This window comes from Procambarus clarkii, unplaced genomic scaffold (assembly GCF_040958095.1).
Source record: "Procambarus clarkii isolate CNS0578487 unplaced genomic scaffold, FALCON_Pclarkii_2.0 HiC_scaffold_790, whole genome shotgun sequence".
In the NCBI taxonomy this organism is placed as follows: domain Eukaryota; kingdom Metazoa; phylum Arthropoda; class Malacostraca; order Decapoda; family Cambaridae; genus Procambarus; species Procambarus clarkii.
This window is the reverse complement of record NW_027189823.1, coordinates 10,226-82,314: the sequence shown is the minus strand read 5'-3', so window position 1 is coordinate 82,314 and position 72,089 is coordinate 10,226. Positions and strand designations below refer to the sequence as shown.

The 72,089-nt window shown below is 28.2% G+C and overlaps 1 protein-coding gene across 1 annotated transcript; it reads left to right on the top strand.

Moving 5' to 3' along the window:
• The first annotated feature begins 31,414 nt into the window (after positions 1-31,414).
• LOC138361794 (uncharacterized) lies at positions 31,415-46,661 on the top strand. Its single transcript, XM_069320924.1, has 11 exons — positions 31,415-34,453; positions 34,575-35,085; positions 35,183-36,672; positions 37,379-37,496; positions 38,372-38,711; positions 39,084-39,475; positions 39,736-39,924; positions 40,471-40,662; positions 40,811-40,987; positions 41,211-43,994; positions 44,341-46,661. Exons 1-11 carry the CDS (start codon positions 31,415-31,417, stop codon positions 46,659-46,661), a joined length of 11,553 nt encoding a protein of 3,850 aa, XP_069177025.1.
• Positions 46,662-72,089: the final 25,428 nt, after the last annotated feature.

Sequence of the window (72,089 nt, the reverse complement as noted above, 5' to 3'; positions counted from 1 at the left end):
AAGAAAGTATTTCTTGCTGAATACTATCTTGCAGGTATGATTGATGTACCAATTTTTAAAGATAATTGGTTTTGTATATTAGATTGGAAAACTAATAAAGATGAACTAAAAGAAACTGCTGGATATTATAAGAAAACTAAGATACAAGGTAAGTGGATAAAAACAGATGAATGGGTTAGAACAGGACAATGTTTTGAATATCCTCTTGATATGTTAGAAGCTTCAAAGTTTAATACATATGCTTTACAACTTAGTACATATGCTTATATATTAGAACAATGGGGTTATAAATTAGTTCCAAATGGATTAGAAATTATACACTTTCCACTAGGATATGAACCTAGACTTTTAAAAGTTCCATATCTTAAAAAAGAGGTGGAAATTATGTTGAATCATCATAAGCTTAACCGATTAATTATTGGTTAAGCTTTAATATTTATATTATGAACAAAGCACTATTCCTTACTTTTGACGATACATTAGTAACCACATTAAGTGGAAGAAAGTACTCTTTACATGGAGAAGATTGGAAATTTATAAATCAAGCTGTATATGCTATAAGAGATGGTATCAAAGAAGGGTATATAGTTTGTTTAATAATAAATCAATCTGCTATAACTAATAATTTTATATCAGAAAGAACTTTTAATCGTAAATTAGAACTTGTTTTATCTACATTAGAAAAAGATTTAAAACTAAAACAAAATACTATTAAATATTCTTATTGTGTAGATGAAAATTCATATAATTATTTACCTAAACCTGGAATGATTTATGAATTAGCTCTTGAATATGAGATTAATATACCTGCTTCTATATTAATAGGTAATTCTGATTTAGATTTAGCTATTACAAAGTTAAGTGGTATTGGTCAATTTATTAATGTATCTGAATTAACATTAAATGATATATGAGAACAATAGATTCTAAAGCTTTTGATATTGTTGCTAGTTTATCAGATAACCTCAGCAATTTAAAAATAAATCGTGAATTAGGTATTTACGAAACTCCTTATAAAGAAGTTCCATTAGAAACATTTACAGAAGAAACTCAAAATCTTACAATGTTTACTGCTGAAGATATTGCTTTTGTTAATACTTCAGAATTTACTAAATCAGGACAACACTATCTTAAATATGGTAAATATACCAATGCTCATCCATTATATGATAAACGAGAATATGATGCTTTTTGGGACGAAGAAGAAAGACGATGTAGAGAAGGTATGACTTTACCTGGAAAACTATTTAAAAATAGTAGAGGTGAATATGAAATACAACAAGTACATATTACAGGAGAACACTACGGCTATCTCAATTACGGGGAAATAAAACGTTCTAAAGGATTTGAAACTTCTAAAGGATTATTAAAAACTGCTGATGGAAAAGAAACTCTTACTAGAGTTGAAAATATTTCAGGAACTAAAGATTTTTATTTACCTGATTTTTGGGACGGAGATTATTACTTTTTTAAAGCTATTGAACTTTGTCGTAGAATAGGTAAACACTTAGTAGTAGGTAAAGCTCGTCGTAAAGGGTATTCTTATAAGAATGGTTGGTTAGTTGCTAATAAAGCTAATCTATATAGACGTAGTACTTCAGTAGTAGGAGCTTATGATGCTGCATCTTTATTTGATGATGGTACTATGGTTAAGGTAATGAATTACCTTGACTTTATGAATAAGAATACAGATTGGAATAAAAGACGTTTACATAATACTTTAGAGCATATTGAAATAGGATATAGATTAAAAGGAGATGATACAAAAAGAGGTTTCCTTTCTAATATATATACTGCTATTCTTAAAGGTAATCCTGGAGGTATGCGTGGTAAAGATGCTGACTTCCTTATTTTAGAAGAAGCAGGTAAATGTCCTAATTTATCTGAAATATTAGATGCTACATTAAAAACATTATCTGATGGTATATATACTACTGGATTAATGATTGTATTTGGTACAGGTGGAGGTGATGATAGTCAATGGCAAGGTTTTGAAGATTTATTTTATGAAGCTTATGCTAGAAACTTTGTGATGTTTGAAAATATATGGGACGATGATATGTTAGGTACAGGTTGTGGTTATTTTCATGGAAGTTTTATGAATAAACCTGGACTAATAGATAGACATGGAAATTCAGATATTGCTGGAAGTAGAGCTTTCAATGAAATGGAATTAGCAAAAGTAAAACATAATCCTGCTAAAAAGAATGCTCATGAAATGGAAGAACCTGAAAAACCAAGTCAAGCTTTTAGTAGAACTGCAAATAACATTTTTCCTTCTATAGAACTTAATGAACAATTAAGACGAGTTCTTAGAGAACCAAGTTTACAAGGTATTGGAAGAGAAGGTATATTTACACAAACTAATAGAGGTATTAAATTTATTGATAGACTAACTTGTGAAGATTATGAAAAAGAACTTATACCTCCATTAATTACTAGTTTCCCTACTAAACCTGAAGATGATTTAAGAGGTTGTTGGATATTATGGGAACAACCTTATCGTGACCCTAGTACTGGTATTATTCCTGATAATCTTTATTCAGCTTGGAATGACCCTTATGGTATCTCTAAAGAAAAAGAATTTTATAATGCTAAAGATTCATTAGGTGTAACTTGGTTATATGAAAATGCAAATAACTTTACAAATACATTAGGAGATAGACTTATTGGTTGTTTTGTTGGTAGACGAGAAGATACAGAAGAATATGATGACCAAATGTTTCTAGGACTATTGTACTACAATGCAAAGCTATTATATGAGAATGATAGAGGTGATGTGTACTCAAATGCAAAGAAACGAGGGCTTTTAGAGATACTTAAAACCGAACCCGAATTTCAGTATCAAAAAGACTTACAACGTGGCGGAGGAGGGCGAAAACGAGGTATTTCGATAGCGGGAAATCCGAACAGAAAAGCAAATGGTGTGGTATATCTGAAAAATTGGCTTTTACAAAATCGTGGATATGATAATAAAGGTAATAAATTACTAAATTTGCATTATATATATGATATAGCGTTTTTGAGGGAGTTATTAAAGTTTGATGGCAAACGTAATACAGATAGAGTTTCAGCAGCTATAGTTGGAATGTATGATATAAAAGAAACAATGCACAAAAATATCGTACCTGAGAAAACAGTTATAAACCAAGAAGATGATGATTATTTTAATAATCCTTTTATTGATTCATTATGATACTACCACCACAAATGCTTTCACAAGCAGAAAAAGAAGTTAGACATGAAGTTACTGGTCGTAACAATATAGAAGAAACTATAGATTACTATATCGAATCTTGTAGTTGGCATAAATATTCAGCAGAAATATTAGCTCTATATAAAGCGGTTGAAGGACATCTTGCACAAGAGGATTATAAATTACTTCAGAATCCTCAAAACAATCAAAAGATAGATGATGCTCCATTACAATTTAATGCTGTTCTTAAGAATTATAATATATTAAAAGGTATTGCTAATCTTTTAATGGGAGAGTTTGGAAGAAGAGTACATGAATATGAAGTAGCAAGTATTAATCCAAGTGATGAAATGAGTTTTAAACAAGGATTAGATTTACTTATTAAAGACTATTATGCACAAGCTGTTGCTAATTCTTTAGATGAACTAGGTTTTCAACTAGGACAAAAAGTTCAAGAGCTTCCTCCATTAGAAGAATATTTAGCAGATTATAAAGCTAAATTTGATTCTACTAGATTAGTTTCAGGACAAGAAGTATTAGACTACATTAGATATAATTGTGATTTAGATAGTAAATACTTAGACTTATATTGGGATTGGATTATTACTGGAGGTGCATTTACTTATAAAAAAGTAAATCATGATGATGTAACTTTTGAGGTTGTTCCTAGACATGAACTTTTTATTCCTTATGAAAAACATAGTAGATTTGTTGAAGACTACTCTTATGCAGTAAGAAAACAAATATTACCTGTATTTAAAATTGTAGACCTATTTAGAGGTAGACTTAAAAAAGAAGAAATGGAAGCTCTAGAAGGAGCAATTAGAGATGGACTATCTTTACAATTTTCTGATATACAATTAACAGGTAGAAACGGTGCAGTAAGATTACCAACATTATATAATACTGGTTCTGGAGGATTTAATAATATTACTGCTACAAATAGTGGAGTTGAGTTATATCATGTTGTTTATAAAACATTTAGAAAATATCAAATACTTACTTACAATACACCTTTAGGAACTATAGGTACTATGGAAGTAGGAGATGATTATGTTCTAAATCCTGAATTAGGTGATATTAGTCTTGAAGATGGTTGGGAAAATATTCTTTATGAAGGATATAAATGTTTAGGTTTATATTTAGATTGTAAACCTTTATTAGAAAATAGAGCAGACCTTAATCAAGGAGGTTTACAAAAACTACCTTATAATGGTATAATCGAAAGAAGTATAGATGGAGAAATTCAATCTATTATTAAAGAAGGTTTACCTTATCAAAGATTAGTAAACGTATTACATTTTCAAATAGAAAAATTAATTAATAAAAATAAAGACAAATTATTAGTAATGCCTTATGGTTTAATACCTAGTAAAAAAGGTATTAGTGCTAAAAAACAAATGTATCATGCTGACGCTACTTCTATATTATGGGTTGATGAAACAGCTCCTAATGCACAATTAGCTTCAACAATGATTAAATCTTTAGATATGTCTTTAGGAAGTTATATTAAAGATTCTATAGAATTAATTCAATATATTAAATCAGAATATTGGAATGCTATTGGAATGAATGCACAAAGATATGCTGATGTTGGACAAAATGCAGGTAAAGCTGTAACTGAACAAGCTATTGTAAGAAGTGCTATTATTACATATGAACTTACTAGACAGTTTGATAAGTTAATTGAAAAAGATTATCAAGGTTTACTTGATTTAAGTAAATTAGCTTATATTAAAGGTAAGAAAGCTAAATATATTAGAAGTGATAGTAGTGTTGCATTTTTACAATTAAATCAAGATGGAGCTGTATATCATAGTGAATCTTCTTATAATGTATTTGTAAGAGATGCATCATTAATGACAGAAGCAGTTCAAGCTATAAGAGGACAAGCTGTTAATCTTATACAAAATGGAGGAAATTTATCTGTTATAGGTCATTTATATTCTACTAATAATGTTACTAAATTAACAACTATTTTAGAAAAATTAGAAGAAAATAAAAGAGAATATGAACAATTAATGCAACAACAAAAAGATGAAGCTGCATCTGCACTTCAAGATAAGATTATTGCAAATGATGAAGCTAATAGAGAAGTTAAATACTATGAAGCTGATATGCAATATCAAGGAGTTGTTGATAGTGCTGCTATTAGAAGTGCTAATAATAATGGTACTGATGTTAAAACATCTTCGCCTTTAGAAGAGAAGTTAGCCGACCATAAAATTGCTACAGATAATAAGAACCTTGAATTGAAAGACAAAAAGATAGAAGTAGATAAACAAAATAAAGCAAATAATAATAAAAAATAACCTTAAATTCTAAATTATGGTAACAGACGGTAATGGTAATGATAACCATGTTAAATCAAATGTTAGTTTAGATGCACTAGCTGGATTAGGAAATCCTAATCCGAATCCTACTCCAACAGGAGACCCTAATGGAGGAGGTACTCCTCCTAATAATGGAACACCTGCAGGAGACCCTAATGGAACACCTGCAAGAACAGGTACACCTCCTACAGGAGACCCTAATGGAGGAACAGGTACACCACCTGTAAATACTCCTCCTGTAGTAGATGCTATTCCTGAAAATGTAGATGAATTACTTCCTTTACTATCAGATGTTTCTAATACTAATCCTGAATTAGTAAAATATAGACAACTTCTTCTAACTACTTTTAAAGGGAATACATTAGATGCATCAGGAAATGTATTAAATGAACAAGGAGAAGTAGTATTAACTACTGAAACACTAAAAAAATACTTAACAACTGGAGAACTTCCTACTAATGAAAAAGGAGAAATTGTTAATGTAAAAGGTGAAGTAATTGGAAAAGCCGCTCCTCCTGTAAGCGTAGTTCAAACTTTTAAAGAAGGACTAAAAACTCAATTAGGAATTGATTTACCTAATGTAGAAGTTCCTGATACTGAAGAAGGTTTATTTAAGCTTACACAAGAAGCTATTAAAGTTCGTTCTGTTCAAGCAATTAATGGATTTTTAGAAGCACATCCAGATGTAAAAGGATTATACCAACACATTAAATTAGGAGGTAAAGTTGAAGACTATAAATCAGCTCATGTTGATTATTCAAGTATCAACATTAAAACTTTAGAAGAGACCTCTAAAGTAGATTTACTTAATAAGATGTTTACTTTACAAGGAGTACCTAATAAAGATAACATGATTAATCTTATTAAGAGTGCTGGAGAAGAAGAATTAAATAAAGCAGTTGCAGGAGCAGTACTTTATTTAGATGGAAAACAAAAACAAGAAGCTACTGATAGAGAAGCTCAACTAACTGCTCAAGCTAAGAGAGAACAAGATGAAACAATTAAATACTGGACTACTGTAGAAGGAGTAGTTAAAGAAGGTAAAGTCGGAGATATTGTTATTCCTTTAGCTGATAGAGATGCGTTTTTTGCTTATATGTCTAAACCTGTTACAGAAGATATGTATAGTGCAAATGATGTAGACGCTGAAAAAGATAGTTTAGATTTTCAATTATTAGTATCTTATTTAAGATATAAGAAAGGGGATATTAGTACTTTAGCTAGTATTATTTCTAAACAAAATCACGTAGAAGGATTACGTGCTAAATTTGAAAAACTTGCAAATATAACTGGTAATGGCAGTGTTCCAATGACAGGCAATAATGTAAATAATGGTAAAGCTTTAACTTTAGATGAACTTCTAGGAGGTAAAAAGTAACCAAATACCTAAAACTATTAAATAAATATTTATTAATAACTTTAATTATTATTATCATGGTTGGAACACCTAACAGTACTTTCTCAATGCAGAACCAAAATTCATTTAGAGTAGTACATAACGAATCATTTGGTGATGAAGGATATACTAACAATCTTTCTTTAACTAAAGCTAGAATGACAAATCCAGATTCTCTTAACCCTGTAATTACACATCTTATGGGACAAGAGAGTAAAAAGTTTCCTTTATTGTTTCTTACAGAAGGACAAAGAGGTGGAACTAAATTAGTAGAAATACAAGATGTTGAATATGATTGGCCAGTATTTGGTAGATTACGTAGAACAGATGCTGTTGCAGGACATGACTATGCTCCTACTGATAAGCCAGGTTATGGTGGTTCTGCTGTTTATGTTGTATTTAAAACTGCATGGTTAAAATACCAACATAACATTGTTTCTCCTAATGGTATTACTGCTCGTATTACTTCACGACCTGAAAAAGTTTCTACTGGATATAAATATAAGTTAGATATTATTAGAAATTCTAATACTGCTTATATTCCACTTTCAGAACTTACTACAGGAACATTATGGAGTATGGTAGGTGGTGCTAACGTTGCTGAATCATATTCTGTTGGAAATGAAAGTAACAAACAAATGCCTGGAAAACTTAAGAACCAAATTGGTATCTTACGTAAATCTTACGAGATTGGTGGTAACGTAGCAAATAGAGTTACAACTTTCAATTTCAATATCAATGGTAAACAAGAGAACTATTGGTTACCATTTGAGGAGTGGCAACATGAGATGAACTTTAAGCAAGATTGTGAAGAATCTTTATGGGAATCTAAATACAATAGAGATGCTTATGGTAACATTATGAATATAGATGAGGAAACTCAACTTCCTATTCCTTATGGTGCTGGTTTAAAAGAACAAATCCCTAACCGAGATACTTACGGAGTACTAACTTTAAAGAAACTTAAAACAGTTATCGGAGAAGTTATGTACGGAGCAACAGATGCTCAACAAATGAACATTGTGTTGTTTACAGGTATGGGAGGTAAAGAAGAGTTTTCTAATGCAATTACCAATGAAATTAGTGGCTGGTCTTTATATGATGGTGCATTAAATAGTACTATTACAGGTTCACCTATGAACTTAGTATTTGGTACTGCTTTTACTCAATATCGTCATATTGATGGACATATGGTAACAGTTGCACATCTTCCTTACTTAGACCACGGAGGTCTTGCTCAAAATGCTCCTTTACATCCAATTTCACAACGTCCTATGACGTCTTATGAGATGCATTTTGTAGATATGTCTACATATGATGGAGAAAATAATGTTCAAATTGTTTCTCAAAAAGGGCGTTCATTAATCAGAGGTATTGAACAAGGTATGACTTTATTAAAAGGTCTTAACTATGGAGATTACTCTGGTAATACAATGGATATTAAATTATCTACTTCACAAGATAAAACTTCTATCCATTACTTAAAAACTTTAGGAGTTGCAATCCGTAGAAATACACACTGTTTCTCATTATATTGTACTGCTAACTAATAAGTTCTTAGAAAGCGTGTCTATTTAGATACGCTTTCTATTCTTTTTTATAATCATAAAACAATAACAATAACATATTTATTTTATATATCATGGAAAATAGTAATAACGCAACTGTTTCAACAGGAAGTGAAAATACACCAAAAGTAGATACTACAACTAAATTTTTATGTACTATTCAATGTGCAATTAGACGTAAACCTGGATTAGTTGGATTACCTGGTCAAGACCCTGCAGAAAGAGTTTATAAAATTGGAGCTTCTTTAGATAATAGAACTAAAGGAAATCTAAAAGGAATTTCAGGAGAATTAGAATTAAAATTCATGCCTGAGATTGTAGGACTAAGTGCTAATGATGCAGGATTTAGAAGAGCAGTAGAAGAATATTGGTCTTCAATAGGAAAAGCTGTTCCTGCTGATGAACCTTTCCTTAAAGATTATGAAAAAGGTATTAAAATTTTTATATCTTTTCATGTTGTAGGAGAACCAAGAAAAGAACGCTTTAATAAACTATTAACAGTTGAAGAAAAAGTTGAATGGTTAAATAAAGCTCTTGTTGTTAAATCAGGAGAAGAGTATGCTGCAACTCTAGACTTTGATAGTATTTCTGACTTCTTACTTTTAAACTATTGTTTACGTTATCCTAAAGTAGCTAATAGTTTTGCTGATGTAGATAAATCTCCAAAGATTGAATTTTATATCTTTGAAAAAGAAGTTGCAGTTCAAAGTCAATTAAGTGCTATTGAATTGCGTAAAAATGCAATTAGAGCTTATCAACAATTAGAAAGTAACCCTAAGCAAATAGATGCAGTATTATTACTTTTTGATGTAAATCCAAAAGACTATGATAACTCTATAGATAAGTTATTGCGTATTGACGAACTATATAACGAATCACCTAGCAAAATGAAACAATTTGTAGATTATGTTGCTGATACAAATTGGGAAATTAAAGCTAATATTCGTAAAGGAATTACTACCAATAAATTACGAACTCCTGCAAATAGTACCGCTATTTATCATGGAGAAGTTTTATTAGGTACATCTTTAGAAGAAGCTGTATTGTTCTTAAGTAATGAAGAAAAAGGTAAAACAATATATGCTAATTTACTAAAAGAAATTAATAACGATTAATGACTACACAAGAGTTACATATTCAGTTAGAAATGTTGCTCCAAAAAGTAAATAGTCATTGGAATCAAAATTTTTTACCACAAGAAAAAGATACTTTCATTAACAGAGAGATACTTAAATTTATTAAACAAAGAGTTAATCCATTATCTAATAATAAACGTCAAAGTGTATTTGATATATTAAAAAGAACTCAAGACCTTAATAGTTTAGTTAAAACAGTACCTGTCGATGTTGTAAATATAAATTCAAAGGAAGATGCGTACCATCTTCCTTTTGATTTTTTATATTATGTCAGTAGTTCTGTTGATGTAACTCCTGCTTGTACTAAAAAACTTTTACCTCCAATTGATAAAGTTACTTATAATGCAACTTTTCCAAGTATTTCAAATCTAAATGATTTAAATGCTTTAGTTATCAGTATAGTACAAGGTACTAATACTACTGTTGTTTTTGATTTATCTATGTTACCTGAAGGTTATTTACCTGATGATACAATAGAAGATTATAAAAAAGTATTTATTATTAATAATGCTATTTTTAATATACTTTTGAAGAAGTTGCCTTTAATGAAAGTAGAAGTTAGATTTAATAAATATACTAGATTATTTGAATTACGTAGTAATGTTGATTATAGTATAGTTGTTAATACTAATGGAACACTTGTAACATATACAACTACTGCTACTTCTCTTAAAGGGAATAATCAACCAAAATCATTATCTGCTATTGTAGATATAGTAGATGAAGAATTTAAACATCATATTAATCGTTCTAGTCTATCTAAGAGTAGAGATGAAAGATTAGTAGGATATTTACGAGAACAACAAGTAATTTTACCGCTACAAAAAAATGCGGTATATAATTCAGGAACTCTTACATATATTTGTAAACCTGCAAAAGTAGATGTATTTTTATCACATAATTCAGAACTTCCTGATGAGGTTTTAGAAGAAATAATTAGTAATACTGCTCAAACATTAAAAGGTGTTATTTCATCTGATAGTTATGAAAAGTATGTAAACGAAAATTTATTTATAGAATAATTTAATTTTAATTTTTTATTATGGAAAATTTATTAGTAGTAGACAATGTTGTAGATGTAGCAGGAGAAGGCTATACAACAGTAGAAGAAGCTGTAGCAGGTATGTCTCCATATGACTTATTAGTTGTTGGCGATGGACATACTTTAATTGGATTAGGAACAGCTGTTCCTGAAGGTGTTCAAGATGTTCAATTTTTAGTTAAATTGAAAAATGGAGATATTAGAAGCTCTGTATCTATCCCAAGACGTAACATTAGACGTTTAAATGTACAAGACTATACAAGTCCACAATTACAAGTACAACGTATTGGAGGAACTGCTGCAGGAACAGGATTAGTTATTCCTAGTACTGGAGAAGGAAACATTTTACTGAAAAACATGAGCTACAATCATGCTATTGCAACACAAAGAGTTTCAGTAAGTGTTCAGAAAAAAGCAACTGAAACAGCAGAACAATATATAGATAGAGTTGTTGCTGAAGTTAATGCTGCAATGGCATTACAAGCTTATCCTTTTGCTACTGCTGCAAAAGTAGGAGTTTCTCCAGATTTTGCTATTACTTTTACTGTTGCTGATACTAATGTTGATTTATCAGTTGGAGTTGATGGTATTTTTGCAGATTATCCTGCAGAAGTTATTACTGAAATGAAAGTTGCTATTGGAGCTGGAAAAGATTTATTAGCAATGGAAAAAGAAATGTCTAGACATTTAGGTAATGGTAACTATGAAAAAAATCCTGATTTATGGTATAAAGGAGAATTTCAAATTAATCCTGCATTTATATATGATGTTGCCACTTTAAATTGGGAAGGTATTGCACCTACTCCAACTAATACAATTAAAGCAGCTGATAACTCTTTAACTATTGCTGTTGGACGAAATAATGGAGATATTTCTGTTGTAACTACAGTACTTAGGAGCGTTGTAGGTACTCGTTTAGCTGTGACTATTGATGTAGATATTGATGCTACTGATGGAGCAACTGAAGAAGAAGCTGAAACTCCAACACCTTAAAATATTGTTTATTTGTTTATGATAGAAACCTGCTGAATAATATATTTAGTGGGTTTTTATTTTCATTAAAATTTAAGATATGACTTCAATAGCTCATTCAAATTTTCAACTTAAACGAATTAAAGATACTTTTGTATTAGTAAATTTATTTGCTGGTACATTAAATTATACTTTAACAAAAACAGGTTGTAATATGAATACTACTGAATCTACAACAGGAGAAGTATTAGAAGGAGAATCCATAACACTTTCCATAATATCTGATGGATATTATGAATTAAATGTAAATGGAACTTTAGTATATTTTAGTTCTTTATCTAATTATCGTAATAGATTAATAGAACTTGTTGCAGAAGCTGTATGTGTACATTGTAATTGCAAACCTGTTAATTGTTTACCTGCTGAAGCAGTAAGTTGTTTAAAAAATCAATCATTGTTTAACTTTATTCAAGTCTATATTAATTTAGTTAAGCCTTATTCTATTTCTAGTCCTTCAACAACTAATCCGTTTTTATTTTCTTTTTATGAAAATACATTATATGCAAATAAATGTGAATTAATAGAAGGATTATGTAAACAATTATTTAGTACTTCTTTAACAGGAGAATCTAAAGTAAATACTGAACTATTTAATTATTTTATAGCAGTATATTATTTAGGTTTATATAGTTATGATACTAATAATATTAATACTTCTATATTATCAGAAGGAGAGATTACAGAAGAACTAGCTTATTTAGATAAGGTATATCAATATAAATCTATTAAAAAATGTATTAGACATTTAGGTATAGATGTTGAAGATATTGTTAATATAGATATGTCTGGAGTTAACGTGTATTATTGGCAAGCTGAAATAGGAGATACATTATCAAGTGTATTAGCTCTTATTAGTTCAGCGTATTTAGATACAAAAAATGTAGAACCGTTTGAAGTATTTCAAGAAGGAAAAGTAGTAAACTATTCTTCAATCGGTAGAATAGTTTTTGCTATAAAAGAAACTGTATTACAAAATTTTATAATAGAAGATTCTTTAGGTAATAATGTTACAGATGATTTTGATGTAGAGTACATTGCACCTTTACAATGTGTTCTTTATGTGTCTAAATCAATCTATACTCATAGTAATATTTTCTTTAAATTTAAAGGTACAGGAGTATTAGGTAATGCTAATCCCCCTCTTAATCCTATTGTAGAAGGAATATTTACTAATACTTTTAATAACACTTTTAATTAATAAATAATGAATAATATTTTATTAAAACAACAGATAGACACTGAAATAACAAATAAGACTTCAGTTAGTAGTATTAGTCCGACTAATGTAGGAGATAGTATTAAAGCAGTAGTAGATTATGTAGACCAAGAAGTAGGAGGAATTAGTGTACTTCCTGGACCACAAGGACCACAAGGACCTGTAGGACCACAAGGACCTGTAGGACCTGCAGGATTAACTTGGCAAGGAACATGGGATGCTAATGTTATGTATGTAGAAAATGATGCTGTTGGATATGCAGGAGCATCTTGGTTTTGTACTTCAGACGTAGCTACACTAGGAAATCCTAGTCCTTCTGTAGATACAGCTCATTGGGCATTATTAGCTTCTGTAGGAGCAACTGGACCACAAGGACCACAAGGACCACAAGGACCTCCTGGTGCAGGAGGAGTAGTTAATACTTATGAAGATGTTTTTTCTTCTACTAATAGTGCTCCTTTCCCTACAAGTACTAGAACTATTTTGAGATTTAATTCAGCAGGATTTAGTTATGCTTTACCTCTTAATGTAGAATTAGGAGCAGTTATTTATATATATAGTAATGTTAACTGTACTTTATATAATAGTCCTAATCCTGGCAATCAAGGTGGAATATTAAGAACTATCTTTAATGCTGCAGGTAATGGAGATGCTTTTAAAAATTTACAAAGCGGTAAAATATATAGATGTACTTACTTAGGAAACTTTGGAAGTAGTTATGGATATTGGAACATAGAAATAATAAATAATTTATAAAATGGGACTAGTTAATGATATTCCAACAGGATTACGAGTTCCTGCACCAGCTCCTTTAGATGCTAAACTATATGTACTAACTTATAGTTCTTTAGAATCTCTTGGAGCTTCAAATAACTTAGCATATTCTTATTATAAAGGTATGGTAGTTTATTGTGTAGAAACAGATAAATATTATAAATGGAGACCTAAAGAAGGTTCAGAAGTAGGAACATTAGCTGAAGACTTTACTTATCCTAATCCTTTTATATCTAATGGTATTACATATAGTGGTCAAGTTTATAATTTCTTTTTAATAACAGGAGCAGAAGATATTACACTTAGAAACGTAGGAACAGGTATAGGTGTTTATAAAGATAGTATTACAATAGGAGGTATTAAGTATTTTAACTTAAAATCTTTAGCTTCTAACTTTATGACTATAACAGAATCAGAAGATGGAAACACTATTAATTTTGATACTGTAGCTTCTACCTCTAATTTATCTTTTTATGTAGATTCTGCTTCTATAGCAGATACAGAAACAGGTTCATTATCTAGTCCATTTAAAACCTTAAATAAAGCATTAGATGTTTTTATTGGAGCAGATAACGGAGGAACATGGTATAATCCTCAATATAAAGGATATAAAATAACTTTATTATCTGATTGTATATTATTAGATGTAGCAGGAGCAGATTATAATGCTTATGTTAATTTAGATATTAATAATCTTGATATAGAAGGAAATGGATTTTATTTAAGACTTTTTAGTAATCCTAGTCCTGATTATTATCCATTATCTACAAGAAGAATGGTAGATGCTATGCCAAAAACAGCAGGAGTTTTAGACTTTGATATAGACCTAAGATTTAATAATGTTGTACTTCAAAGAGCAGGAACTAATGCAATAGTTGACCATTTAAATTATTCATTTCCAACTGCTGATATAAATGTACCTACTTTTCCACCTCCTCAAAATGGTTCAAAAATATGGATTACTAATAGTACATTAACTAATGATACTGACAGAAGTGGTTCAGGTAATTTTAATATTGTACCAAATCCTAATGATGGGGGTAATCCATTGTTAATGTTTGGTACACCTGTATATGCATCTAATACTGAACCTATAGGAGTGCCTATGGTAAAATCTGAAGGAAGAGTTTGGAATAAAGAAGGTAATCTTAGAGTAGGAAATAGTAGACTTGTAAATTCATCAGGACCTGCTTTTAAATTCACAAATACTACTTATAATGATTTTTATGATAATACTGTAATAAATACACCAAATTATTTTAGGTTATATGAAACAATGGTAGATGATTACTATTCTCCTAAATTAGGTTTTTATATGATAGAGTTAGAAGATGTTAATTATATGGGAATGAGTAACCTAAAAATTAATTGGACTAACCCTAGAATGGATACTACAGAAGCAATACCAAGAGGTAAGATTATTGGTGGAGTAGAAGCTTTAGCTAAATTAGTCAATTCACGATTATTTATTTTTGGAAAATCTTCAGACCAAGATGGGGTAGAAAATTTATTTCAAGTAGATGGAACAAGTGAAATAAGTTTAATAGGTTATCAGAGTGATGGACAAATAAATGATTCTGTACATGGAGCATTTAAAGTTATAGCTCCTTTACCTTCTTTTCCAATGTCAATAGCATTAACTGATAGTACAGTATATAGTGTTATAGTAGATGAAACAGGTGTAGATAAATCATTTATTCAAAATATCTATGGGGATAAGAATAGAATAAATAATGCTCCACATAGTTCATATCTTTTATATGTAGATGATGCTGCTGCTAGAGCAGCAGGACTAATAAAAGGAAATGTATATTATAATACAACTATAGGAGGATTAACTTCTGTTGTTTAATTTAATAACTTTAATATTAATAAATATGTTTGGAATTAAACCGAGAAATGTAAAAGGCATATCATTAGAAGATATACCTACATTTAATCCTAATCAATCAAATACAGAAGATAATTCTATATTTGCATTAGGAATAGATAAAGAAGGTAAACTCGTAAGACGAGGAGTACCTGGTTTTGGAGGAAGCAGTGGAGGAGGAGGAAGTACTTTTCAAGACGTAGTAGAAGCTGGAAATACTATAGCTTTTGGTAATGGTAGTTTTAGATTTGTTACTGATATAAATCCTATGCAATCCTTTGAAATGCATGGAGAGTTTATAGCAGAAGGAAATATATTTGAAGCAGATAGAACAATATTATCTGCTACTCCTACTAGTATTGAAATTAGGTCTTTTAATGTTATGGTTGATAGCTATTCTTCTTCTAAGGTAAGTCTAGGATATATTGAACAACGTGCTAATAGTTCTAATGGAGAAACTTTTCGTTATCAAGGAGCAGAATTTATAGAACAAGATAGTATTGCTTCTTTAGGAGTGGGAACTAAGATATATCAAAACCCATATGAATGTACTATTAGTAAGTCAAGTGGTTTTGGTAACCCTCCTTCAATATTAAGTGTTAGACAAGGTGGAATAAGATTCAGTACAAATAATTTTGGAGCTTATAGTATTATAAATAATAATAATATAACAGCAAATAGAGGTTATGAATTTCCTGATGTTACAGGTAGAGTATTATTAGATAATTTTATTAGAATTCCTGATAATAGTAGACCGGGAAAAGATATAAGAGTACGTATGGAGGAAGATGGGGTATTACGATTTATACATCAAGACAATAGTAGTAATGGTATTCTTAATATAAATCCCGATAGTCCTGTACTTGCTGTAGCAAGTCTAGATAATACTAGAGGATTCAGTTTTGGTAAACCTACTGGAAGTGGTTTTACCTCACTAACTGTTCCTGATATAACATTTGGTACACTACCTGCTATACGTTTTACTCTTATGCCATTTAATAGTAGTGCAGTAGGAGCTCAAGGAGAGATGAAAGTTGATGCTTCTTTTCTTTATATATGTATTGCACCTAATACATGGAGACGTGTAGCTTTAGGAGCATTTTAATTAAATATTAACTAATTAATTTATATTTTATGTTGACTAATCAAACATTAGCAGTTTTAGTAGAAACTGCTAAAAGAGCACAAAAAGCAGGAGTATTATCCTTAGATGAAGCTGCTGTAGTAGCACAAGCAGTAAAAGAAGTAAATCAAGCTATAGAGCTTGCTGCTGCAGAAATTGACGAAAAAAATAAAGAAAAAGAACCTACTAAAAATTAAGAACTTATGATACAAAGTAATAAACCTTTAGTTATTAGTTATGATGTAAGAAATGGTAAAGCAATAGAAGCTCAAGTAGTAGTTACTATTACTTCTATAACTTTAAATGTTGTTACAAGAAAATATGATATAACTATTCAAGATAAAGTAAATACAACTCTAATTGCAAGTAAGGTAGTTAGTATTGATAAAACTACATATGAAAACTTAAAAGCAAGTGTTATTGCTACTTTAAATCCTACTGAAACAGGAATGGATTTAGAATTAGTATTAGCTCCTCATGCTTTATTAGCTTATGTTAGAAATGATATAAGAGAAGATGGTAAATTAATTTATGGCTCAATTCCAGCAGATTGGGAACTTATACCTGAGGAAGTAGAAGAATCTTAATAACTTTATTATGTTAGGTAGTTCAAGCAAATTCTTTTATCAAGATAAAGAAATACTAGATAAACATTATTTAGATTTACTTTATATATTAGATATGTGGAAAGTACCTCAACCAATTAAAAAATTATATATAGATTCATATCTGTATTTTGTTAAATATCCTAAACAATATGATGGAGCAACTATAGTTAACGATTTAACTATAATTCCAGGTTTAGATATATGGGCAATGGTACATGATTATCTATATATAATTTTTAATGTTGCTGTAGATATTAAAGCTAAATATATTGCAGATTTAATTTATATTAAATTAATGAGATATTTTAAAGTATCTTGGGGAGCAAGTTGGTTAGTACGTTTTGGAGGACTATTAGTATCAACTTTACCTTTTATGATTAGAGAATATTTTTATAGAGGTAAACGATATACTAAAGAAAATCAAAAAGATTTTGAAAACTTAATTAACTCATTAAATATTATATAATATGATAGAAGCATATTTATCAGAAATATTAGGAGAAAAGTCATTAGCTACTTGGTTAGCTTCTTTTACTTTTATTGTTATTGGTGTTATAGTATCTCTTAGACTTTCTGCCTATAAGAGAGATGTAGAGAGTCCGAATACACCAATTAAGTTCAAATGGTCATTCTTGTTAAGAGATAACATTAGTAGATTTATTGGTTCTATTTTTGTTGCATTCTCTATAGTTAGATTTGGAGAAGAATTAGTTAATATTACAATTGGTTCTTTTGGTTCATTTTTATTAGGTTTATCTTTTGACCAAGTATACAAATTATTAGTAGATTGGCAAAATAAAGCTAGAGAAGTTTTTAAATCTAAAGAATAATATGAAAGACCCAAATTTGCTATTAGGTGTATTATCAGTTGTATGGGTAATAACAGTTGCTTTATTTGGTTATATTGTAAAACAGAAAGACAATACAGAACAAAGTACAAAACAAGCATTAGCTGAAATAAAAACATTATTAAGTAATGTTAATGTTAATATTGCTACTATTACTAAAGACGTTGATAATGCTGTATATTTAACAAGACAATTAGATATACGAGCCTCTAAACAAGGAGATATAATTCAACAACTCCAATTAAAAGTAAATACTCTAACTAATCATAGAACTGATATAGATAGACGAATTAATATAGTTGAAAAGATAGTTCATACTAAAAAATTTGAAAATGGTTAATACAATCATCTTAGATAGAGGTCATGCAACTTTAGATGCTAAAGGAAATTATGTAACTAAAGGAAAGAAAGCTACATTACCTGATGGTAGAGAAGTTTTTGAAGGAAAAGAAAATGAAAAGTATGTTATAGCTATGGCTAAATATGCTGAATTAGTTGGACTACGTGTAGAATATACAGTCAAACCTACAGACCCTGCTGACCCTTCATTATTTGCTAGAGTATTACGTGCAAACAATAGTAGAAATAGAAATAATTCTGTATTTGTTTCTGTACATAATAACGCTGCTAATGGAACTGCTACAGGTACAGAAGTATTTACTTCTATAGGACAAACATTATCTGATAATTATGCTACTGGTATTATTTCAGAATATGAAAAAGCTTTTCCTAGTCGTAGAATTAGAAAAGATTTAACAGATAAAGACCCTGATAAAGAATCTAATTTTTATGTATTAGCAAAAACTACAATGCCTGCGGTATTGTTAGAGATAGGATTTTTTGATACACCTTCTGATTATGATTGGTTATCTAATCCTGATACAATAGATAAGATTGCTAAAGCTACTATAGACGGTATTGTGAATACAATTAAAGGTCTATACGGAGAAGAAGCATGGAAAAATAGAAATATATAATATTATTAATAAGAGAGGTAGGAAACTATCTCTCTTTAATTGTTTAAATACTATGACACCATTAAATAAAATTAGTAAAAGAATTGTACAAGGAATATTAATAGTAGTAATTATATTATTATTATTACATTCTTGTGAAGGTTGTAAAGGTAAAATTATTGAAGGTTTAGGAGGATACACTGAAAAAACATATAAAGAAACTATTGATACTTTAGAAGTTCGTAGAGATAGTATTTTTTATAAATATGATAGTCTTAAAACTGTAGTAGATAAAATAGTAGAACCTAAAGTACTTATTAATTATGTTCCTACTTACAAAAAACCTACTTCTACTTCTACTAAAGGGAAACCCAACCAACAGCCGAAGCCTACCCCGATTGATAGTGTTTACGCCTACTATCAGCCTATTTCAGACACTCTCATAGAGGGTAAAATCACAACGATAGTTGACATCGGAAATAGTAAAATAGTCGCTCAAAGCTTGGAATATAAGCCAAAATTTCCTATTATTGTAAAAGAATATGTAACAATAGAAAAAACCAAAGAAGTAACTATAGCAAATAAACCTAAAAATAGAATAGGTTTTGGATTAGGAGCTGCATCTAATAATACAATAGGAGCTACAGGAGTTTTTCAAACTAAAAAACTATGGCAATATCAAGCTGGATATAGTTGGGGAAATCAAAATCTTAATCCTGCTAATAGTCAAGTAGGAATTATAGAAGTAAAAATTATTAAATTATTTTAAAATGCAAACATTAAACACAATAGCAGAGAATATAGCTTATAAATTAGGTGACCAATTTAATTATACTTTACGAGAAAGTATTAAAGATACAGTACTTAATTATAGAGCTAAGTATATTCGAGATGATGCAGATAGAAATGCTTTATCTGATGTACATTTTAGTCAAGTAGGTACATTACAATTTGAAGTAGTAAATATATTGGAAGAGTTTAACGCAGATTTTAGTTGTATCTCTGCTATTTGTGAAGATGTGCATTTGCAGAGAGGTTATAGAGTATTAAAAAGTAAAACACCAATACCTACTCCTATTAGATTTAAGCAATCAAATAGAAGTCCTTTTATGTATGTAGGTAGAGTAGATGGAAGCAGAGCTTTTACTTATACAACTTTAGATAAATTTCCATATATAAAACATTTACCATATTCACTTAAAACTATATATTACACTATTATAAATAATTATATTTATATTATTAATAATTTAAGTCAATGTGATATTAATGAAACTTTAAAACTTTGTAATATTCTTATAAAAGGAGTTTTTGAAGACCCTAGAGAATTTTATAATGCTTGTGAAAATGGTGATAGTTTTATTGATGATTTACCTTTTCCTATTGGAAAAGATATGTTAATGAGTTTAACAAATGCAATATTAAAAGGAGAATATCCTTTAGTACCAAAAGACGGAGAACAAATAAATATTAAGCCTGATGATAACTCATAACACAATGTATGACTTTCATAATGTAGAATTACAAACACGTATTAAGAAAGTTAAAGAAGAAATTGAAGATTTAAAAGAACGTAAAGCTAGAGCTATTAGTTATTTTACTTCTTCATTATGCCCATTACTTCTATCTCAAGAAGTACTTAATAATCAAGAATTAGAAATAATTACTAATCCTGATAGTAATCCTCAAAAATATTATAATTTAAAAGTTGAACAATATAAAGAACTTTGTTTATTATTACAAAATAAAGAAGAAGTTCTTAATAAACTATTAAAATATAAAATTCCACAAGGAGTATTTAGTTTTATTCTTAAACGTTTTAATGAACTTTTATATAAAGAAATGATACATAATAAATATGTATTTAGTACTTTGTTTTTAGGTAAGTTTGATGTTATTTGTAATAAAAATAAACATAAAGTAATTAATTGGAAAAAATCAATTAAAAATAGAGATAAACTATTAGCTGAAGGTAAAGTTCCCTATACTAAAGCAGGAGAGAAAGAGGCTTTAGAAGCAGGTAAACCTTATAACGGAGAACAATGGTTAGAATATCTTTCAGATTATAGTTTCTTTTTTAATTGGGATTTACAAGCAGGACAATTTTTAAGATTACCTAATATAAGAAACTTTACATTTGTACCTGTTAGAGGATTAGCTAGTCCAGTTTCTGAATTAGTTAAATTTAGAAACTCTTTTAATACAGAAGAAGAAGCTATTAACTTTTATAAACCTAACTAACTATGCTAATTAATTATATATCAATAAAAACTACTATAGGTAGATTTTTAAAAGAATACGGAATTGATGATACTTCTTATGTAGATGATATTCCTCAATGGGTAGAAGATGCTGTAGAAATTATGGGTATTCCTAATTATTATGTATATAAACATAGAGTTATACCTGTTAATGAATATAAGGCAACATTACCTTGTGATATTCAAAATTTAAAAGGTGTTTGGGTAACAAATAACTTTTCAGAAGCACAAAACATTTCACAATTAAGACGATTATTTATTAGAGATACTGAACTATTAGGAAAAGGAATTCAAACTACTAATCATGAAACTGCTTATGGTAGTATAAATGTTAGGACTTTACATACTTCTTTTAGACAAGGATTAGTTTATATGTCTTATACAGGTATTCCTTTAGATTGTGATGGATATCCTTTAGTACCTAAAGATGCTAAATTTAATGAAGCTTTACAATACTATTTTATTTATAGAATGAGTTTATCTGGATATAAACACCCTGTAATAGACTTTCAATCTGCTTTTCAATTATGGGAAAGAAAATATCCTGCTGCTGCTAATTCTGTTAATTGGTTTGATTTACAAGATTATCAAGAATTTACAGAAATGTGGACTAATGTACTTTTAGGAGATTTACATGCTAATCAATATATACATTAATTATGGAACAATTTAATGGATTACACCGTAATAGTGCACGTGTTAAAATCCCAGCAGGAAGTTGGGAACACGCACAAAATATTTTATTACAAAAAGGTAAAGGTTCTATATCTAATGAATATGGATTTGATATACAAGCTCCTATACCTGGAAATTTTTTAGGCTCTATAGCCACAAATGAAGAAACTGTTGTCTTTAGTTTAGACAATGGTTTTTCTTGTATAGGTATTATTAAAACTGATAATCCTTCTGTATATATTCCTAAAATAAGAAGTATATATCTTGGATTTAAAATTAATAGACCTATTGAAGGAGTTTTTTATTATAATTTTAATAAAGAACTATTAATTATTTTTAGTGATGGTGTTTTTATAGATAGTAATCCTCCTAGATTATTAAATTTATCTGATTTAGATTTACTTTTAAATCCTTTATTAGAATTTATTAATCCTGCTGATGTAGAATTAACTGCGTTATTTACTGCAACTAAAGAAGCAAAAATAGATATTAGTTATGGAAATGACATTGTTTTACCTTTAAATATAGTATATATTACTTATACTTATTTCAAGCAGACGGTAGTATCTACTACAGGTTATTATCCTGTTCAAAATCTTGCTCACCCAATTCATAATTGGAAAGATGAAGTACAAAGAAGTATTATTCTTACTTTAACTGATTTAGATATTAATTTTACTCAAATAAAATTAGGACTATTAGTTAATTATGAAGGAGGATTAATAGGTTATGAAAGTCCTATATTTAATTATGTAGGAACTTCTTTTACTTTAGAAATAACAGCGTTAGGAAATTATACAAGTATTGCTATTGATGAATTAGTTGTCCCTACTATATTCTATAACAGAGTTAAGAGTATGACAATTCAAGATAATACTTTAGTATTTGGAAATGTTGCTACAGATAATTTAATGAACTTACAAAAGTACATTACTAATTTAGAAGTAGGATTAAAACTTATTATAGAAGAAGAAGATGCTGAAAATTTATGGACACATCCTACGTTATGTCCTGATGAAGTTTATGCTATTTATGCACAACCACAATTAAAATCTTCTGAATATCTTGAAGCTTTTCCTCTTATTGCTCCAACTAATAGATATATTGAAGAACTAGATTTATTAACTGATAGTGAACTTCAATTATTAGGATTAAGAGATAGCAGTGGAAATGGATTAGAAGCTGACACTTGGAAACGTTTTCATATAGAAAATAGAGGTGAATTTGTATTACCTCCTCCTTATGTAATTGGAGACCCTAATCATAGTGAACTACATTGGGGATATTGGGAGAATGAAGAAACTTATCCTAATAATCCACAATTTAATGGAACTGTAGATTATAATGGTAATCCTATTATAGGAGGACAAGATGTAAGAGGATTACCTATTAGATACTTTAGAGTTCCTGGATTAGATAAGATATCTGAAAAAGTTCCATGTTTAGCAGGTATTGTACATAAAAATGATGATAGAAGATTTGCTGTTGATGCAGCTGGTCCTTCAGCAGGATTACCTAGATTTCAAGGTAGTGTTCCTAGATTTGGAGTATATATTAAAAATTTAGAAGATGCTATACCTGAAGAAATTAGAAATCAATTACAATCTATTAGACTATTAATTGTTAAAAGAAAAACAGGAGATAGATTAGTTGAAGATATTAATTTTCTTAAACAAGCCGCAATATCTGAACAAGATACAGATGGTACAGTTAGAGAATATTTAGGAATTGTAGGTACTGAACCTTTAAACGATTGGACTAAATATAGATTAGCTCAATATGGATTTAGTAAAGTATTTAGTAATATATTAGCTATAAATAAACCAGCTGTTACTGCTAGAATAGTTAAAGCTAATTATGGAGTATCTTATAATATTTTTCAAAGTTTAGATGATTATGCAGAAGAGCTTCCAATACAAGCTACGGGATTAGGTGATTTTATTTTTACAGATGGAACTGATATGGCAACTGCTGATGAAAATAGATTCAGTGTAAGAAGAACTTTTTGGAAACTACCTAATACACAAAGATATGCTTTTATAAAAGAAGTTGAATACCTTCCTGGAAATAATCTTGCAGCTAAAACTTTTTTAATAGAAGAGTCTATTATATTACGAGCAGATAATTATTTAGAAACTGCTACAGGTGGATTACCTGCTGTACCTGATTTTAGATGGAATCCTTTTACTTTAGTTCACCCTAATTCTGAAGTAATGGGAAGTGCTTATAATAGTTTAACTTTTCTATTTGAAAATAAAGCTATAGGTCAAGGAGCAGGAAAAAGTACTGTATATGATATATTCTTAAATAGTACTTTTTTAAATTTATATAAAAATTTATATGCAGGATTTAAACCAACAGAGTTTATTAGTTTAGGTAAAATTCCATTAACCAATGTAAATAAAACTTTATATTATTATGGAGATATATTTACTAATAATGTAAATAATACTATTGTAGCTATGCCTAGAGGAACTAATATATTAGGTAGAATGCAATATAATCAATTACTTATTAAAGGTATGTGGGGAATTAATAGTAATTCTCTTGTATATATGGTTAAAGATAGAAAATATAATTGGACTTATGAAATAGATTCAGATGGTTCTGAAACTGGTTTTTTATCTGGACTTATATATACAAATACTATTTTTAATAAAGAATGGTATCGAAGTTTAAATGACTTAATAAGTGTTACTGCTTATAATGTTAATAATAAATCTGTAGGATATTTTCCTTTTAGAGTTGCTAGAACTCCTAGTATTCCAAATGAAAATTTACAAACAAATATATTAAGAACTTTTAGAGCAAATGATTACTACGAAATGCCTAATAATAGAGGAGAAGTTATTGCTGTAAGAGGAACTAATAAACAACTATTTATTCAACAAAAACATAGTTTATTTGTTGCTACTTTAAAAGATAAACTTAGTACTGGACAGACTGAAACATATTTAGGACAAGGAGATATATTTGATAGAACACCTGATGAAATTAAATATAATACAGATAAAGGTTATATTGGGTGCACTAATCAAATAGCAGCTATTATTTGTCCTGAAGGATATGTAGTAGTTGACCAAATAAAAGGTAATATTTTTATTATAGGGAGTAACTTTGCAGAAATATCTAAAGCAGGTATGACTAATTGGTTTGAACGTTATTGGAATACTGAAGGGTATTATACTTTAGATAGATTTGGAAATAAACAACCTGTAGATAATCCTTATAATAGTATAGGACATTTAATAGGATATGATGAAAAATTTAATAGATTACTATTTACTAAAAAATACTATAGATTTTTATTTCCTAATGATGTTGGAATTTTATATGATTTTGATGGAGAGTTTTACTACTTAATAGAAGATGAAATTAGTACAAGATTAGAATTTAATGATACTAATTATTTTGTAGAAGAATCTAAAACATTATCATATGATATTGCAGAAGCAAAATGGGTATGTGAGCATAAATATTTTCCTAATGCTTACTACTTTAATACTTATGGATTATTTTCATTTCATAAAGATACTATTGAAATAGAAGGAGGATTAAGTAGAGTATTTAATATGTACAGACATAATAGTTATACACAAAAACGAGGAACATATTATAATAATATAACTTACCAAAGTTATGTAGATTTAATATTTAATAGTAGATTAGATTTATCTAAACAATATCAAGCTATTGAATGGGAATCAGTTGTAGAAGCTATTAATGGAGTACGTAAATACAATAAAACTATTGATAAAATTATGGTATATAGTGATTATCAATGTAGTGGTGAAGTTAATGTTAATCAATATAATACAGCTCGTAATACAGAAGGTATTTGGCAATTTAATGAGTTTAGAAATATTGTTGTTTCTGAATCTTTGCCTATAATAGAAGTAGACGGAAGTATTAATGTAAATAATCTAAATATTAATAAAAGTTATTTTGAAAAGTCATTTTTTATTGGTACATTTGTTGTTGTTCGTTTAATTATGTTAAATGAATCAGATGATGATGTATATATTAACTTTGTTAATGTTAAGAGTAGAGTAAGTAAAAGGTAATTAATAATTTAACGTAGGTAACTATGAATTACGCAAAAATGGTAAAACCTAAGAAGCTAGCAGGAGGAGGATTTCTTTCTACTATATTAGGAGGTGCAGGAGCAACTTCTAAAATGCTTCCAGGTGTTGGTACTGCTGCATCTCTTATGTCAGGAATGTTAGCAAATGGTATAGCACAAGATAAAGCAAGTAAACAAAGAACAGCAATGCTTAATCAGTTGTGGGAAGAGAAGTCTATTGAAGATGCACAATTATTAGATGATTATGATACTAATGGACAATATGTTGAATACTTTGCTACAGGAGGTAAACTCCCTACATCTTCAATTAAAGGCAAATATGCAACAATAGGCGGAAAAACTAAACCTATTGCAAAAGGAGTTGAAGAAGTACAAGGTAATACACATGAACAAAAAACTATTGATAATTCTTATGGAGTCACTTTAGTTGATAAACAAAATGGTATACCTACTGCAAATGTAGAAGACGAAGAAGTTATTGTTGATGGAAAGTATGTATTCAGTGATAGATTATCTCCTGATGGAAAACAAACATTTGCAAAAAAGATGAAAGCTTTAGCAATGAAAAGAAAAAAAGTTGAAGAAGATTTATCAGAAGAACAAATTGATACTAAAATTCGTAATGGATTAAAAAGAACATTAGAAGGACTTGATTTAGAAGAAGCTAAACTAATATCTTTACAAGAAAGTATGAACCAAGTATTAGCAGGACAAGAATCACAAATGTTAGCTTATGGAGGAGGAATAGGAGACCCTACAAATCCTACACCTACTGCTAAACCTAAAGTAGCGTTTAATCCTAGTAGTGAAGATTTCTTACCAGTACGAAAAATACAAAAAATTACAAATTCTGATGGTAGTCAAAGTTATCAATATTTTTATGATAAACTTCCTAATGAAGAAGGATATAGTGAAGACTTACATTCTCATACTTATACAAATGATGAGTATATAAATAAAACATCTAAACAACATCCTGAGTATTCAATAGAAACAGCTAAATATCTTAGTAAAACTAATAATAGATTAGGTAGAGATACTGGAGTTAATTATAGCTTAATTAAACAAGCTCCTAAATTAGCTAACGGTGGAGATATTCCAAATTTAATAAAAGGAACATTCAGTGCTTTAGGTAAAAGAGTTTTAAAAGGAATAGGTCAAAAAAATGTAGAGGAAGAATTAGATGGAGAAGTAGGAGAAGCCTATAAATCAGAAATAGGAGAAACTTATAAACCAAAAGAAGTAGAAGAATTAGACGGTGAAGTAGGAGAAGCTTATAAATCAGAAGTAACTGTTGCTGATAAAGCCGCTAGAGATACACCTAGAGATAAAGGTGTGTTTGATTATTTAGCTCCTACTATCTTAGATAATGCTATGAATTTAGGATTAACTATTGGTAGTCCTAAATTAGCTAAACCTATTCTTAAAAGAGCTAGAGGATTAAAAACAAATATTAATGTTAATCCTCAAGTAGCTTCTGTAAGAGGAGCAGTTGAGAGCGGTGTTGATAATATTATGTCTAACACTTCTAATAGTAATATTGCTAGAGCAGGAGCAAGTTCTTTAAGACTTAGAGGAGCAGAACAATTAGGTTCTATTTATGCAAATAAAGAAAACATGGAAACACAATTAAAGAATAGTGATACCATGAATAGACAAGGAGTTGATTTTGCAAATGTAGATACAGCTAATAATCAAAATATGTTAGAATTTACTAGACGTAATGATATTGCAAGTAGATTATCAGCTAATATGGCAGATTTATCTAAAAATGTAGGAGAAGCTCAAACAAAAACTCAATTAGATAATTATTATGATGAAATTATGCTTTTAGATTTATTAGATGATAAAACAGGAGATAAAGCTAGAGTAATGAAACGTAATCCTTATATGAGAAGAAGCTCTATGTTAAGAGCTGCTCTTGAAGCTGAAAATAAACGACTAAATAGAAATTAAAATGGAGATACAAAAAAGTAAGATATTAGGAGATTTGTATTATGATAATACTACTCCACAATATGTTCCACCTCCTGTAGCAGAACGTAAAGCTTTAACAGCACAAAAAGAAGCAGATTACTTATTAAATGTACAACAAATGAATGCATTAGATACATTTAAACGTAATCTTCCTAAAGAATATAGTCCTGAAGTTTATAATAAAATTATGGGGACTATTGATGAAGCTTTAGCAGGAGTTACTCCTGATAATTACTCTGATAAAGTATTAGATGTTGCACAACTTTCTAATGATGTTGTTAATAAATTAGGAGGTAATGAGCTATTAGAACAAAAGAAACAAATTGGAGAAATTGGAGCTTATTTTGATACAGCTGTAAAAGAAGGTAAAATTGTAGACCCTGATATGGCTAATTGGTATAAACAAAAATCCTTACAATCTGTAAAACCTCTTTCATATGATGAAAGGGGTTTTGTTACTAAACCTAATGCTAAACCTGTAGATTTTGCAGAATATCAAGATATGCAAAAGTTATTAGATGAGAGAATTAAAGGTTGGGCAGAAGATGGAACATTTAAAAGAAATCCTGATGGTTCAATTACTCTACTTAATAATATTCCAGGATATATTGGATATACAAAAGGAACAACTATTTCAGAAAAAGAATTATTAGAAGCTGGTATGAGTTATCTTAAGAACGATGCTAAAGTACAAGCATATCTTAATGATAAAGCAGAGTTTGATACTAGAAATGTTCCTGCTGATGGACAAACTTTAGACCAAATTTTATCTCCTGAAATGAAAGAGATTTTAGTTGGAAATTCTGAAGCAGATGCTATGGACATTCAATTAGCTATTTCACAAGGAAAATTTAATCCTCAACAAGTATTAACTGAGTTACAAAAACAGAAAATAATATTAGATAATAGTAAGTTTACTGCTGCTAAATATGGTTTCACTAAAGAAGAATTAGTAACTTTAGAAAATAAGTTATTAATGGAAGCTATTAGACGTACAGATGCAAATGCTAAAGAAGCTGCAGCTGCTAAAGCAGGAGATACTGCTATTGTTACATTAGAGCCATTTACTACTCAACAAATATTAAGTCCTGCTGATGTATCTAAAATTAAAGCTAATAAAGATAAATTAGTAGAAGAACGTAAGAATTTACAAGTAGAAATTAATCAATATCAAAAAGCTTTTAATGCTGGTACTAAAGGATATACTATTGAACAGCTTGAATTAAAAAATCAACAACAAGCAAAACTAGATAATGATATTGCTGAACTTGAATATCAAGAAAAGAGTATTCATCAGATTATGATAGATAATGGTAAAAAAGCTAATATTGACTTTGAAAAAGACTATAATCTTAAGCAATCTGATTTTATTGTAGAAGTTAATAAAGAAAATGCTAATTTATTAATACAAGCTAATAGACAACAAAGTTCTGCAAATCCTAATCCTATTAAAATAGATGTAACAGATAAAGTTAAAACCCAAAACGGTAAAACAGGATTACCTCAATGGGGAGGAGATTTATATCTTGGTCTTACTGGAGGATTAATTAAAGAAGGAAATAAGTATTATTTAGTTCCTACTGATAATAATAAAGAAGTAATACAAGAATATGGTTCTGATATTTTTAATCCTAATGGAACATTAACAAGTAGAGTATCTTTTGCCAATGCAAGTAATAAAGAAAAAGTAGAAAAGTCTTTATATCAAGTTCCTTCTAAAGAACAATATTATAATGCTATTATAGATATTTATAATAAAAAAGAAGATGGAACTACTTGGTATGGTGGAGAAAAAAGTAATGTAAAAATAGAAGGAACTAATACTTTACTTCCTAGTAGTGTTATTAAAAATATTAATACTGTACGAGAACAAGTTGGAGATATTGAATTTGAAGTAGCACAACCATTATCTTATTTATTAGTAACTGGAGATTCTACTAAATCTTATTTAAGAAATTATCAAAATAAAGAAAAAGCAAATAATACTTCATTACGTAATAATGCTTCTCAATATCAAGTTAATACTCCTACAGAAAAATTTGAATTAGGAGAGTATTTAAATGAAACTTATGGTATTCCTGATTTAAGTGATGAATATATTGATTGGTCTAAATCTTCTGTTAAAACATTAACTCAAACAGATAGAGAATATGGTCAAAAATATGGTATGAATATTGTATTAACAGAAAAAGGTAGAAAAGAGCTAAACGATGATGGACAAGAAGCTTTTAAACGAGATAGTACATTAAAAATAGTTACAGTTAATCCTAGTAAAGATTTAGCAGGAGAAAGTGCAGCTATTCAAGATATACTTCTAGAATCTTATCCTGATATTGCAAATAAAGATACTGAACAAGGACTAAGATTAAAACAAGAAATGGGACTTCTTTATCTTAATCATGCACCTGAAGGAAAAGCATTAGATAAGATGAACTTGTATACGTTACCTGCTGGAGAAATGAAGACTTGGACAGTACGAGGAACTGATTATAATATTATTAGTACTACTAGAGATGCAACTCAATCAGACTTAATGAATGTAGATTTTCATTTAACTAAAGCTGAAGGAGGTATTCAAAAAGTATTTGCTATTGATGATAAAGGACAAAAAGCTTGGATGCCTTTAAAAGAAGTAGAAGATTCAAAAGGTTGGAGCAAAGTAATATTTGAATCTCCTTCAGATATTAAAGCTAGTGTTGGAGGTACATTATTAGATGCAGATGCTAAAGCAAAACAAGAAGCTTCTGTACCTCAAAGTAATGCTGCATTAGATTACTTAAAACAGATGGGATTCTTTAATAATGGAGATAATCAAACTAGAGTTAATAACTATTCAAAAGTAGTTAGTAGTGTACAAAGTTATTATGGTACAACTCCTAAAACAGTAACACTAACTAATTACACTACAGGCAAAGAAGTCCAAATAGCTGCTAGAGTTCCTGCTAATGATTTAGTAGATTTATCAGGAACATATAAAAGTAGAATAGCTCCTAATACTTCTTATCCTTATATTAATAAAGAAGCTGTTAATTTTGTAGATAATATTCTTACTGATTATGGTGTTACTATTACTGGTGGTTTTAGAGGTGAGGTTACTCACTTTGGATTAAAAGAATCCTCTAATAATAGTTTACATAAATATGGATTTGCTTTAGATTTTAGAGCAGATGCTATTGGAGAAGATTTTTATAATGAAGTATCTACTAATCCTGAATTATTAAATAGATATGGAATTGTAAGTATTCTTAAACATGGTGACCCATTACATGTTCATGTAGAATTTAACCCTTCACTTGTATAACATAAAAAATTTATTAAGATGATTAATGAATCAAATAATTCACTACCTAATAAAGTAGATGAGTTAGCTAATCTTAAAAACAATGAAACTTCTGAGTCAAAAGCTCAGGAGTTTTCTAGTTTAGGTATATCACAAGAACCTAAAAGTGGTAAAGTAAATAACAATGCAAAAGGAGATGTTCCTAAAGTTAAACCTGCTACAGTAAAAGTTGCAGAAACTCCTGATACTCCTGAAGTAGTAAGCACTGCTTCTTCTGACCCTTTAGCTAATTTAGGAGGATTTGTAAAAGGACAAGTAAATGCTGGACAACCAAAATTAATGAAAATTGATTTAAATGAATATGCTCCATATTTTGGTAATAATGTTAGTTGGGTTACAGACCAAGAATCTTTAGATAAACAAAGAGCAAAAGAACAAAGTGCTGTAGAACAATTTACATATGCTAGTGGTAGAGTAGCTTTAAATGTTGTTCCTGAAATTATTGCACAATTAGCTAATATGGCAGATTTAGAAGATTATGCTAATTCTGACCAAGAAGTAGGAAATTGGTTATCTAATTTAATGAAACAATCACAAGACGCTGTAAATGAAGAATTACCTATTTATAGAGTTAATCCTGATACTCCATTAGATTATGGAGATAGTGCATGGTGGTTTGAAAATGGTGCAAATTTAGTAACATCTGCTGCAGGATTTGTAGGAGCAGGTTATGTTTCAGGAGGATTATTAAGTGCTTCTTTTACTAAATTAGGACAAGGTGCTAAAGCTTTACGTACAATGGGTAAAGCAAATCAATTAGGGCACAAAGGACAACAAAGTGTATATTCTTTATCTGCATTAACAAATGCTATTGCATTAAATCAAGCAGAAGGAGTAGGTATTGGAGTTGATACTTATAATCAAGTATATCAACAAGAACTGCAAAAGATTAAAATGGATAAGAAATCTATTGAATTGACAGAAGAAGAAATAGATAAAGAAGCAAGACAAAGAGCTTCTATTGCTGCTTCATCTGCTGTTAACTTTAATAGAATAAACATTATGTTTAATCTTACTTCAGCAGCAATGTTCTTAAAAACTCCATTAACTACTAGAAATCTTATTTCTGCTCCAAGTATTGGAAAGACTTTTAAAACAATTGGATTAGAAGGTAGTCAAGAAAGTGCAGAAGAACTTGTTAATATGTTTGCACAAAATCAAGCAGTAGCAGGTTCTAATCAAGAACAATATGGATTTAAAGAAGCGTTATCAGATGCAATGTCTAAAGAAGGACAAGAATCTGCTTTACTTGGATTTATAGGAGGAGCAGGACAAACTGCTTTAACTAAAGCTGGTAAATATATTCCTATGTATAAAAACTCTGCATATAGACAAGCTTATACAGAAGCATATAATAAATCAGATGAATCTTTAAGTAATGAAGAACGTGATGCTATTGCTAATAAAGAAGCTTTAGCTAAAGTAGGAAATAATAAAGGATTAGTATCTGCAAATTTTTTACAAAATAGTAGATATATAGAACAACAAGATGCTTTAGCTAGATATAGTACTATGTCGGCTACTGATAAAGTTGGAGATATTACTAATGCTTTTTATTCTGCTCAAGAAAATAGTAGATTATTATCTGAAATTAAACAAGCAGAAATAGAAGGAGACACTGTAAAACTTACACAATTACAAGATAAGTTATTTACATTACAAGCTTATAATGCTTTTGAATTAGGAACTACAGAAGCGTTATTAGACTTATATAAAGGTTATCAAAATTTATCTACTGAAGAAGCTGAAGCTAAAGGATTAGAAGTAGAAGGAGATAACAATTATAGAGCTAAAGCTAATAAAGCAATTCAAACTATTGAAGACTTAGAAAAATTATATGTAGAATCTAAACAATATTTAAATAGCTCTGATGTATATTTTATGGAAGAACAAAAATATATGACTTCTAATAAAATTCAAGAGAATTTGAATAAAATGAATAGTATTATAGAGAAAGCTAAAAAAGTTTATGCTGGACATAATAAAAAAGATATTACTAATTCTACATATTTAGATAGTTCTCAACCTTCAGGAATTAATATTAATAATTTTACTCCTGCATTTAAAACTACTCCGATGTATCATAAGTTAAGAGGATTATGGAATGCAGATAAAACTATGAGAGAAGAATTAGAACAAACTCAAGAAGTTCTTGATTATGTAACTACTTCTAAATTCCAAAATGAATTATCTTTAAGAATTAGTAATAATAGAAGAAACAAGAAAAAAGAACAACAACGTAAATTACTAGAAAAAGGTAAAAATGTTTCTAAATCAGCAATTAATAATACTATTAATAAATTACGTCAAGCTGTAAATAATGTTGAAACTGATACTACTATTCCTGATGTAGATACTAATGTTGAAACAGGAAGAGATACTACTACTTCGCCTGTAGTAAATGATGAAGTAGTTGATGAGGTAACTGATGTTGTAACAGATGAGGTAGAAACAGATACAACTACTACTGATAATGTAGATACTAATGTAGAACGTTTTTATCCTAAAACTCCTATTACTGTTGCTTTTCCTGAATTTAGAAATCCTAATGCAAGTGCATGGATTAATCAAGTTAAAAGTACTATTGAAAATCCAGGAATTGATATAGATAGTAATATTCAATTCTTAGAAGGAGTTGTTAAAAATTTTAGAGATAATCGTGATGCTGCTGAAATTACTACTCCTTTTGATTTACAAGCAATTGATGAGTCTGTTGTAATAATTGAAGATGCTATTAGTAGACTAAAAGAAGATAAAGCTATGCAAGTTGTTTCTAATGAAACATTAAGAGAAGAACAAGAATCTTTTATTGATGAATTATTTGAAGAAACACAAGAGCAAGAACAAGACAATACAGAAGAAACACAATCTCCTAGTAATAAAATAGATTTTAAGGCTAATTTAATTAAAGCTCAAAAATTAGCTACTATTTTAGAAAAAATGCAAGAGAGTGGTGTAGATATTACTGATTTTAAAGCAGTAGTAACTTCTTTTGAATTAGCTAGTTCTAAGGATAAAGTAATTGCAGTTTTTCCTATGTTAAAAGCTCTATATAATGTAGCTAATAATTCTCAAGTAGAAGGAACATATGAAGAGAATTATGTATTCTCAATCTCAAAAACAAGATGTTATTTCTAAGTATGAAGATATTTTACATTATAGTAAAACTTCTGATACTTATACCAGTGATATGGATAATATAAGTAAAGAGATTATTAATACTTATAATGAATTAGCTAAATTAAATAAACTTGATGCTAGTCAATCTGCTTTAGGTTCAGAAACTTATAATGAAACAGCTTCTAATAAATTAGCATATTTAGCTAGGACTTATAATTTAAGCTTTGAACCAAAAGTATCTAGTACAGGAAAACCATATATAGAAGTAACTAAACAAGATGTTAATAATTTAGTTAATTCTATGCTAGACCAAAGAGTATTAAATCCTGACTTTATTAAAGTAGGAGATACTATTACTTTTGTTCCATTAGCTTCAGTAACTTTAGAAGATGGTACAATTAGAACTGCTTCTGAATCTACTGAAGAAAATAGTCCTATTGGTATTCAAGTTAATGGAGAGCTTATTGAAGGATTATATTTACATGATGTATCGTGGTTAAATAATATGAATCTTGATAATACTAAAGAAGGTATTATTGAAGACCAAAATAAATTACGAGCAGTTACGAGGTTTAATTTTAAATAGTAAAGTACCTGTTTCAACTACTATTATTAATAAAACTCCAGGTATTCCAATATTAGATAGTTCAGGAGAAGTTAATACTGTTTTAACTGCTATGCCTGAAGTTGAAATAGGAATTTCACGTGGAGGTAAAATTTACACTAATGAAGATACTGTTGTAGAAGTTGCAAATACAGTAGAGATTTCAGAAGGTAAAGGAGTAGTAGTTATTCCATTTGGTAAAAAGAAATTAGCTTTACCTGTTAGACGTGCAAGATTAAATAATCAGCAAGTAGACTCTATTGTTAATGCTGTTAGATTGTATTTAGATAATAAAATTACTCCAACAACACAACAATTAAACAATGAGTATGGAGTTAATATTTTAAGTATTAAAGGATTAGAATCTTATATTAATAACTTCATACCATTAGGTAAAATACGTGCTAATACTTTTGAAGATTTTAAAAGTAGATTAGTTGCAGTTGCAGATAATGTACCTGTATTACAATTTGCTAATGGTCAAATTTTATATGGATATGGGCAAGATATTGATACGAACTATATTAGTAAGGAAAAGAACGATAATGAGGAAAGGGAAAAAGACTTACTTCATTTAAGAAAACATTTAGAAACTTTATATAATCATGTTAATTTATATAATTTAAAAGAGAATAATGCTATTCCATTTATATCTGATAATGGAGAAGTATTTGCTCCTTATAAAGACTATAAAGAATATGCTAAAGATTCTATGATTACTCCTTATTTAGCAATAAAACTAGAAGATGGTACAACTGTATATACTATTCAAAGTAAAATACATTTTGATATTGATAGTATATTTAAAAATGTAGTAGAAGCATCTAATACTGCTAATACTTTACCTACTACTGAAAATGTTGTTAAAGAAAATAGTTCTCAAAGAGTAACACTACCTAATGGTAAATCTTTTAGTTTTGATGATGTAACTGTAGATGATTTTAGTCCTAACATAGAAGTTGTTAATGAAGATGATAATGAATTACTTGCTACTTCTTCTCTCATTAAAGGCATAAGTATCGCAACACAAACATCATTATATAAAAGTATTGCTAATGATATTTATGCAGAACTATTAGAAAATTCTACAGAAGAGGATTATCAAGTAACATTAAGAGCTCAAGTTAATCTTGCAATTCAAGGATTAGAAATGATTCAAGATTTAGCTGAACAACGTCGTATAGTATCTGAAACTTTTGCAAAACAAGCTGATATTATTAATGAGCAAGTATCTATTATTAAAGCTAATATTGGTAAAGTTTATCAAGGAGTTAAATTAGAATTAAATAAAAAGATTAATCTTAAAACTCTTGAGAAGTTTAATACTGGACAAGATACTACTTTTGATGAAGATGAGGTTAATGAAAGAAGTACATATTTAGATACTTTACAATTTGCAATAGACCCAAGAACTACATTATCTAAAGAAGTTAAACAATTCTTAGAAGGAGTAGTAGATAAAAAAGTAGTATCTAGAATAGTAGATGGTCAAGAAGTTATTGAGTATAGAAATGTAACTAATTTATTAGGGACTAAATAAATACTATTTCATTTGATGTTGTTTTTAATGACTTATTAAAAATACTAAGTAAATCAAATAATAATCATAGATTAGTAAGTCCTGCAGATGCTGTTAATGAAACATATAACAGTGATAAAGGGTATATTAATAACTTTATTAGTTTAATTGAACAAGAAGTAGCAGTTAAACCTTATTTATTAGATGTTGTTGATAAACTAAAAAGTGCTGAATTACATACTCAAAACGCTTTTGTAACGGCTTTAAATAAGACGCATACAAACCATATCTTTTTGCAATCGACTTATAATACCGATACAAAAAAATATTCAATCAGAGCGAAGCGTGCGGCTTCTCGTAACCTTACAGGCTTAATACTTTCGGAATGGAGAAACAACCTAAACCAAAGTAAAATAGTAGATACAATAGATAATAAATTAGTTCTTAATTCAGAAGCTTTAACAGAAGTTTAATACTCTATTTGCTAACATTAAAACTAGACAAGTTACTATGTCTTATGATTCTGTATCAGAATTATTAAGTATTATTGGTATAGAATTAGAACCAAAAGTATATGCGTTATTAGCAACCTAAAGGTTTAAAAGTAGGAGAAAGTAGATTAACTTTATCACAAATGTTTACTTTATCTAATGGTATATTTAGAAATATACATGAAAGGGTAAATAATTTTGATACACAGTTTAATAATGCTTTATCTTTAGAAGAAGAAGCAATATTTGAAGATAATGCTTTTAAAGTATTAGCTCAACTTACTTCTAATTTTAGAACTGACTTATTTACTGATAGTTTTAAAAATGGTAATGGAGATACTATATATGGATATTCTAACTTCACGTTTTGTTACTGATAGATTTGCTGAATTAAAATCAAATGTTAATCTATTATTAGAACTGAAAAAAGACCCATTTATTAAAGATAGTCTTTGGTTAAATGACTTATTAATTGAAGATGAAGCAGGAGCTAGAATTAATACTAATAGTGTTTTTTATAAAAACTTTGAATATAGTACATCTGATTCATTAAAGGTTAAGAATAATGTAATAGGTAAAACTATTGATAGTTTAAAACCACATGAATTAGAAAAATATCATTTAGGTTTATATTTTAATGGAGGAACAACAGTAGGTAAAACAGGACAAAAAACTCCAGTAATTAGAGTAGTTTATCCTACTATGTCTGATAAAGCTAATACTTTTGTTTTCAAGTATTAGGAAAACATTATAAGTTTGGAAGTAATAATACTTTATCTGAAAAAGATAAATAGATTTAGTAAAAACTTTAATGTACCCTGAAGTACAAAGAATTAGAGCTTTTGAAAATAGAGTAGAAAAAACAGGTATCTCTGCATATGATAAAGGAGCTGGAAAATTTTTAATGTTTCCTTTATTAAATGAAATGACAGATTTATGGGAAAAAGATGGAACACTTAAAGCAGGAGTAGGAGTTGAAGCTAAATACGATGATATTCTTAAAAAAGTTTTAACTAATTATATTATTAATGAAGTTAAAACTAAGCTAGAATTTTGGAAAAATAGTAAATATTATCTCTAACAGATAAGAATACTAAAATTAGACCGTATTTGAATATATTAGATAATAATTTTGCTAATCAATTTGTAACTAAGAATGTATATGAAAGTGCTTATAACTATACTGATTAATACAATGGTAGCAAATATGAATATTCAGCAGTTATTTATAGGTGACCCTGCTAATTATTATAAGCCTGCTAAATCAGATAAGTCTGATATTGAAAGAGCTGTTTCTACTTTTGATAATCAAGGTAAACGTCTTGCTGGAGATAATGCAGGTAAAACACAATATGTAGCTGACCCTACAAGTACTTTTAATTATTTAGTTATTGCTGATAACGAAGTTACTGCTTCTAATTATGAGTATATTAAAAATACATTTGGAGAAGAAATGGCTAATGATTATACTGGTATAAATTCTTCAGATGCTCAAGAATATACAACTTTAGAAGAACATTTAACTTTAATGCTTAGGAGAGGGTAAAATATCTCAAGCAGATAAAGATAGAATATTAGATGTCTACATTAAAACAGGTAAAGTTAAAAATGGAGATAAAAAAGTTATTCTAAATCCAACTAAACCTGTATATGTTAATAACATTAATAGAGGAGGTGTTAATGCTCGTTTATATGTAAAATCTTCTAGTATTCCACTATTAAAAGAATTTACAGTAGGGAACTCCATTAGATACTCTTAGAGAATTTATGGAAACTGAGAATATTCAAAGAGTTGCTTATGAAAGTGCTGTTAAAGTAGGATTACCTAGTACAGTTATTAGTATTTTTAATGAAGAATGGAGAGGTAGTTATTCCTGCTAATTGGAAAAGTAGTGTTATTTCAAATGTTCCTAGATATGGACATGGTAATCAACAAGAAGTTCCCTATAGTGAAGAGAAGAAGGAAGTTAATGATGGAACTCAACAAGCTAAATTATTATTTACTAACTTACTAACTGTAGATGGATTTATTAATCCTTTTACTGGTGAAAAAGTTAAAGGTAGACAATTAGCAGATGAATATTTCAAACGCTACGAACTTCTCTTTAAAGGGAAATATCAACAATTAGTAGAAGATTTACAATTTAATCCTACAACAGGAGAGATTAAAAACTTAGCTAAACTTAAGAAAATTTTAGTTGATGAAGGATTAAGTAGAAATTATAGTACTAATGATATTGCTGGTTTTGATTTAAATGATATTCTAACTGAATTTCAAGTACCATTATGGTTAAATAATGCAGATAGTAAAATAGTAGCATTATTAAATTCTATAGTAGATAATAGAGTACGTAAACGTAAATTTAGAGGAAAAGTCTTTTGTATTAGCTGCTCCTAGTGGTGTTAAATTTAAAACTATAGAAGATATTAATAAATCTAGTATAGTTAAAGTAGGAGATTGGGACGGAACTCTTAAAGGAGCTGTAAATAAAGAAGGAAAAATGACTTATGCCTGAAGTTCTTTTACCTTTTAAATTTTGGGATAATAATGGTAAACTACTTAAAGTAGAAGATTTCTTAAATGATGATGGTACACTAGATTTAAAAAGAATACCTGAAGAAGCATTAGAAATATTTGGTTATCGTATTCCTACATCAGGAGTTAACCTTATATCTACAATTAAAGTAGTAGGATTTTTACCAAGTTCTATGGGAGATGTAGTTATTGCTCCAGAAGAATTTATTGTTCAAATGGGTTCTGATTTTGATGTTGATAAGTTATATACTCATATGTATAATACTTATTATAATAGCTGATAGTAAAGCTTTTGAAATTATTACAGATAAAACAATAGCCTTCTATTGCTAATATTAAAAAGAATATAACTGTTTTAAATAATAGTTTAAAGTTAATAAAACAAGATGAGAGTTTAAGTCAAGAAGAAAAAGATAGAAAACTTGAAGAAACTCAAAATAGATTAAATCGATTAAAATCTTCAGAAGTTATTAATTTTAGATAATGTAGAAGAAGCAGTATTACAAAATGAGTTACTTGATATTCATAAAGCAGTATTAAATAATCCTGCAAAAGAAGTTCAATATGCTCGTAACAGACCATTAAGTTTTGGACAATTACCTTCATTAGCAAAAACAGTATTTAAGTCAAGGGAGATAATAGATACTTTTCACCATTAAGAAATTCATATCAAACTTTAAAGTATTTAAGTGCTAGAGCATGGTAAAACCGCAGTAGGTATATTCTCTTTAGATATGGTATTTAATAGTGCTTTACAATTTGTAGAAACTCCATTAAATTTTGTATATAGAAGAGAAGAAAATGGTAAAGAAATTATAACTCCTATTAGTTATAATATTGCTGGACAAAGAACAGTAGCTTTAAATCAAGAAAAAACTACTAAAGGGAGATTTAAATCAGAAGTAATAGAAGCATTTATGACTGCTGCACTAGATAATGAAAAAGAACAATTATTAGGTAAATTAAATATTAATAATAATACTTTTGATTTTATTAGAGCTGCGACTTTATTAGGTTTTGAAGAAGACTGTTATTATTGGAGTTATTAATCAGCCATTAGTTAAAGAATACTTAAATAGTTTAACTATTATTCCTAATAAACTAGATGAAGAATATAGACAATTGCTTTCTAGTATTAGTGTAGATGAATTAATTAAATTAACTCAAACTACAAATACTAATACTAAAATACAAGAAGCGTTATTGGCTGTTTTTGTTACTATTAGTAATCATGGTTCTGAATTAAAAGCTATTCAAAGTACAATTAATTCTGATAGTGCAGGTATTGGTAAAAATATGTTTTATAGTATAGAAAAAGCTAATCAAATACTAAATTTACCAAGATATGATAGTAGTATTCCAGGAGTATCTAAAGTAATTGGAGATTATCAAATACTTAGTAATCCTGATACTTATAAAGAAGATAAACAACGTTTATTAGATGAAGGGATATTACCAATATAAAGGAATATTTATTAAACCTTTAAGTCTTGGTGGATTTGCAGGAGTATATGCAACATTATTTAATAATGAATTGTGGAGAAATTTATATCCATATACTAAACCATCTATGTCTTATATGCTTGAATATTCTTTATTAGGTAAATCAGATATAGAATCTAATACTATTACTAAATTAGCTGATAATAGACAAGATGCTGTTACTGTATATAAAAGTTTATTATCATCAGGAATGGTATCTGTATTTTCAAATTATAGTTCTGTTGTAGAAGCAAGAAAAGATTTATTATTTGATAGTGAAAACCATATGAGTTTAGGTACAATAATTCATACATTAAAACAAAATAAAATATATAATAATGCTTTATTAGATAGATTACAAATTGGTAGAGGAAATTTAAACATTGATACTACTGGTAAAATTCCTACTGATATTAGTTATTATAATGCTTTAACTTTAGAAATGGATGAAGAAGTTGTAATAAATAGTATAATTGAGATGATTGTAAATAAAACTCCATTAGGAGAATTTAATGGAGAATTATTAACTTCTAAAGATTTAGCTGATAAACTTATTACACATCAAATTATTACAGGTGGTGTACAAAAATCAGGACAATTTATTAAATATATTCCTTTTAAATATTTACAACAAAAAGGATATTATAATAAATTAGAAGCTTTAGCTAATTTAACTTTACAAGATGATGGTCTTAAACAAATTAGTAATATGTTACGAACTCAAAATATTCAACATAATCCTGCTGAATATTATGATGAAGTAATAGAAGAAAAAGCAGTATTTACAGGTAATTATGCTACACTTCCTGATGATTTTATTAGATTATCAAAAGGATTTATTATTAAAAAAGAAAGTGGAGATAGATATAGTATTTTTAAATATGATGCTAGTATTTCTCAATTTGTAAAAATTGATAATTTAGGTTATAAAGGAATACAAGAGTATGATATTAGTCAAACTTTTGCAGGAAAAAGTACTGTATATATTAATCAAGTAGGAGTAGACACTAGTACTAGTAGAAATGTTTCTTCAGAAGGAGGACAAGTAGAAGAACTTCCTGATGGAAACGATGTAGCAAATTTTTTACGTGTTGATAGAGATGTAACAGAAGATAATTCACCTTTAACTTTTAATACGTTTGTATTAGATTACTCTAAAAGATATCATTTAATGGATAATAGTTTATCTGTTGAAGATAAGTATAGATTAATATTAAAAGAAATTAAAGATAATACTACTAGTCCAATTATTAGATATTTTTCTAATAAATTAACAGAAGTAGTACCATATTTATCTACTGTTCCATTATATGTTGATTTTAAATTAAAAGCTAAAGGAGTAGCTAAGACTTTACCTATTGTAGGAGAGCCTGTTCAAATTAGAGTAAATCCTAATTTAATAAATTCAGAACAAGAGTTACAAGAGGTATTAATAGAAGAAATGGTTCATGCTTTATTAAAATCTGAATTAAGTCAAGATACTATAGCTAGTAGAAGTATAAAAAATATTTATAACGATGTTAAAGCTGTAGCTATTGCTAAATATGGTAAAGAAGCTTATGATACTATGGTAAGTAAAGTTCAGAAGAAGATGCCTTTAAGAGAAGGAGTAGAAAGAAATATATTATATAACTTGTATAATATAGATGAATTTGTAGCTGCTGCTATTAAAGATAAAACTTTTCAAGAGTTTTTAAATAATACAGATGCAACAAATACTACTAAATCTTTATGGACTAGATTTATAGAAGCTATTAAAAAGGTATTAGAAACTTTAGGAGTACGTAAAGATTCTAATTTAGAAGCAGTATTACATGAAACATTAAATCTGTTTGATAATGTAAATAATAATCTTTATAAAGAATTAACAGTTCCTCAATATGTACGAACTATTGAATATCTTAATAAAAGATTTAATTTAGTAGATGACGCTAATCTACCTCTTACTAAAGGGAATAGCACCGAGATAGCAAACTTTATTAATAAAAATATTATTAATGTTAATGCTAAAGTAGTAGATAATAAAGTATTATTATCTTCTAATACTGTTGCTGATTTTGAAGCTAATTACTCACCTGATATTGAATTTGAAAATTCTAATGTTAAAGGTAATTTTACTAATTATAATACTGCATTAGATATTAGAATTAATAAATTAGTAGATAGTATTAAAAAAGCTAAACAAGATAAAAACTTTACAAGAGTAGCTGAATTATCTGATTTATTATTAAAAGAAAAGCAAACTAAATTAGATTTACAAGAAATTGAATCTTTAGTTGTTTTATCAGATAAAGCAAATCAAGATTTAGAGTTAGTAGATACTATGTTAAATAGACCTATGACTTCAGAAGATATTGTATATGCAAGAAGTGTAGTTAATTTTTGGAAGTCTGCTAAAGAAATGCTATTTAATGAAAGAGCTTATAGTTCAGACCCATTAAGAAGACTATATGGTTCTATTGAAGGTAGTGCTGAATTAAGAAGTGATAAGTTGTTTTTAGTTGAAAAACGTCATATGGAAGACTTTATTAAAACTTATACAGGTAAAGAAGTTGATTTAGATAAACAATTTAGTGATTTTAAAGATATTAATTTCTTTCAAGGAAAAGTAAGAGATATTTCTACTTATGATAATAAAATGTTAGATAGTATTTGGTTATCTATTAAACAAGCTAATATTGCTGCAGTTGATGAAGGTACTAAATTACTTGAAGGATTTGATAAACAACTAGAAGCTATATTACCTATATTAAAAGGATTAAACACTTCTGAACCTTTTGATATTTTTAGACAAAAAACAGATGATGGTAAATATACTAATCATTTAGTAAATCCATTTAATTACTTTGTTTTATAAACATAAACGAGAAGCATTAAGTAGATTATATGCATCTAATGATAAACAAGGATTAACACAATTTACAAAATGGTTAGAAGATAATGCAGTTAATACTAAACTTAGTTTAATATTCCCTACTGATGGAAAAGAAACTCCTGAAGGAAAACAAGCTAAATTAGAATTACAAGCTCAATTAGGAATAGGTACTTATAATTATTGGTATAAACAACAAAGTAAAAAGATTGAAAGATATAATAATGAACGACAAGGTTATATTGACTTTTTATTGAAAAAATATGATGTTAATACTATAGATGAATTAGTTCTTATTTCTGATGCTAATACTTCTTATAATTTTTGGATTGAACGTAATAGTCCTTATAATTTAGAAGCTATAACTTTTAATAACAAAAAAGTTATTAATGTTAGAGATTTTAATAATGTAAGATATTATGAAGTAGTCCCAAGTAATAAGACTTATATTGATGAAGATTATAAAGTAATTGAAAATAATATAGCTTTGTTAGATTTTTATCAAAATGTAGATAATATTTTAGATGAACTAAAACAATATGTACCAGAAAGACAACAACGAGCATTAGCATATGGAGGAATACCTGCAATAGAAAAGTCTTTATATGAAATGTTTAGTACAGATATGTCTAAATTAGCTTTTAAACCTATATATGATACTTTTATTAAATCTATGCAAACAAGTTTTAGTGATGTATCAGTTGCTAATATAGACCCTGTTACAGGTAAACCTATTAATGAAATGAGAATCCCTCTTATTAAAGATAGTTATAAAGCTATTAAAGAGTATGTAGATTTCAAAGTTTCAGAATTTGTATTAGCTAATAAAAGAGAACCTAATAATGAAGAACTTAAAGAGTTTGAATTAGAAGCTGTAGATAATTTAGCTCGTAATAATTCTTTTGATTTAGGTAAGATTGTTAAAGTTTATTCAGCATTAGTATTAGCACATAAACATAAAGCTAAATTAGAAGATGGTATTAATATTGGTCAGAACATTTTAAACAGTTATCAAGAAGTTTTAACTAGACCTGATGGTTCTGCTGTAATTAATGCAGAAACAGGAGTAGTTCAACGTAAAGCTAAATCAGAATCGTTTTTACAAACAAAAACAGCAGTAGATGCATACATTAAAAATGTTATGTATGGAGATGTTAAAGAAGAAGAAGGAAAAGGTAAAACGATATTAACTAAATCAGAAAAACTTAGAAAACAAGAAATTACTGATATGTTATCTGAATTAGAAAATCAAAGAGATAATAATCAAATTGATGATGCTTTATATAGTGCTACTAAAGCTTCTTTAGAAAAACAATTAGCTGATTTAGGTAAAACTTTTATATATTCTAAAGCTGGAGATAATATACTTAAATATGTTCAACTTAAATTAATGGGTTGGAACTTTTTAGGAGGTATTAGTAATATGGGATTTGGTTATATATCAAATCAAATAGAAGGAGCAGGAGGACAATTATATACTACTAAAGATTTAAATTATGCTTATAAATTAGTTGCTAATAGTATGCTTAAAAATGCTACTTTTAATCAAGTTGAAACAGAAACAGCTAAAAAGATTAGAAGTGCTATGGATAAATGGGATGTATTAAAAGATGCTTCACATGAACTTTATACTGCAAGTATTCCTAATAGTTTTACTAATAAATTAAAAGCATTAAAGCCTTATAATATGAATCAACGTACAGAGTATATTAATCAAGCACCTTTATTAATTGCTCTTACTAGAAATGTAGAAGTTGATACTCCTAAAGGTAAAATATCTCTATGGGAAGGATATGATGAAAACTTTAATTGGAAACCTGAATATGGAGAAGAACCTAAAGATATAGTTAATAAAACTAGAATAAGATTAGACCAACTTATTAAACGTAATCATGGTAACTATGATAATCTTTCTCCATTAGCGGCTAAACGTACATTTATGGGTAGAGCTGTTAGTCAATTTAGAACTTGGTTATATGAATCAGTTGCAGTAAGAGTTGAAAAAGAAAGATATGATAGTGCTTTAGATATTTACGTAAAAGGTAGATATAGAAGTGTAGGAACTGTTTACAGTAATACAAATATTGGAGCATTAGCAAAAGATTCTTTATTAGCACTATTAAAAACATATACATTTGGTTTAATAGATAATACTAAAGCATTTAATAATTTAGTAGATGGAGAAAATATTAAAGAAGTAGATGCTGCTAATATGAGAAAAGTTATTAAAGAAGTTAGTTTAGCTCTTAATACATATCTTTTCTTACTACTTCTATCTTCTCTTAAAGGCGATGATGATGATAATAAAGTAGCAAACGTATTATTTAATCAAGGAACTAGACTAAAAACAGATTTACTTTTATATGTTAATCCTATGGAAGCTAGAAATATTGTAAGAGATTTAATTCCATCATTTATGTTATTAAAAGATATATCTGATTGGTTTGAAAGTGTTGGATATTTTATAGCAGGAGAAGATGAAGTTAAAACTGGAGTTCATGCTGGAGATAGTAGATTAGGAGCAAGTAGTGTAAAAATGCTTCCATTTGGTGCTAAGTTATATGGTATATATAATTCAACATCACAAACATTTGAAAAATAAACTATTGCAGTTACTGAAATAGCAAATTTTTTACTTAATAAAAAAGAGGGGTATTATGTACCCCTCTTTCTATTTTATGGTGTTTCAATATCAGCACTATGAAAAACTATAACACTTTTTTCTATTGCATTTATTGCTTCATCTATATTTTTAGATGATAATGCTTTTATTAAATCTTTTTGAGTTAATACGTGTTGTGTGTCTTTAATTTCATAAGCTAATTCTACAGGAACAATAACTCGACGTATTCCGTCTTTTTCTTTTGTTCTACGTCTACATTCTATTTTACCTAATTGTTTAATTTCAAAAGTTCTTCTAATCATTTTACCATTAGTAGTATTAATAATACCAATAGGGTTATTTTCTAGAAGTTGTCTTAATATTTTTAATAAGAATAGTTCTTTTGCATTAGTTAAAATAGCAGTATTAGTTTTTTCTAAATTAGCTTCTTCTGTGACTTGTTTTTTAAGTGTAGCGTATCTTAGTCGTTCTTCTCCATGTAAAGTTTTAAACTTTACAAGATAATAACTTAGAATAATAATGACTAAACTTAATATTCCTATAATAAAACTACTAATCATACTACACTATTAAAGAATTGGTTTTAAACAAATATCACCACTAATGTCTTCAGTTTTACCGAATAAGAAAGCTTTGTATTTTAATCCTTCAGATTCTTTAGCAGACAGTCTTAATGCTTGTAACTCTCCTCCTCTAATACATAAGTAATCTAATGGGTTTGTTTGATAAGTATGTAAATCTTTTTGAAGTTGGTCTCTTTCTTCTTGAGCAGCGTGTAATCCTTGAGCTAAAATACTATTTCTTTTTTCAGCTTCACTGAGTCTAGCAGATTGATTAGCATAGTCATCTAAAAGACTAAGTTTTGTACTGATTGCTTCTTTTCTTTCAGCTCTTAAACCTTTTACTTCTTTTTGTAAGTTAGCTATTTTCATAAAAGCTAATACTGTAATTGCAAGAGTTAATACTAATAACCCTGTTAATAATCCTGATTCCATGTTTTTAAATGTTAAATAAATAATGATTAAATTTTTCTATTGTTTGTCTAGTCGGAATAAGTTTTCCTTCTTCATCTACTCTGATATAATAATTTCCTAATATTTGTGATTGAGCAGTTGTTGGATTATACTCAACTTCACTTTGTAATTCATCAGAATTAGGAATAATATAAGAACTATAAAATTCTACTACTTTTTCCACTTCTTCTGTAATACTTTCAGTAGGAAAACTTTTGTTTAAATGTTACAGCTAATAAACAAATTAAATTAGCTAATTGATGTTTTTCTATCTTATCTGCTAAGTAGAATCTCAATAACCCTTTAATTTGTGTATCTATAGCTTCTTCTTTAATATGTTCGGGAATAGCATCTACAACTGTAAAATTAATAGTATTTGCTACTACATCTAATGTTTTAGGTAAAGATGCATATATTACATCTATAAACTCTCTAACATCTTGATTAGTAAATCTATCTAATATTCCTACTCCTTCACTAATTGTTTTAGTTCTTAATAAAGCAGTATAAATATTATTTTTTACTTTATTAGGTGTCATTATAATGAAGTTATAAGTTTAAATGCTCTATCTCTTACATCTACACTAGAATTTAAAAATGTATTTTTAAATTTAGTTTCAGCATCAGAATAAGTCTTTAACATTTTGTAAGGTATCCTGTAACAGCATTAAATACTCCCCAACCTGTTCCAACAATGTTTTCTTGTCCTACTCCTACATGATAATAAGATTCTACAGCTTTAACAATGTTATTAGCTTTTGTGCTTAGTTCTCCTTTATCATTTGGTTGTAGTTTAAATGCGGCTTTGATAATATCAGGTACTTGTGTATCATAAACAGTAATATTATGTAAATGACCAAAAGCTTCTTGATATAATAAAGTTTGTCTATCAACAATACCTAATACTTTTTTAGATAATTCTAATTTATCTTTAGCATTTTTAGTATGTTTAATAATAACTTTATTTTTATTTTTTCCCTCTAGTGCAAGAGTTAGTGTGTTGTTACATACAACTCTTATAGGTGTAAACATCACTACAATACTACTACTTCCATCATGTGACATACTTAATAAAAGGTAATTATCAATAACATCTTTATTAATAAGCATTTCTTCACGTAGTTTACAAGTAATAAATATAGTTTCTCCATTACCTAGTGCACCTACTGTTTCATAATCTGCAACTCCTTTACCAATAATACTATCAATAAAATCAAAGGCTTCTCTATTTTGAATTACATGATAGCGACTTTTAACAATACCTAATGGTATATTTAAATCAGTTCGTACTGTTGCAAATTGATTTTCAAATAGAATATTTTGTCTATATTCAGGTACTAGTTCAGATACACCATTTCTAAATAAGTAGGTACTAGTTGTCTAGTAATACTTTTATATTTAGGTGCTTCAGTTTTATCTAAAGCTGTAGGCATATTAATAAATATAGGTCTTTTTTCTACTTCAAAATCTAGTCCTCCTAATACAATAGCTTCTTCTGAAGTCATTGCTTCTACAACTTTACCTAATCCATGCCAGGCAATTTCTTTTCTACTTGCAAATGATGCTACACCATTTTTAAAATTAAGGTTATGTGCCATATTTTTATTTGATTAATTTAATAGGTGGTCTAGTTATAAATACTTTTTCTTTTTGTGTTACACTTATAGCTCTATCGTCTGTTTCTGCTATAAATTCTATTTCTGCTCTTTCTGCTGATGTAATAGGTAAACGTATTGATATTTCTCTATTACCACTAATATGTGCAACAATCTCATTAGTTCCTTCTCTCCAAATACTTAAACCATTTCCTAGATGTCCTGATATTAATGCCATATTAATAGCTTAATATGTTCCAAAGTTATCCCAATCACAATCTTCACACCAAGCGGCTAAGTTATCTCCTTCTAAATTAGAACTACCACATTTAGGGCAGTTTCTTTTAGGTTGTTTTCTATTTTTCATGCGGTACTTTAATTTCAGTTCTAATTCTATGTAATACTACTCTCCACATTGCAATACTACTATAAGTACTATCACAATAATCTCTAAAATCTTCTGTATTTAAATAAGGTTCTACCTTATTAATACTTGCTTCAAGTTGTCCAATGATTTGTAATACTTGTGCTTCTGTTAAGTCTTCCATTGTTCTGATAATTTAATTAAATATTCTCCTATTTCTTTAAGACTTTCTTTAGTTTTAAATTGCATCATTGCTTCAGGTCTATAATCAAGAACTTTAGGACTAGGTTTAAAATCTTCATACTCTTCTTTTGTAAGAGTTTTACAAAGTATTCCTATCCCTTCTTCTTTTAATGAAATAACTGTCATACCTAAAGATTTACCACCAAAGTGAATTGCAGGAATTTGTATAAATCCTACTATTTGTTCTTCTTCAGATTTATCCTTGTCTATTACTTCTATTTTAGCAGTTGTTACCATGTTCTTTTTCTTTAATTTCTGTTTCTAATCTTTGTAACTTTAATAATAATCTAGTATAACTATCTATTGAAATCTTAAATATCTTTTCTTCATCTTTATAATAAATGAAGCTACCTTCTTCAGTTTCAAATAATTGTCTAGTATCACTATTAAAGTGAGTATGAACTACTTTATTATTTAATAGTAGTACAGGAGGGTTAACTCCTATACATACTATTAAATTAACATCGATGTTAGTCATTCCAAGTAAGAATCTTAACTACAGCTTGTTGTGCAGCAATAACAGAAGTAACAGCAGCAGTTTTTAGTATATTTCTATTCCAACTTGCCATCTTATTTCCATTATCAGTTACTTTATCGTGATTATCTAAAACCATATCTATTAAGTTTGCTGATAATTGTTTAGCTTTACTTACACTTTTTAGTCCTGAAGGATTAAAAGTAATACCTGTTAATTCCATACCTCTAGTTACTGATTTATCAATAAAAGCTAGTTTATAAGCATCTACAATGTTTTTAAAGATATAATCTTTAACTTGTTGTGATTTAGGAAGTTCTTCATAAGGAACAAAGCAAGGATGTTCTTTAGTTTCTGGATTTTTTACTTCTCCATATTTCCAACCTTGTTCTTTCTTTTCTGCTAGCCAACTATTATGACTATCAGCTGGTGTAGTATCTTCATTATTAAAATGAAACACAACTCCATTTATTGCTGATTCTTTTTGCCAAGCAGGAGCTTCTTCCCAAGAAGGTTGACTATCATCTCCAATAGTTTTACAATATGCTCTATTTGCTTCATGGCAAACTCTAGCTACATTTTCGTAATTAAATGCATTCATAGTTAAATATTAAGTGTTAATTATTTTTTCTTTAATTAGAATTTCACGTACTTTATTAACAAGGTCTTCTATACTACCATTATTATTAATAGTGTAATCAAATTCAGCATTATCTAAAGCTGTTTCTGATGGGTGTTCTCCTTTGAATACTTCAGTTACTACTTGATGTAGTAATTCTTTAGTCAATCCTTGATTACCTTGATTACTCCTATTAACTCTAATACTAATACCTTTTCTACTTTTTATAGCTTCTAATTCATTAGGAAATCTTACATCAGTAATAACCCAATTAGGAAATTCACAAGCACTATAATCAATTACATCTCCTAATGAAGCTCTTTGAGTATCATCAATAGGTCTATAATTAGCAAATAAAGCATTAACCCAACCATTAACATGAATAGTATTTCTCATACATTCAGTTCCTAATAATTGCATTAACATTCTATAAGTTAAAGGTTGTTTATAAGCAGTTTGCCAATTAATACGTCTTTCTTCTTCGTAACGTTCTTCATCACACCATACTACATTCATAGATTTAGTCCATTCTCCATTACGATAATGGTCATTATGTCCATCAGCGTAACCATAACGTATCCATTCAGGTCCTATTTCAGAATCTTTAAATGCATGGTCTTCTAATTGTTCTCTTGTACAACCAGTCCATAAACAAACTGTATCTTTAAGATTATCTGCAAACTTTTTAATTTCTACATCTGAATAATAATGATGGTCAAAGTTTCTAAGTTGATTACCTCCACCTCTAAGTAAAAATACTGAAAAAGGTCTATATTTAGAACTCATTTTATTACTACTTTCGCTTGTAAGATATTGTATAATTTTTCCTACTGTGTCTTTACCACTACCTATTTTTCCGCTAACTCCTATTAACATACTTTAGTATTTTAGTTCGTTATAGATAATATTTCTATTAGTAATAGTATCAATATCTGTATAAGCTTCTTCTTTTGAATATACAAATGCATATTCTATTTGAAAGCCTATTACTTCTATTAAATCTTTAATCTTTATTAATAGTCTATTAATAAATTTAGGATGTGAATATTCTAATAAAAAATAAATATTATCTTTATCAGAGTTAATATCTAAATTTGTAATACTATATAAATTAGAATGTAGTTGTTGATTTAACAAGTGGACTACTAATCCAAATTTATCTTCATCTTGTACTTTAATTCTTAATTTTAGCATTTGTATTAGTTTTACTAGTTAGTTTATTTTTACCAATATAAATACCTACTCCACAAAAAGGTAAAGCAATAATTATTACTTTCTCTTCTCTATCATATCCAAGACCTATTCCAAGAAATAGTCCTATTTCTCCTTCAAATCTACTTAGAAACTTCTTCATTTTCAATTAAATTTTCTTTTAGTTGTAACCATTGTACTGATATAAATACTTTATTTATTGCAGCATCTAAATCAGTTATACCTGGAACTCTATAAGTTGCACCATTTTTTAGATGCAACTTATTTTGTTCAGGAGAATACATATGACGTTCTAATTTAACTACATTATTAATTAATAATTGTTTACGTCTTTCTAACTCTTCTATTAAAGGCATAAAATATTAATTAAAAATTAGTACCTTTTGCATCTTTACCTCTACCATAATTTATTTGAATAAATGGTAAGTCTAATGTAATAAAATCTTCATCATACATTAAACAAATACCTATTTGTTTTATCCAATAAATTGACCATCTATATTTAATCATGCTGTAATGATTTAAGTCTTAATAACACATCTTGTCCAGTATGTCCATCAAATTCATATAAAGCTTTATCTACTTCAGGAATTTTAAATAAATCCCAATCTTCAGCTTTATAATGATTACTAATTAATCCTGTAGGTAACATAGCAGATACTATAAACCAACCTCCACCAAAACATAGTTCACCATCATTATGTTTCCAAGATTTATGAACATTGTATCTAATTCCTGTATGACTTCCTATTCCATCAAATTCTTTGTTATCTCTAAATCTAACAGTAGTATTAGGATTTCCCCACTCATTAAATAATGCAGCATTATACATCTTTCTAAATTCATAAAGTTCATCAAATGTATGATATCCATCAGAAATACTATTTTCATTAATAGTTCCTCGACTTTTATGTTCTTTAATTACTGCATTAATTAATTCTGGTTTTTCATCTCTATGTAAACCGTCTAAGATATCTGAAATTTGTTCTACAAACTCTTCTTTATGTCTTTCAAAAAATCCTTCCATAATTAATGTTTACGACTATCGTCTTGTTCGTAAATATGTTCTACATTAAATACTTCATTAGTACCAGCAACAGCAATTCTTACTGCTCCGTATTTAGAAGTTAAAGGTCTTTGTCCAAATTTACGAACTAATAAACTACGAGGTTTATCATCTTTAAGTTGTTTTCTTCTTTTTCGTTCTTTAACAACTTTTCTTTGTTGTCTTTTTTCTGTATCAGGTGTTTTCATTTTAATCTAATAAAGTTCTTTGTTGAATAAATCCTCTAAAATTTCTACACCAACCTAAGTCAGCATATTTGTATTTACCTTCTTCTTTTGACCATCTAGATTTATTACTAGTACTACATATGTAGTTATTAGAATACTCTTCTTCAGTCATAACTCTAGCTACATGTTCAAATGGAGAATAGTGTCCTGATGTACTTAATGTTTCATAAAGAGCTAAATCTTTTTCATAATCAATTACAGGATTATCTCCTAACGTTTGATATGAAAGTCTAGCACATCTTGCTACAGAGATTTGAATTTTAGCTTCTTCTATTTTTTGTTTCATTACATCAGGAGCTAATTCTTTTCCATGTTCTGTACTAATTCCATACTTATTTAAACAAGCTAAATTAATTAAACCTATATCAAAATTATCTCCATAAGGAATATGCCATTGACCTTCTTCAAGTTGTTTAGGAGTTGATTCTTGAATAGCATCATAAATAGCTTCAGCAAGAAACATCATATGAATATCAGCTTGTCCTTTATTAACTTCAAGTTTTTGCAATATAGTTCTTTCTTTTAAAACTTGAATATCTCCTGTTCCTAATCCACTGTCTGCTTCTAAATAAGATACTACATCTTTCCAACTTCTATGATGCTTTTCAAATTTAGCTTCAGGACTTCCTAATTTATAACCAGTAGTATATTGTGGACATCTAAGATTGAAAAAGTTTTCCCATTCAGTTCCTGAAACAAGTACCTTATGATACATAAATGGTTCAAGAAGTCTATTACATAATTGTTTAGTTACTCCTAAATTATTAAGTTTAGTAGCTTCTATTACTGCTTTATCTCTAGCTCTTAACCATAAAGCTTTAGCTTCCCATAAATCATCTGAATTAATAATATACTCAATACCTTGCATACCTTTATGGTCTTTTTGCCAAGCATAAGGAATAAATGAATTTTCTTCTACACTTTTAACCATTTTACTAAATGGTATTGCTCTACTACTTGCACTGTTTTTACTTAATACTCTATGAGTATTAAATTCAGCAAGTATATATCTTGGCATAACTACTTCTAAAGTAGTAAGTCTATGTCCTTGTGGAGATAAACTATCAGCTACAATTTTTGCACTAATCATTACTTAAGTTTTTTAGAAGAGTAATATATACCTGCATATGCAATATATACTCTCATTAATTTACGTTTATTATCATGAGGTCTTAATCCTTTATTAAAGAATTTTATCATCTCTTTTCCAATGACTTGTAAATCTGTTGTTTCTAATTTGTGTTTTGCTGCAAATCGTTTACAAGCATCTAAATTACATTCTTCATAAGTTTCTCCATACTTATCAGAATAATGTAAAACAATACCTACTGCATTTTCTACAGTAGGTTTTTCTGCTTTATATATTTTAGCTTTACTAAACATATTATTTTTGTTTTTTAAATGTACAAATAATACTTGAACCTGCTTTACGTACTGGAGGAAATATAGTGTTATCTTCTCCATGTTCTAAGAACTCAAAATGTGGCATATGTTCTTGAATAATAGTTCTACTTCTAACTCCTAGCTTCTTATTCTCTTCAGGAGGAAGTAAAGCTTTAATTTCTTCTTCTCTTTTTTTAATACTATCTTTAACAAGTTCTTGTATTCTATACAGTTCATTAAGATAGATATCATTACATTCTGAATAATCATAATGTACTCCTGTATCTTGAATACGAAGATTAGCTCCCATGTAATCTAAAGATTTACCTCCGTCTAAAGAAGTTTCTACAGCTTTACGTAAAATTTCTTTAACTTCTTTATCTCCTTTAGATGAATCTACTGTAAGTTCTATTACTTTTTGCATTCTTTTTAATGCAATAAGAACTTCTAATGGATTTACATTTCCTTCAACAATTTCTCTTTTAATTGCTTCTGCAACTCCTTCATGTGATACTTGTGCAACTCCTAAGAATTTTACTAGTCCACTTTGTTCTGAATGTTCTGACATTGTGATTTTAAATTTATGAGTGATTTTAATGCGATTTCCCGAAAGATTTTTTAGTTTTGATATATCAGTATATTTGCCTATAATAAGACTGTTAGAAGTCGGTTTCCTGCGGTTTACAGCGGTGTTTCTTTATAAAATTACTATAAAAAATTAACTACTTCAATCTTCATTAAAGGGAAATATTTAACAACTATTCTAACTATACTAGCTCTACTTTTTAAAATATATATCTAATAGTATTCCAACTAATAATATTATTATGTAACTCTTTGAATCTTTCTATCTCTTGTTGTTTTATATCTAATTTATATCTTAGATTTGTTCCACCATATTGAGATATTTTTTCTTCTTGTAGATGAGGTACATATAAAAGTTGTTCTCCTTTAGCATTTATTCCTAGATTATCAAAATGTTTCTTTTTATTATGAGTAAGAAATATAACTTCAGCTTTTACTCTGTCTTTATATTTATCTTCTACAATAATATTAATAAGTCTAAATAATCCTGCATAATCAAATTCCCAACCTTTATATAGTACTACAGGACTGAAATTAATATGTACATCATATCCTGCTTCAATAAAAGTATTAATAGCTTGAATACGTTCTACAATAAGAGCAGATTTAGGTTCTAGTATATCAGATAAACGTTGAGGCATTAGACTAAACCTAATACGTACTTTATTATTAGGATTGTAACTAAGTAGTTTTTTAGGAACTACTTTAGTAGCTAATGTAGCTTTTGCATATTTATGTTGTTTAAAAAAAGTAAATATTTTTTCCCATTGATGATGAGCTAAATGTAGAGCAAAATCTTCATTACAACTAATATCATAAGTAATAAATTTATCGTCTGTTTGATTAGGTTTATCAGTTAACCCTTTAGCAACTAAATTTTTACTATGTTTATCTATTGCTAATAATATCTCATCTACATTATTATAAAAAGTTACTCCATGTGGAGTATTACGTTTCATATAACAATATAAACATTCTAATATACAACCTGTAGCAAATGAAGGTGCTATATAATCTGAACTTCTTCCACTAAATTTAAACTGAATCTGTTTCAGATTCCTTACTTGTTTTTCCTTCATAAATAATTCTTTTTACTTCTTCAGTAATATATACTTGTTTATCATATTTAAATTGACAAGTTATTTTATTTTGTTGAACTCTAAGTTCTAAACTATGTTCCATAGTAGCTCTAGCTTTATCACTTTTACAAAGTTTATAAAGTTCTTCAAATAAAGGACAAAAATAGTATTTACTATAATATTTAAACAAGATAGTACTTTTAGAAGTAAAAGGTTTATCTATTAAATCTCCTTTTTTAATAATAAAAGGTTCTTTAATATTGTAATCTTTAAAATATCGTAAATATGGAACTTTTATTCTTCTATATTTATATGGTATTTTAAGGTTTTGTACTATTCGTAATGGAATATCATTAATCATATACTATTCGTAATCTCGTACAATATTATTCATTACATGAAATGGAATACCATCTTCTGTATATTCATAAAATGTACAAGTTAATAACTTATTAATATAATGATGTTTTTGAAATAAAATAAGTTCTTTAAAGTCTCTATCTCCTTTAGGAGTTACTTTAAATTCTTTACCGTCTTTAGTTCTACAAACAAATAAACCAAGTTCAGGATTTTTATCCTGAGGAACTATATCAATAATAACAAATTCTTCATCTATTACTCGTTTTAGTTTTACCATTGTCATTGGTCTTTTACCAAATCCGTAATAAGAATCCATTGCTCTTAATATAGAACCTTCATAACCTTCAGCAATATACTCATCTGTTTTTGCTTGACAAGTTGCATCTGAACCTATTTTATGTGTTTTAATAATTTCAATAGAACTATCAAGTTTTTCAGTTGTAAATGCAAGAAGTTCTTTTAATTTTTTAATTCTATCTAAATTAGTTACATTTGGAATAGCTAAATCAAATGCAATAAATACTAATCTATTAGTATTAAAGTTAAAAGATTTTACAGCAGAAGATATTGTTTGTAGTTTTTCTCCATGAATATAAAGTTCTCCATCAAATATAACTTCAACGTCTTCATTTTGTTCATTTTTATAAACAAAACAATCTTTATTACGCTCAAATTCCTCTTGAATATGAATTAAGTTATATTTTAATCCTTCTTTAGATAGTATTTGTACTTTGTTGTTACTATCTAAACTAATAGTAGCTCTAATACCATTTATTTTAGGTTGGATTAAACAAGGAAATTTAATAATAATATCTTGTGAAGATTTACGTACATAAGGATTTAAAATATAATAATATTTTCTATCTTCCCATTCTTTACCTGTTGGGTCTACAAAGTTCTTCTTACTTCTATAGTATTGTTGTGCTTTCATAGGTTTTAGATTTCCATCTAAATCTCTAGTATCTACTTTTAAGTTTGTTGTCAACCATTCTTTTAAATCAAATGCTTGAAAAACTTCTTCATGAAAAGGATATCTTAAATCTACTAAAGATTTATATCCTTCTCTTTTTTTCTTTTTGTATAAAGATGCAACATCAGCTTCAGCTTGTGTAAACGGTGTAGTTTCATTAGCTTTATTAATGTTCTTACCTTTAATATTATCTCTAGTTGTTGTAACTAGTTTTCCTTCTAATTCTCCTGACTTAATAACAATGCTTACTCCAAATTTATTTTGAAGTACATATGCTTCCCATTGAAGAATTTTACCTTTACTATCTTTTTTATAAAGTATGTTCATAAAAATAATTTAAAGTGTCGTTTTAACCAACTATTATAGTTAATAACTGCTGGATTATTTATAACTTTTCCACTTAAAAAGTAGATTGTTACTCCTGAATGTTCAGAGTTAGTATTTACTATTATTGTATCTATGATGTCTTTTTCTTTATATGAAAATGTTTCATTTTCATCACTTCCCACTACATCTTTCCTTAACTCTACTACATTACCTTCATATTTTATAGTAGACAACATATCTCAAATTTTTTAATTTGTTAGTTTTAGAACATTGGGATAATCTGTATCTAGTCTTATTCCAAATTCTTTATTTACTTTTTCTTCTATTATTTCTAATACTTTATCAATAATAGTATCTTCTGTTCCTTCAACAATTTCTTGTATAAAAGTGCTTTTATCTTCTTGATTCATCATAGCACATAAACAAGTATTAGTTTCGTATTGTTGTACTATTAGTTCAATTAAAGCCCAATCAGATATTCTTTTAGTTACTAATTGTACTGCCATTAGTTATTAATTTGTATCTTTAAAAACAAACCATATTGTGTACCTAATTTAGCTAATACAGATTTCCAACTTAATTCAGCAGTAGGACAAAGATTAAGCATTAGCATCATTTCTCGTTGTTTTTCAGCAGATTTAGTATATAATCTAAATTGTTCTTCAACTCGATTACGAACATCTACTTTTCTTAGTGGATATTTGTAAACAAATTTAGAGTAATGTTTAAATTTGGATAAATCTCCACAAGCTAATATAGCTTTAACTTCATCTTCGTTTTTAATTATTTCAAACTTTTTCAAATCTTCTATAATTACTGGAAGTAAAGTTTTATCATGTCTGATAGTAGCACATTCTTCTTGTCTAGCTTTAACAGCAACATACAAAGTTGAAACTATTCCATTATTCAGTTTTTTAACTATAACAGGTGCATATGGAATTCTACATCTATCTCTATAGTTATTATTTCTTTCTATTGAATCCATTTTAATGAATGATAATTATATTTGTTTATATCTTGTAATTGTTCTTGATATTGTTCAATAATATTATTAATAAGTTGTACAGTTTTTTCATGTCCATAAACTTCTCTAAATTCAGAAAAATCTTTTACTCCAAAATCAGGTTGATTATGTTTGCCTCTAGTGAACATTAGTGGAAGTAGTCCATGAATCTTTTTATACTTCTGAGTTAGTAATATACCTGCTTTATCATAGTCAAAGTTAGTAATTACTATATCACATTTACTTTTAATATTAAATACCTCATCTTTAGTCATTACATATGTTTCAGAAGGAACTGCTACAGCTTCTATACCATACATTTTATATACTAATACATCTTTATAAGATTTAGTAATAATACCAACTCTTGCAGGTTTAAATATATCTAATCCTTGTATAAAAGCATAGTTTCCCATAAACTTTCTACTACCTTTTCCTCTAAAGGGAAAATACACTTTCCATAGATTAATACCATTGATATTACCTCCATAATAAGCATATGCACTATCTTTTGCATAATATTTATAAACTGATTGTAAATATCCGTTTTTATCTTCAATAAAAAGTTCTGATACAGGAAGTACTTTACCTACTCTTAATAAATCACTTGCTACTCCAAATTTATCATACCAATATTGTTTATCATAAACATTCCATGCTCTTGGTATAACTTTAAAAGTTTTAAGTTCATTATGTAATAAATAAGTATTAACTACTAATTCTAATTTGGCTCTTTCTTCTCCTTCTACATATTTATGAATACGAAAATCTTTAGCTATTTGATGTAATAGTAACTTAAAATCCTTGAGCATTATTTGTTTTAATTTTTGTTGCCCAACTTGCTACATCAAATACATCTCCATTAAAACTACCATTCCAATCTTTAAGTTTTAATCTTGTTTCTCCTTTATTATCTGTATGATAATAATAATTACAAGTAGGATTTTTATCATCTCTCATTATGGATTTAAAGGAATTGCCTGTTAATGTAGTATCATTTACAGGTATATCTGTATAATACTCCATTATTTCCTCTTGTGTTACCCTTTCTAAAATATACTTTTTAGTTAATTCAGGTAGAACTTCTAATTTAGCCATAAATAGATATAAAAAAAGAGAGTATTGCTATACTCTCTTTTAGTCCAAATTTTACGATACGATGTTAATATTAAGGTATTTCAGGAAAATCCATGTTTCCTACTGCTCCAAATCCAGCATTTGTTCCTCCTCCATATTGTGAAGCCGCAGAGTTAGTTGCTCTAGCTTGTGGCTCTACTTTATCATATGTAGGATTAATCATAAGTTCACAAGCAATTGGAGATGTTCCGTTATATGCTTTTTGAACAAAGTTTGGATACAATGGAATTTGTAAACGGTCTTTGTAATATACAAGTTTTAAATAAACATGGTTTCTTGTATAAATAGGTAATACTTTTGCTCCTTCTCCTTCTCCTTTAGTAAAAGTTTCAGAATTAAAAGCTTTACCAATGTTTTCAAAATATTCAGAGAAAGTATCTCCTTCCATTGAACCTTCTTTGAATTTATCTTCTCCTACAGTTTCACAGAAGATATGTTTAACTCTTTGTGCTAATTGTTCACACTTAGTTTCAAATTTATCATCTGTTTCATCTACTGGGAACTCTACGTGAGTAAATTGTTTACCCGTTGCAGTAGTAAATACAAACAAAATAGCAGGAACTTGTGAAGTTTCATTGTTACGAGTAACATCTTTTGCAGGGTCAAAATGAACCTTTACAAGTTGTGCAATTGGAAATTCCCATGCATTTGGAAATGCTTGTGTAGCTTTATCTAATTTCTTAGGTGCTCCAATAGGGATTCCTGATTTTGCTTGTGTTTCTTTACTAATACCTAATTTCTTTTTTGGTTGTTCCATGTGTAAAAATTAATTAATTAATTGTTGTTATAAGGTTAAAATCTATTCGATTTGGATATAAAAAAAGACCTATAGTTGTATAGGTCTTTTATATATTGGCAATAAGTTAATTTTAGATTTCTTCTTCTACTCCGTCAGCAGGACTAGTCATACCGAAGTCATCTCCTTCTTCATCTGCACTAGCATCTCCTGATTTTCTTTCAGATTTAGCTTTTTCTTCTTTGAAGATTAACTCGAAGAATAAAGTGTTATACACTTCTTTATCTCCTGTTGCAGTTTCTCTACCTGTTTCGATACCTCCTTCAATAGGTTCTCCTAAAGTATAGAATTTGTTTTTAGCAGAATCTCCTCCTAAAGCATTCCAACCAGCAGCTCCTGTAAATTTCAAGTTAACTGAACCTTCAGAAGCAGTACGAACTACAGCTCCTAATGCAGAACCTTCTTCATAAATAGTTCTACCTCTACCATCTTTTTGGATAACATCGTTTTCATCACGTACAGGTACACCAGCAATACCTTTAGCTAAGAATACTCTTGAAGTATCTTCAGGGTGAACGTTAATTAAGATAGCGTCACCATCTTTAAGGTCTAATTGTTTTTGTGCTAATGGAGTAATTCTAAATTCTCCTACAGTTGGACAAGCAATTACTAATGCTTCATTGTACCCTTTTGTTTCTTTTTTTCCAGTGATGTTTGTAAATAACATAGCTAATAAATTTTAATTGTTTTTGTTTATGAAAAATTAATCTAATATGACAGCTTCATGTAAGGAAGAAGAAACTGTGTATTTAATGTTAAATTCATCTGCAAGTTCTCCTACGGAATATATTCCAAGTAAAAAGTCTGAACCTATTTCTCTACTTCCTATAGAGAAAGCTCTAGCATCACACATTCTTGCAGGATATTTAATCCAATTTTCTTTATCTAAAAGATTAGCAGAAACAGCATCTGACATTTTAAATTCAGAAGTAGCAGTGAGTTCTTCATAACTACCATCTGCCATTTTAACTTTTCTTTTAAATATATATTTAGTAATTCTATCTACTTCTTTAACTAAAGCGTAACCTTCTGGACACTCATCTTTAAATCCTCTAGTAGTTCTAGCAAAGACTTTAACTGTTCCTGCTCCATTAGGATTAGGTACTTCTTTCATTGCCCAACCATCTTTAGTTTCATTTAATTTTGCAAACTCATAAATAGGTTCAAAATCATATACTTTTTGTGGTAAAATTTTGTACTTTAAGAGTAAGGCTCTCATTAAATGCACTGACATTGTAGGTTTTCCATTAATAGGATATATATTATTAATAGAAGTCATATATGGAAATCCATATTGATTACCTGTTAATATTGCTACTACAACATCACTTTCTTTTTTAAGAGGACATAGTTGACTTTTAACTAATACAGTAGCTAATGAATTCATAGCTTCTAGTGCTTGTGCTGATTCTTTTACAAGAGCAAATGAAGCACTACTATCAGGAAGATTAGAAGTAAAAGGGTTATTTTGTTCTGCAAGTTCGTATTTAATACCTGCTTCAGGTTCTTTAAGATTTTGTTTCCCAACTTCATCTAAAGTTCCTTCTACAATAACTGCATCTTTTACTTCTAAATTTTCTTCTCTGACTTCTTCATTAGTTGTGTCTTTTTTTTCATCTTCATTTATCATAAGATTGTAAAGTGTTACTTTTGATACTTCGATATATCTCGATTTGCCTTGTATCTCATTTTGTATGGTACAAATATAAATCAAATATCTTAATAATCAAAACTATTTTTAAAAATATTACAAAGTTTTTTTATCTAAACTATCTAATCTTTTATTAAGTGGGATTTTGGCGTAATTTCTACTAATTGCCCTCTCTCAAAACGATTTTCAAGCCAAATAGAGCCAACTTTTCCGAATCGTTGCTTAATTACTTGTAAATGAACTAAACCTCTTGTATCAAGCTTATTTTTGCCATATTGCGTAATTCCTAATAATTCGGGTTGGTGTATAATCAAAACATTATCACAAGCATTATATAATTGACCTTGTGCATATATATCTGATTTAATAGGGAAATGAAGGTCTGGATTTTTAATTCTTTCAGGTCGTTCAATTTCATTATTAAGTTGTCCTAAAAGAATAACCATATAACCTTTTTTCTTTAACCAAATAGCTGTCTTTGCTATTTTAGTAATAGTATCTAAAACTCCATCTCCTTTGTCTTGTTCTACTAATAGAGTGTGGTCTAATGCTACTACTACTTTAGGTATATCAGTTGTTTCATATTTTGCTTGGTAAAATTCTATACTAGCTTTAATGTTTTGAAGTATTCCATAGATATTAGTAGGATGTTCAAAATAATAATGGTCTATATCTACATCTTGTTCTAAGTAATTATTAATTTCTTGGAACTCTGTGTCAGTAATAGTATTATATTTAGCAACATCATTTTCAACTACTAATTCAGAACTTAATAGATATAAGTGAGATTTTTCAATCTTACTACTTACTTTTCTAAGTACTTCATCTACAGGCAACATCTCAAAAGAATTATGAACTATGATTACATCTTTCTTAAATTCTTTATTAAGATTTTTATTAGTAAAATCAGACAATATCATATTTAATAATGCAGATTTACCATGTCCTGATAATCCATTAATAGATGTTACTTGTTTAAATCTAAAGAATTTACCTAATGCAGTATTTAATTTTGCAAATCTAGTTTTTAGTCCTAGTTGAGAATTATAACGTTCTTCATTAATCTTTTCTTTAGCTTCTTGAGCAATATCTTTAATAGTTTTTAGTTGAGGTACATAGTCTTTATCTTTAGAAGTCATGGTCTTTCTTTAAATTAATGGCTTCTTGTTCTTTGTAACTTTTACGTCTTGGTCTAATAGTTAACCAGTATTTACTTTTAACAAACTTATCTAAACCAATGTTTAGAAGGTTATGAAATATAGCAAACTTAATGTCTTCTACTACTTCTATGTGTTCTAATACTGAACTTTGAATAGCATTATCATATAAATTTGCAAATACATTTCTATCCATTGCACTTAATGGAATTTCTACTCCATCTTTACTAAAATGAGTAGGATAAATGTCATATATTTCTTCAGCAGCAGTATGTTTATTAATAAACATCTCTAAAAATGGTTTTCCTACAGATACTACTCCTACACTACTTTTAACTAATAATCCTCTAGTAAAAAGGTCATCAATTAAATATTGTCCAATCATAGTTCCGTCTTCTGAAGGAAACTTAGCTTTATAAGCTCTAACTAAATCTAATCTATCTTTATAGATAAGATGTAACATTAAGTATTGAGCTTGTGTAAGATTGTGTTCAATTAAGAACTTAATATACGCATCTTCTAATATCATATTATAAGTCTGAGACCGTAAACTCACTATTAGGTGGAGGAGTATATGAAATCTCATCTACACTTCCTACTACAATAGGAGTATTAATATTATTTTCTTGTCGTCTTTTTAGCCAAATTTCATCTTGGGTATCTACTATATAAAGATTAACTAATAAGACAGGCATATTTGCATATATTGAATCTCCAGCTTCTTTTCTTGTTGTTCTTCCTGTACGTTGTTTTGTTTGTGTAGGATTTTGTGTTCCTGACGTTGTAATAGAAAATCTTAAATCAGTTATGTCTAAACCTCTATCTAAAGATGTAGCAGTACTTAATATTCTGGCTTTACCAGTTCTAATATCATTTAATGCTTCTTTTTGTTGTCTGATTTTTCCATATTTAATAAGTTTACCACTTTTAGGTGAAGTTACCATTTTAGTTTTTAAATTAGAATGATATACTACTGATTTATGTCCTCTATTATTAAGTGCAGTGTTAATTCTATCTGCAAATGTAGTACTTTCAGAAAATAGAATAGTCTTAACTTTATCAAATTTATCTACTAATTCAATAGTTGTATTGTATTTAGCAGTTGCATTATAAAGTAAATCTTTTCTACCTCTAATAGCATTAATTAATCTTTTTGCCCAACCAACAAATAAACTTGGATTCCAAAGTTCATCTATTTTTCTATGGGATTCTAAACTTAAGTTTAGATTTGCGTTCCAACCTTTTTTAACAGCTAATCCATAAGCCCAACCAATACCTGAATAATAATTATTTCTATGGTCTTTACCTCCTGACATAACTTTCTGTGCATAATCTAAGTTATTTTCAAATTTAGGTAATAACTTATTTATTGTTTCAGAATATTTGTCATATTGTTCTTTTTCAGCAGGAGTTAAATATAGTCCTAAATTATATTCAATAAAGTCTGCAACAAAGCCTTTTTCTTTAGCTTCATTATAAGATATATGGTCTACTATTTTATGGTATTTAGTTACTTTATGAAAGTTCTTATCATCTCCTGAAGCAGTTAAACCTAAAAAGTATTTAGATTTAATTATACTACCATTTAATAATTTTTGTCTTTCTTCTGTAGTAAATTCATGTATTTCATCTATTATTAACATACCTACTTCATAAAGTAAGTTATCTTCTAATATTTTATGTACTGTTTTTACTACTATTCTATTAGTTAATGATTTAGGAAAGTATTCATTAATTTTAGTATTCCATTGATTTTCTAATTCAGCTCCTGGAACTACTACTATATATGAATCTTTACTAATTTCTTCAATTAATCTAATACAAAGTGAACAAGTGTAAGTTTTACCTACACCTGTAGCATAATCTAATATACCATCTTTTCCTGAATCAAACCAAATTTGTGCTCCTTGTTGTTGTCTTGCTAATTGTTCTTGATTTATTTGCATACAATCAATCTATTAGTTAAGTAAACTTCTTTATCGTCTAATTCTGCTAATATAACTGTCATATTATTTAGAGACTTAGCATACACTCTTTTGACTTCTCTAGGAATATCTCCTTTTTTATCCATGAATTTTCTATTTACAGTTACTAAATCTCCTACTTTTACAAAAGTATTAAGAGTTTTATTAGCTCTGTCTATAAATTCATAATAAATTGCAGGTAATAAACCAACAATATTATTTGGTTTTCTTTTATCTAGTTCTAAAACATCATGTATTGTTTTAATAGTAGTGTAGTCTTCTTCTACATCTTTAACTAATACAATAGATACATTGTTTTCTATTTTATGAACTAAATGATTAGCGTTAATTTTAATTGGCGGACTTTTACTACTGCTACTTCTCTTAGAGGCAACAGCTACTTTTGTACCAACTTCACTTTCTTTTACAGTTTCTACCTTTTGTTGAGGTTTTTTATCTGAATTAATATTTGTGAATTGGATTGGTTTTTTTTCTTGTTCCATTACTTAATCCAATTATCTTCTACTTCTGCTTCTACTAATATTTCTACATCTACTAAATAACGATTTGCTACACTTTGCATTATATCTACAAGAGTATCTTTTAGATTATCGTATTCTTTGCCTGTAGTAGGAGAAGTTAGAGTAAACTTAGGGTTATATGAAATAAAGTCTATCCATTGTTGTGAACGACCATCTAAATATCTAGGTATTCTAAATACTATTTCATCATGTACCCATGACAACATACTCATATCTAAATTATTTTTATCTAAGAATTTATATAATACAACTGTAGCTTCTTTAACAAAATCTGCTTGAGTTCCTTGTATTCTAATATTTCTTGCGGCTGATAAATCTTCTGATATAGGTATAAAGTGTGTTTGTTTATTAATTTCTCCTCTAAGTTGTTTAATAAGATTAGGAAACCATGCTCTACTATTTGTTCTATTATTAAGAATTACATAACCTTGATGTTCTGCATCTGCAGAAGCTTTTTCTACCATACCAATGGTTCTAGGTATTTCTGCTTTAATAGTATCTATTACTACTCTTCCTTCATCAGGTATTACATTTAAAGTTGCACCTGCTTTTTTAGGATACATACCATATATAACACCAAATGTCATACCTTTAAAAGCTGTTCTATATCCTTTAGGTGCTTCTTTAGTAACAGTAAAGGTTTTATAGAGTTCTACATTTTTTTGATATTCTTTAATAAGATTATCTGTTTTATGTTTAGCATTCTTACTAAATAGATTTAATAGTTGTTTTGCTCTATAAGCGTAAATGTTTCTCCAACATCTAGTAGCCATATAACTATGCATATCTCCTTTAGATAATTCTATAAGTTTAAAATCTTGTGCATGAGAAGCCATAACAATTAATTCTGCTCCACTATAATCTGCTGTCATTACACTATAACGACTAGTATCTACAGTAAAACATTCTCTATAAGCAATATCTCTAGGAATATTTTGAGCATTATATTTATCAGGTTCTTTTTTACCTCCTCCACTTTGAAATCTTCCTGTATCTGCATCACATTGTCTAAAGACTGTATGAATTTTACCAGTATGAGGATTGATTTTTTGAATAAAGTTTTCTCCATAAGTACTTAGAGCTTTCTCTAATTTACTATGTTTAATAATTAATTCTATAAATCTACGCATTATAGTATCTGGTTTTTGTAATAGATACTTATTTAGTAAATCTTCTTTAATAGAATAATCATTAACTTTACCAAGTAGTTTACCTTGTTTAGATAGTTGAGGTACTGCAAATGTTTCTAAAGCCGTAATCATTGGTTGTTCTAAAGCGGCAAATATATAAACTATTTCTTTTTTCTTGTTATAATCTACACTACCAGGATTTGCAACTACTTTCTTTTTTACACCTGTAATTCCTTTATGTGTTAAAGGTTCTCCAAATAAATCAAGAACAGTAGTTGTACCATCTGAATTGAATATTTCATAATCAGGATTATATACTCTAGGTTTATTATATTTGTTTCCTCCTAAAGTGTATTTAGGGTCTAGCTTTGTAAACAACTCATTTACAGAAACATAGTTTTTTAATTCTACTACTTCTGCATCAAGTTCTAATTGAACTTTAAAAAGTTCTTCTTTATCTTTTTGTATTCTTGCTTTCCATTTTTCAACATTAAATACAAATCCTTCTAATTCTGCATTAGCAATTATACTAATTAATGGAAATTCTATACCGTATATAAGATACTCTAATTTAAAGTTTCTCATATGCTGTTGTTGTTTATTACGTATTTCAAATAAATCAACTAAATCTCCTTGTAAATAATATAAATGAAGAGGTGCAATTTTAAAAGTATTTATATCTGCATCTATAAATTCATTACGAACTGATTTAATAATAGTTTTTTTCAAATATCTTCCTACTAAATCTGCATATCCATAAGAATATCCTGATTTCATCCAAAGTCTTTGTTCTGCTATCATTGTATCATATAATCTTCGTAACATAATACCATAGTTAGTTTTAATTAACTTAATATCATATTTAAGATTATGTCCTAACGTAATAACTTTATATTTATTAATGTGTTTAAATACAGAAGAACAATCTACTGTCCAATCAAATGCAAATTGTATCTTTTTTGTACCGATACCATATAATAAAGGTTTAGCTTTATAAGCATCTAATCCTGTTGCTTCTAAATCGACTGCAAGTATTCTTTTATGTCCTAATAATTTAAAGAATAAAGATAACCCTTCAGTTTCATTTAATACAGTTATATCAGGAAATAAAGATTTATTAATACTTGTTTTATATGATTGATTATTTGTTACAAAATATATCATAGTTAATAGGGTGTATAATCGTTATCTTTATTTTCTATCTTTCTAAACGTATTAACTATTGTTACTTTAAGTAAATCCCAATACTTTAAATCTGTATGATAAAAAGAAAAATAGTTAAGAGCTTCTTTAAAATCTACTTTTTTAGCTTCTATATAAGCAATATAGTATGGTAAGCAAATTTCTATTGGAGCATTTTCTAGTTCAATTACTTTGTCTTTACTATTAAATGCTTTAGCTAGAAATATTCTACATTCAGTAAAAGTTTCTTTGTTTTGACTAAGTGCAATGACTAACTCATTAGGCATATAATAAATTTAACTTAGAAGTTCTAGAAACTGCTACGTAAATTAATTTGCGTCTTTCTGATGGTGTACGATTTTTAAGAATATCTGTAAGAGTTACTCCAACATTACGATAAGTAGAACCTTGAGATTTATGTACAGTTATAGCATAACCATAATCCATATCTTTATCACAAAGTTTTTTACCTGTTGAATCATAAAATGGAATCATACATACTATTTCATTTTTAAAATCATAGTATTGTTTCCACTGTCTAAACATACTACCTTTAATATGTCTATCTTCTAGTTCTACTTGAAAAGTACTATAACTATCTGGATGTAAAACATAAATAATATGTGTATTACCTTTAGTACTTACAGCATAAAATTTAAGAGTACAACCCATAATAGTTTTAGATATAATTTCTACAGCAGTAACTATATAATCAATAGAGTTTTTAACTACTGGAACATAAAATGGTGGAACATTCAATTCTTTAGATATAGTTTTATATCCTGTAAGAACATCTCCTACTGCAATTAATTCAGGAGAATTAATAACTTTATTTCTTACATAATGGTTAATTGCTGATACAGCATTATTTGTCCAACAAATAGTTTTAATAATTTTAGAATCTTCATGATATTCACTATCATAGTAATGCTCTAATAAAGATTCATAATAATTATCTTTAGATAGTAGTTTAAATCCTTCTTCTCCATTCATATCACAAACAACTTGTTTTAGATATGGGATACATAAATCTGTACCATCACGAACATCATTACGAGCAAGTTCAATTAATTTAACATTAGGATTAGAATCTGATTGTCTTACAATAGTTTCTAATGTAACTACATTTGGAAGTTTAAATACTTTACTTAAAGTTTCTCCTACTGGTGGTAATTGATACTTATCTCCCATAAAAACTATTTTAGTTCTATGAGCTATAGCTTTTTCTTGTATTAATTTTACTGCTTCTGTATTTAACATTGATGCTTCATCAATAATAACTACATCATAAAATTGAATACGTTCTTCCGCTTTTACATCAAATACAGGTTTATTTGGATTAAATCCTTCTAATTCTGTATTAGGTCTAAGTCCTAATAAAGCTTGTATTGTTTCTGCATTTTGCTTAGTAATATCTCCTATTACTTCTTTAGCTGTATGTGTAGGAGCAGATACTACTACTTTTTTACGTGATTTAATTTCTTTTATCACATAATTCATTATAGTACTTTTTCCTGTTCCTGCATATCCTGATAAAGTAATAAAAAAATCTTCAGCTTTTACAGCAGGTTTTAATATAAAGTCTTTAATAGTTGTAACAGCTTCTTCTTGGTCTGGTGTAAACTGAAAACTCATTTACTTTCTACTGTTTTAATGACTAAATAGTTTCCTTTATAATATTTATTATGATTAATCCAATATACTTGTTTAATATCTGTTTTAGCAATATACTTATTTTCTATTAATTCTTTAATAGCTTTATATATTTTGCTTTTACTTTTTAATCCAAGTACTCGCATTATAATAGATATATCTAATTCAAAAGTTAGACTATTATATTGTAATCGAACATTAATAATATAGAATAATATAGTTTTTGCTAAGTTAGAAAGTTCATAATATTCTGTGATATTAATCGTAGGCTCTACTATAGCTTTTACATATTCTTCTGATTTAAAAATAATCTTTTTACTAATATAATAGTCTTCTTTTTCATTATATGATAAAGGTTCTAATTTTGTCTTAGTTCTTATTTCTCTTGTATCAAAAAAAGGACTATCTGTTAATAAATACTTTCTTTTTCTCCCTTGAACCATAACTTTAAATCTGCATTTTGATTGATTAGTTCAAGTAAACAATGAACTGTTGCAGATACATCACCATCAGCATCATGAGCTTTGTAATGGTCAGTCATATTTCGTCCTGTAAGATAATTAAAAAGTTCAGCTAAAGTAGGAAATTTATATTGTCCTGGCTGTCTACCTTTCAATTTCATTAAGTTAGTACTAAATTTCATAGTACAGAACACTTTTGCTCCTCTAGCAAATTTAGGAGTAATTCCTAATCTAAGAAGTTCAGAAACCATTACATTTCTATCAAATGTATAGTTGTGGCAAACAATAAAGTCGGTACTATTACAAAGTCCTTGAAATAGCATAGCTACTGTTTCTATACTATCTCCTAATGAATTTGCTTTTTGAAAAGATATACCATGTACAGCTTCAGCTTTAGGATGAATTTGAACTTCTTTTCCTTTACGATATGGTATTATAAGAGAATTTACTTTGTAAAGTATTTCTACTTGTAAAGGATTATCTAAATCAACTTCAATTAGTTGAGCACCAAGTTGTAATGCAGATGGATAATTATCTAAGTCTTCTTCAGCAGGTTTATAATGTTTTGGTAGTCCTGCTGTTTCTGTATCGAAAACTAAAATCTTAACTTTTTTACTTTTCTCCATCTTTATCTTCTTTATTTGGTTTAACATATGCAACTACGACTAATTCGTCAGCAGTTCCTGTAGTAGTTATTACTCTTACAAATGAAGTTTCAGCTAAGTCATTTAGTTCTTTTTCTACTTTAGTAGATGTGCCTGTGATAATTTTAAACTTATTTGGCATAGTCTATATTATGGTTTTAAATGGTTAATGTGTTTCTTGTGGTTTATCAGAGTCAGTTAAATTACTTTCTTGTAAAGGTTCTTTAACTGCAACATTTAAAGCTTCTAGTGCTTTTTGAAAAGATTCATACACTATAGCTCTAGGAACAGTTTTTAATAATTGTCTTTGTTGAGAATCTTTTATAATGATAAGAACAGTATCTTTATTATAATCTTCTACAACAGCTTTATAAAATAATGCTCCTTGTGGAATTGTAAGAGAGTCTACTTTTGCAGGCTCAATTACATATACATCAGTCCCTGTGTTCATCTTTTAGTTGTATAAAAATTGGTTTTGTTTTTTCTTTAAACTCTTTTTTTAAAGTATCTAAGTATTCTTCTTTAATACCTGTACGTGAAATATATTCTATTTGATTTTTTAAATATCC

Excerpts from the sequence above, each read along its gene's own strand:
- LOC138361794 (XM_069320924.1), top strand. The coding sequence starts at position 31,415 with ATGATTAATGAATCAAATAATTCACTACCTAATAAAGTAGATGAGTTA. Across the intron at positions 34,454-34,574 it reads TAGCTAGTTCTAAGGATAAA|TATGAAGATATTTTACATTA; the intron begins GTAATTGCAGTT and ends GTTATTTCTAAG. Across the intron at positions 36,673-37,378 it reads AAGTTATTGAGTATAGAAAT|TTTAATAATGCTTTATCTTT; the intron begins GTAACTAATTTA and ends TTTGATACACAG.